This window comes from Fundulus heteroclitus, unplaced genomic scaffold, assembly GCF_011125445.2.
Source record: "Fundulus heteroclitus isolate FHET01 unplaced genomic scaffold, MU-UCD_Fhet_4.1 scaffold_57, whole genome shotgun sequence".
Lineage (NCBI taxonomy): Eukaryota > Metazoa > Chordata > Actinopteri > Cyprinodontiformes > Fundulidae > Fundulus > Fundulus heteroclitus.
Genome location: NW_023397000.1, coordinates 1591695 through 1663783, shown reverse-complemented (window position 1 = coordinate 1663783; position 72089 = coordinate 1591695). Strand labels below are relative to the sequence as shown.

Genomic DNA, 72089 nt, shown 5'->3' with positions numbered 1-72089 from the left:
AAACTGGGTTGCCCATGTGAAACCCACCCCTCAGCCCATGTGGGCTTACCCACAAGGGGCCACCATGGAACCCACTGACAAAACTAGCTGGGCCCCAGCTGGGCAGCTGGGGCCCACTCACCAGCCCACATCTAAACAGCATGGGCCCCTCATGGGTGGTGTTGGCAGGGCATCAGCGTGAGCTGCTCGTCGAGTCGGCGGCCTCACAGGTCCTCGGGACTGGTACCCGTAGTATGCCGAAGCCACGTTAACAGTCGAGGCGTAGTAGTAGTTAAATGTCCAAAAACATTATATGACCGTAACTCCAACAGGCGCTCGCGGTCAAGTACTGATCGGCTGGGTAGATGAGAGATTTTTAGCGAGTTTGGCAGCATTTTTTATGAAAAATGTCGAGAGTTGGTCGCCGCTGCCCGGGGGCGCCGCTGCCTAGGGGGCACCGCCAGAAGTAGTTAATGTGCCTTTTGATTACCGTTTTAATCTCATTCTCCAAAAATGACAGGTGAGATTAATATTTTCTGCTTCTTACATGCAATGTTATGTTGAGAATTAGCGAAACGTCTGATTAGATTCACCTTTATACCTATGATCAAGTGTGCAACTTTTAGGAGGCTTATTTTAGCTTCCATGGAAGATAAGGACTGACTATCCTCTAGTGGTAAAAGATTGAAATTGCATGGTTAAAAAAACAGCCAGAAAGCTCAGAAAAACGTCTAATAAATTTGTTTACACAAATCCATGATCTGGTCTGGTTTTTCCTTAGCTCTTTGGATTAATTTTTTTTTCCTCATTTAACTGCTAGGATTCAGAAAATGCAACAACACTGTCACTGCTAGCTGCAGTTTACAGAAACATGGCTGAAAATATAGAAATGCTGAAAAAATAAATGAGCTTTGTCGTTTAAAAGTAGATAAAGCACACCATCAAAGATATGCTACTTGGCTACATGCGCCTCTTCTTATAGGTACTGTTTATTCTTTTTTTATGCCTCATAAATAGTCAAACAACTCATTTTTCTCCAACCCAGTTTAAAAAAAAAAAAAAGCTTCCCTCTGGAAGTTTTTTTTCTTCTTCTTTGGTCTGACATTAAAATGTCCAAGCATTTTGATATTGAAGTTAATCAGAAAACAAATCTCTATGCGGGACATATTCTAAAGATTGTATCTTTTTTTACCCGGGGGTCCAATAGCTTTGTGTTTATTGACAATGCTAAATTGAAACCTTTGAGTTCAATTTAACTGAGTTCTCCACCCCCAAAAGAAGGTTTCATTATCGTAGATCTTTATCAGATAATGCTGTATCAAACTTTAAAGAGTCTATCCCACTTTTAATTTCCTCAGTATCACAGAAATACCCAGGATTGGGCAACAATGTTGTTTCTTCTTCCCATTCACAAATTGATGCTTTTGTTGATGGTGTCACTTCCTTGTTGCATTTTAAATTAGACAACGTAGCCCCCTATACAAAGAAGGTGATTATTCATAGGAAGCTGGCTCCCTGGTTAAATTTGTAATAAATTTGTAATTTGTAATAATGTTGTATAAAAAGACTTTTTATATCATAAAAAGACCATTCGCAAAGTAAAAAGTAAAAGACCATTCGGAAAATAAAAATAATCTTAGGCTTCTCTTTAGTACAGTTGGCAAACTTAACCAGAGTAATAGCTCTGTTGATCCTTCCATTCTCTTAGCCCCCAGCATTAATGACTTTATTGAATGATTCACAAATAAAATTAATTCTATTAAAAATAAAGTAATTGGCATCCTTTCAAACATGATTACCTCATCCTCAGTAAGTGAGGCAGCATTGGAGGAATCTGTAAAGCCTGATCGGTAGTTGAACTGTTTAGATGCAGTAGAGCTTTCTGAGTTATCTAAAATTTTAGCTTTATCTAAACCTTCTACCTGTATGTTAGACCCAATTCCAACCAAGTTATTGAAGGAAGTATTCCCTTTGATTAATGACCCCATTTTAGATGTTTAGTATATCCTTAGTAAATGGATATGTCCCACAGGCTTTTAAAGTAAGCTGTTTTTAAACCTTTACTTAAGAAACACTCTCTTCATAAAGATGACCTAATAAATTACAGACCTATATATAATCTACTTTTCCCATCTGAAATTCTTGAGAAAGTAGTTGCTATTCAAGTGGGTGAACATTTACGAAGTAATGACCTACTTGAGAAGTTTCAGTCAGGCTTTAGAGCTCATCATAGCACTGAAAACAGCTCTGCTGAAGGTCACTAATGATATTCTCATGGCCTCAGATAATGGACTTGTTTCCATATTATTCCTGTTAGCTGCATTCGATACAGTTGATCACAATATTCTCCTAGAAAAACTTGAGCATACTGTAGGGATTAAGAGGAAAGCATTAGGCTGGTTTAAATCTTATCTGTCTGACAGATTCCAGTTTGTTCATGTTAATGATAAATCTTCTTCAAACTCTAGGATCACTTGTGGAGTACCACGGGGTTCAGTCCGTGTCCCAATTCTCTTTACATGCTTCTGATGGGTAAAATTATCACACAGCATGGGATTAATTTCCATTGTTATGCTGATGACACACAGCAATAATTATCCATAAATCCCGATGACTCCAATCAATTACTTCGACTACAGGCATATCTTGATAACATCAAAACCTGGATGACTTTAAATTTCCTGCTTTTAAATTCTGACAAGACAGAAGTCCTTAAAAGCTAGTCTTCTTAATCCATTATTTAAAATTGATACCATTAAATTGGCCCCTGGTAATAAAGTATAAAACCTTGGTGTTATTTTTGACCGAGACATACATTTAAATCCTAGATTAAACAGGGGTAATATGGGAGAGAAATATTCTGTCCTAGACTGATGCTGAAAACTAGTACGTGCATTTGTTTCTTCATGGTTGGACTATTGTAATTATTTACATCAGGAAGTCCGCAAAATGCAGTTCAAAGCCTTCAGCTGATCAAAATTGCTGCAATGACACTAAATGAACAAGAGAGAACATATGTCTCCTATTTTAGCTTCCCTTCATTGACTTCCTGTTAAATTTAAATTTTAAAATTTTCCTTCTCACGTATAAAGCCCTTAATAGTCAAGCTCCATCATATATCAGAGATTTGATTACCCATATGTCCTGAACAGGGCATTTTGCTCTCAAACTACAGGTCTGCTGGTGGTTCCTACAGTCTCTAAAAGCAGAATGGGGGCACATCTTTTAGTCATCCTGCTTCTCTCCCGTGGAACCATTCCAGTTTTAGTCCGTGAGGCAGACACCTTCTCTTACTTTGAGGGTAAGATAGGCGTGGAGCTGAGCAGACACTATTTTTCAGAGTATTTTAGAGATAAAGGGAAGATTTGAGATGACAAAGATTATTAAAGTTAGTGGGATCTGAGCCAGGTTTTTTCAGAATCGGGGAGACAGATGCAGTTTTGAAAAGTGAGGGGACAATACCAGAGGAGAGAGAGGAATGAATAATGTAAGTAATGACGAGGAGGAGGGAAGTGAGACAGAGCTGTGGGAGAAGGGGGTCAAGAGAACAGGTTGAGGACTTGGATTTAATGATGAGATCAGAAATTTCGGGGGAGGTGGCCGGTAGGAAGCAGGAAAATTACTGAATATGGGGGAGGGACAGAGGGGAAGGGGGAAGATAGGGGGTTGTAGGTAGTTGCTGGTGAATGGAGTTGATTTTTTTATTAAAAAAGATAATTAATGAATTACAACACTTACTTGAGTATATGTGAGAAGGCAGGGAATCAGGGGGTCAAATATCTTATGCATTATTGAGAAGAGAGACTTGGAGTTGCCTTTGTTGGAGCAGATTAGATCAGAGTAGTAGTTTGATTTAGTTATGGCTATTGAGTTTGAATAGTGAAGAAGATGAGTTTCTTTGTCTATGGAGAGACCAGTTTGTTTATGGAGATGTTTCAAGTTGAACGGGAAAAGGACACATACCGAGTTTTGAGAGGGGCAAGGGAGATGAGAATGTTGGAAAGTCCAAAGTTGTAATGGGTGACACAAGGTGGTCCGGAGAGGAAAGAGCATGGATTGGCATATTGTCAATGTGGGACGATAGGATGTCTGTATTTATGTTCTTAATATTGCGAAAAAGAAATCTGGTGGACTGGCTTGATTATGGAGAGAGACAGGGAGACATTGAAGGTAAGAAGAAAGTGATCAGAAATGTGAACATCATCAGCAGAACAGTTGGAGGGGATTAAACCAGAGCAGCTAATCAAATCAAGCAAATGTCCTTTTATGTGAGTGGGGAAATCAACATACTGATGGAATCCAGAACTGTCTAGGCAGGAGGTAAAGTCTCTGGTTAGTGGGAGGTTTATATTGTCCATATGAATATTGAAATAATCTACGAGAATGACATTAGGAGAGAGAGAGTAGTCAGGTGGGTGAGTAGTATGGAAAATTCGTTTAAAAAGTCGCTGTGTGGTTTGGGGGGGGGGGGGGGGGGGGGCGATGGCAATACAGTCAACACATTATTGACTGTGGCAATAATATTGGCGTGGGACCAGGCAATTCAAATACAGAGCATTCCATAGAGCAGAAAACTGGAGTGGAGACTGGCAACATCTTCCACTTCTTCCGACGTAGTAGCATGAGACCTCCCTCGTGGCCGGAGCCATGAGGATGAGAGTGCTCAACAAACCCAGATAGAGTGGAGGCGTTGAGCTGGGAGAGAGCGGACAAAGTTGACAGTATAGTTGTTGTGGCCGGGGGCCTAAACATGACATCCCAGTGGATTTTAAACCCCAAAAGCCATTAGTGCAAAGACTGGTTCACCCAAAGATCCCATTTCCCGGCACAATCAGAGTAATTCTGTGTATGCTGTTAAGTGCCAGGAGGACTGTGACCAGTCATACATCAGTGAAACAAAGCAGCCACTGGGCAAAATGATGACCCAGCACAGAAGAACATCATCAGGTGAGGATTTTGCAATCTGCAGGCCAGCGGTAGCAGGGATAAAGATGTTCTCATTCTCCAGCCCTCCACAGGGGTGGAGGCCAATTGTCCACCTCTTACAATGGTGGTATTGTGAACAAGAGTCAGCTAACAGGGAACTATAAGTGGCCATCAGAGTACTAACGATCAGTTGGTGGCCTGATGGTCCTCTTTTGCATGCAAGCCACCGGCTTTGATTGTCACCGTTAAACTTATTGAGCAACTATGCTTATAAGACCTTAAACTCCCCAAACAGAAGACGTCTCTTGGAGAAGAGATAGCATGTTTCAACAAAGAAGAATGGTCCAAAAAAATCCTTTTTTTTTTGCCTGGATTATTGGGTTGCATCAGGACAACAAATGTGATAATTACTTTTTTTATAATTCGTGTTTACTTTGTCTACTTTTTTCCAGCAATTTTGATTTGGGTAATGCCCTAGTACCCCCTATTGATTAGCTGCCACTGCTACAAACACTATTTGGTAACAAGCTGGCTTGTCATAAATGACAATATTCTATCTTTTAAGAGTAACAGGAAAACCACAGCAAAACCACAGGTTTTGCTTCTCTACATAGAGAAGCAAAACCAGTATATATCAGCTGGTCACTGTCAAAAAATTACATTTACTATCGACATTATGAGCAATGTATCTTAAGTAAGCAGGCAGCCTTGTTTATTTATAGTTCAGAAAAATTATTCATGACCTTCTTGCACTGGCTCACTTGAAAGTATTCATTTAAAGGACATGCACGTTATTGTGTGCCAGCCAGTATCATGATTCAGTTAATTATCTGGAAATCCTTAGAAAAATATATTTTAATCCAGTTCACTTCAATTGATTTTTAGCTTCAATTTACACCATATGTTATATCAAGGGATGTATGAGAAAAATTATGTCCAATTTATCTGCCTTTTATGTAATTTGACCTTAATCTTAATGTGCTCTGTTACTAGTGACAAAAAAGAAACTATCTAAATTTAACTGTATTCATTTAATTATATTTTAATCATAGTTTTTAGTTACTAGCTGAAGCAAGGGTCATAGGTGCTCTATTTGTCCGTGAAGGTATGTTTAACTTCTGAATGTGCTTAAACTCAATGGTTTACTCTCACAATGTGACTGCTATTTGCTAATGTGAATAGCAAGCCAGATACAGCTGGTAAATCTAGCTTCCATGGCTGCTAGTAGTACACTGTCAACTTTCATGATCCTAAATAGCCACAGTCATAACAATGCCTGTGACCAGTCACTTTATAGCTATAAAGGCCCCTGGCATGCTCAGTTTATCATACATTTTGCAGTTTCACACCCATTCACTGAGATCCCTTCGTGGAGCATTAATGTTAGTTTGTGAGGAGAACCTTTGACACTTAGACTGATGCACCTTCCACAGCTTGCATTCATGCCCAACCTAATGAAAAAGGTGCAAAGAGACAACCCCAGTACCCAAATTCAGAGTATTTGGGTTGTGGCTGAAACCCTGTGGTCTAAATAAATGAACTAAATGCTCGTCAGATATTTTTTTGCCACTACCCTCAGCAATGACATCAGGGTAAGAGTTAGGGGGTCAACATCCTGCCTGCGGTTCTGTGGAGGCCAGCCAAGATGAATATCAGGAAATGAGGCAGAGATCCAGTAAATAATAGTTGCCATTGTGCCTCTCAGCAAGCAGAGGTTGGAGTTGGGCTGGAGAGAATGGTGAAGGGTGGGGGGATGGGGGACTCTGCATGATATTCCAGCCCCTGACATGGCACCCAGACCCAGAGCTGTCACCCCTGCGGAAACATCACCCTCGCCTCCACAATTTGTGCAGTTAACACTTCAGTTGGCACATGACAGGTGCTTATTTCCCAGTGCTGGCTTTTTCCCCTTGAAGTGATGCCTCTGAGCTCAAAGCAGACATGGCATCTGGTTTGGGTGTCTGTCCGTGTAGCCGCTTGCTTTACTAGTTTATGACTACACTAGGGATACTTTAACTGAACATGTTAGATTTGCACACTGATATAGCTGCAGTTGCCTGTGGGTGTAGGCAGTTTGTCTGTCATAAGGAATCATATATTCTAAAAAGTCCTAAAATTAGTACCTTTAATCTGCATTTCATCAATGACTTTCTAAAAGCCATTTAAGCAGGCTTAATACAAAAACTGATGCAAAAAGTGTGAAGTGTAGCCAATAACATACACCTTTGTTGTAGCAGCTGGTGATATACTCACAGTTGTTCTCCAAAAGCTGTTTCTCTTTTATCATTTCAGTTCAATTCAATTTTCATTTTTATTTATATAAAGCCAATTCACAACACATCTCAAGACACTCAACAAAACAAAATAGATTGTCGTTGAATTCAGGAAAAATCTGGCAAGTCAGACACTTTTAAAAACATTTCATATTTTCTTTGGTTTAGCTCATTTTAAACTTCCATCACTAATTTTTCAGATATTGGTCTTATCAAGAAATCTGTATTTCCCTTTGAAAATTTTAACCAAATGGGGCATTCCCCAAATGATGTCAAATAACTAAATTTACAACAGGCAGTGCATATGCATCATAGCCATCTTGTGGTCAGACAAGCAGCATAGCGTGGAAAACTCCTGTGGAACCAACTCCCAGTTTTTGTCTGTGAGGCAGACACCCTGTCCACTTTTAAGACTAATCTAAAAACTTTCCTTTTTGACAAAACTTATAACTAGAGTGGCTCATGTTACTCTGAGCTACCTTTATAGTTTTACTGCTATAGGCTTAGGCTACTGGAGGACATCAGGATCTAATTTTCTCACTCTATAGAGTTCTACTGTTCTTCAATTATGCATTACGTGTTGTCATTTCAGCTTTTAACTTTCTGTTCTCTCTCTTTTATCTTCATAGTAGGTACACCTGGTCTGGCGTTCTGTTAACTGTGACATCATCCAGAGAAGACGGCTCACCCGCTACTACCATCTAATGTAGAACAGATTACTGGATCAATGTGTGCTTCTGTGCTTTTTTGTTTCTCTTGTTGTGTCTCTGCTCTGTCTTCTGTAACCCCCAGTCGGTCGAGGCAGATGACCGTTCATACTGAGGCCGGGTCTGCCGGAGGTTTTCCTTCCCGTTAATGGGGAGTTTTTCTTCCCACTGTCGCTTCATGCTTGCTCAGTATGAGGGATTGTAGCAAAGCCATGTACAATGCTGACGACTCTCCCTGTGGCTCTACGGTTCCCCAGGAGTGAATGCTGCTTGTCGGGACTTTGATGCAATCAACTGGTTCCCTTATATAGGACATTTTTGACCAATCTGTATAATATGATTGAACTTGACTTTGTAAAGTGCCTTGAGATGACATGTTTCATGATTTGGCTCTATATAAATAAAATTTAATTGAATTGAATTGGTTCCCTTATATAGAATTTGTTTTACCAATCTGTATAATCTGAGTTAATCTGTATAATCTGATTGATTTTGACATTGTAAAGTGCCTTGAGATGACACGTTTCATGATTTGGCGCTATATAAATAAAAATTGAAATGTATTGAACAAGAGTAAGTTTGTCAGTTTTCAAGCATGATTTGTAAATCTGTTCAATTTAACGCTTTATCGCCATTTGTGTCATATTTGCCACATAGGTTTCTAGGGACTCTTTTCTTTGAACGTGAGCAATATTTACCTCAACAACCTGTTGGATATAATTTGATACATGTATTCTGCACCCTACTGGATTATCATTGCACTGGGCAGTGCAACATCTTTTTTTTCCCTTTTCAAAGTGTCTGTTCACATCGCACGTGATTTGCAGGAAAGTTTTTTCCAGTTTTAGAGAGGTTAAGGCAACAATAACCAAAAAATTCTTATTCAGTTTTTTAGATTAATGCTTTATGTTTTGAGACATTGCCCAATTACCCAGAAAAATATTATTTATATCACATTTAAACCGTGTTAAAATGTGTGTATCATATTTGATACTGCAGCTATATAAATTACATCATCACTGAACAGTCATGCAACATTTTTGTAACGTAATGTATTTCCTTCCTGCCTCAATTCAGTCACATACAATTATTTTAAATGCCATTTCATAATACATTTTGGATTCTTTCACCTTAACAATCATTCTAAAACCATACTCTTTGGGTTTTGAGCAGCAGTTTATGTAATTTCAGATATCAAAAAGAATTGAGGAAGAAGAGAGAAAAAGAAAGTACTGGAAAAATGTCATCAACATGATATTGGATGGCAATTAAAGTGACATAAAGCAGCTAGCAGAAGATGATGAGTATGATGATGAGGACTGGACTTCCAGTCCTCATCATAATTGAGCAGTGATGAGGAAGACTGTTAGGATCAAAGTGTAGCCCAGATAGGCATGGAAGTTGAGGTCCAAACAGCAACTCTGGACACCGTCAGAAATGATTCAGTGAAGATCAATGTGAAAAGGAAAGAATACAGAATAAGGATATCAAGCCCCAATCTTTCAATCTCATTGTAAGTGTTGAGGAAGGCAGAGAGAACAGGTGTGACTGTAATATTCTGAGTTCTGTTCTGGTTTATGTTAGTTTTAGTTTTCCTTCTCTCTCCTGTCTTTTATTATCTGTCTGTTTTTGAGTTCTGTCTTGTCTGGATTCTTGTTTAGATTCTTGTTTACTGTTTTAGTTATGTCTTCAGAAGCTTCTTAGTTTAGGTTTGAATTTTTGATCTGTTCTTGTTTTGAGCCTCAACACTGATCTCTGGTCTAATTACTTACTCTGCACAACTGCCTAACTCCTCCCCTGCTGCAATCACCTCTCACCGGTTTCACCTGATTCCACCTCCATATAAACTGCTGAGACCAGACATCAGTGCCAGGTTGTCTTGTTGAGTGTAGGTGAGTCTCCTCCTGCAAATTTCTGTATGTTGGTTTGCTTTTGGATTTTTGACCCCCTGTTTCTCCAGAAACCTGTGCCATTCAGTCCTGCCTGTTCCTGCCTTGTCTGCCCTGCTCGTCTGTCTATTTTTATACCGTCTTTTGGTTCGACGGTCTCTTTTGGATTTTTCCCTGTTTGTTTTTGACTTTGTTATTAAAGAGCCTTTCCTTTGAACAAACCTCTGCTGGTCTGGCTGAATTTTGGGTTTGCGGCCTCTGTTCATTACAGTGACATGACACCATACATGTATTTCAAGCAGTTTGTCACTGATGAAATGCTCCTGGGGATTGCAGATTAGACATTTACAGTGTTCAAAAGGAGGGCAAGTCCATAAACAAAACTGCAAGGGAGATAGAGCAGGTTCTAGGCATGGACATGCATATGGGGCTTGTACATATTTGTTGGTATTGAACCTGTTGTAAATGTGAAACGTTTGGATCGCAAATCCAAAACACATAATGGCTCCCAGACCAGCCATTATTGAAACGTTTAACAAGTTTATGGGAGGTAGTGATCTCCTTGATATTTTATCTGCACTTTACAAGTTCAGCTTCAGATCCCAAAGATGGTACATATACATATGGTGGCATACTGTTACAGTAGCAGTCATCAATACTTGGAACCTTTACAGAAGAGATCACCTGAAGCTACAACCCTTAAAGAAAACCCATGCCTCTGCAAAGATTTCAGACTTAGGTTGGCACTTCTCTCACAAGTGCAGGAAAGGTCAAAATCAAAAGTGGTAAACCACTATCTTTTCCAGAAGCGACTCTAACACCACCTTGTAAAAGATCAAGCTGCAGTGTGCCCCTTGATTTGAGAAAAGATGGTCCTGGACATTTTCCAACATGTGAAACCAGAGAGAGATGCAAGCACTGCACTGGCAATCACTTTTTACATGTCTACTGTAAAAAAAGTGTAAAGTACATCTTTGCCTAAACAATGACAGACACAATTTTGGTGTCTACCACAATGTAAAAAAAATGGTTGTAAAAAGTTGTAGGTTAAAAAGAACTAAAGGAAAAACTGCCTGAAGTGTTCTTTAGTTTCTAGATGTTATGGGCAAGATTTGTTTTTTTATATATATATATAAGTCATATTGCTGTGAGCCAAAAGGTCTAACAAAAGCCTTCCGTATCAAATGTGATAAACAAAAAGAATATCATAAAAAAAGGATATGGCAAAAAAAATAAATTGGATTATGTTTTCAGGCTTAATAAACAACATTCTAAAAAATTAAAATTGTCTGACTATTTTTTGATGGGTCAGGCTTTAAAGGGTTAAATATATTTGGAAACCAAAGACCTAAGATTACTTATTTACCAAGTGAACTTGGTTTGTGGTTTATTTGTGGTCTCTTGCTGCCACCTGCTGGACAAGTTTGAGCAAATACCAATGCTGTCAATTTCAAAATATTAAATACATGGTCAAAATAAATTTCAATCTAAAATGGCTGACTCCCTGTGATACTTGCACTATGACATTAATTGTAAATTCTGAGTGTCTTGTTGAGCTCTGCAACTGTACCAAATTTCATGTCTCTACGATGAAGTAAGTGAATAGCAAAGGGTCCTTTGAAAATTTCTAGGTGGTGCCGTTGAGGCATTTTTCTTTAGATTTTTGTTAGGACCTTAAAATACAAAATTTGTAAATAGTCACCATGCATCTGCAAAGTTTGGTGAGTTTTTGAAAATGATAAAGCCCCCAAAAAGGCCCCTCTTTAGGGGGGCAGAATAATAATTATAATAATAATAATAATAATAATAATAATAATTAAAGCCGCAAGCGGCATCGAGCGGCCCTCGCAGCCAAGTGGCGCTCCGGCCTATTGGCCACCGCTGGGATTTGCGCACCGCCGGCCACCCGCCACCGCAGATGCTGTCACGCATTTTGCCCGCCCGTCCACTGGGCGATTCACACGAACGTGTTCGGCAGCGCTCCCCCACAACTCACAAAAAATCTGGTGCAGATCGCTCGATGCAGTGAGGAGATACAGCCGTTGAATAATGATAATGCATTTGGCCACCGGACCGGACTAAATCGTTCGGCGGGCCGCATTCGGCCCGCGGGCCGTACGTTTGACACCCCTGCTTTAAACATTAGTATACCAATTTAATCAAAGGTATCTTACTAGCTGTTAATCCAGTTACTTGTTATTTCATGTGTTTAAGGATTTTGTTTCTAAAATTGAGACAGCTTTTATGAAAGTTTGACATCTAAATTGGTGGATACACACCCAAAAGTAACAATGTAAAAGTAACACTTTAGCAATTGGACTATTGCTAAAGTAACACTTTAGCAATATTCCACATGCGTATGTTGTGTACCAACTTTAGTAATTCCTAACAGAACACTTCACTCTCAGACTGCAGGTCTTCTGGTGGTTCCTAAAGTCTCTAAAAGCAGAATGGGAGGCAGATCTTTTAGCTATCAGGTTCTTCTCCTGTGGAACCAACTCCCAGTTTTTTTCCGTGAGGCAGACACCCTGTCTACTTTTAAGACTAATCTTAAAACTTTCCTTTTTCCATCCATCTATCGATCGTCTTCCTCTCATCCGGGGTCGGGTCGCGGGGGTAGCAGCTTCAGTAGGGAGGCCCAGACGTCCCTCTCCCAAGCCACTTCTGCCAGCTCCTCCGGGGGAATCCCAAGGCGTTCCTAGGCCAACCGAGAAAAATAGTCTTTCCAGCGTGTCCTGGGTCTTCCCGGGGCCTCCTCCCGGTGGGACGTGCCCGGAACACTTCACCAGGGAGGCGTCCCGGAGGCATCCTGACCAGATGCCCAAGCCACCTCAACTGGCTCCTCTCGACGTGAAGGAGCAGCGGGTCTACTCTGATTCCTACCCGGATGACTGAGCTCCTCACCCTATCTCTAAGGGAGAGCCCAGACACACTACGGAGAAAACTAATTTTGGCCGCTTGTATCTGGGATCTCGTTGTTTTGGTCACGACCCAAAGCTCATGACCATAGATGAGGGAAGGAACGTAGATGGACCGGTAAATCAAGAGCTTTGCCTTTTGGCTCAGCTCTCTCTTCACCAGAATGGATCAGTACAGAGCCCGCTTCACAGCAGACGCCGCACCAATCCGCTTGTCGATCTCCCGCTCCATCTTCCCCTCATTCCTGAACAAGATACTTGAACTCCTCCACTAGAAGCTGGCTCTAGGGACTTATCTTTTTGACAAAGCTTATAGTTAGAGTGGCTCATGTTACCCTGAGCTACTTCTAAAGTTATGCTGCAATAGGCTTATGCTACCGGAGGACATCAGGGTCTATTGTTCTTCAATTTTGCATTGCTTATTGTCATTTAAGCTTTTAACTTTTTTACATCTGGTCTGGCATTTGTTAGCTGTGACATCATCCAGGGAAGACAGATCACCTGCTATTACCATCTAATGTTGAACAGATTACTGGATCAATGTGTGCTTCTGTGCTTTTTTTGTCTGTCTTATTGTGTCTCTGCTCTGTCTTCTGTAACCCCCAGTCGGTCGAGGCAGATGACCGTTCATACTGAGCCCGGTTCTGCTGGAGGTTTTTCCTTCCTGTTAATGGGGAGGTTTTTTTCCCCCTGTTGTTTCATGCTTGCTCAGTATGAGGGATTGTTGCAAAGCCATGGACAATGCAGACTACTCTCCTTGTGGCTCTACGCTTCTTCAGGAGGAAATGCTGCTTGTCAAGACTTTTATGCAATCAACTGGTTCCCTCATATAGGATTAAAGATTAAAAACTTCTTTCCTTTAAAGGCCAGCTAAAGATATTTTAAAGCTGCTTACAATTATGTTTGACTGTGTATGAATGGTTTGGTAAAATTCTGCCAATCTAGTGTTTAAGATGATAACTGTTTTTCCATTAAAACACAATTCACGTTAAAAAAAATTGTCAAAATAATATGGTAGGACATAGCAAAAAAATGTTTGATAACTTTTGATCCTCTATGTCTGAGGAATTTTTTTGAGTAACTTTGAATGCCATAACTGTAACGGTTTAGGAGTAGTTTCATCAAATGTAACACAAAAAAATATGAAAAAATGACATCTTTGATGAGAAATGATTGAATTCTTATAACAATCATTCTAATGCCTCTGCAAAGATTTCAGACTTAGGTTGGCACTTACCTCACAAGTGCAGGAAAGGTAAAAATCAAAAGTGGTAAACCACTATCCTTTCTAGAAGCGAATCTAACACCACTATGTAAAAGACCAAGCTGCAGTGTGCCCCTTGATGTGAGAAAATATGGTCCTGGACATTTTCCAACATGTGAAACCAGAAAGAGATGCAAGTAGGTTGCAAGTTAGGCTCCTCTCCTGTGGAACCAACTCCCAGTTTTGGTCCGTGAGGCAGACACCCTGTCTACTTTTAAGACTAGGCTTAAAACTTTTCTTTTTAACAAAAATTATAACTAGTGGCTCATGTTACTCTCAGCTACCTTTATAGTTTTACTGCTATAGGCTTAGGCTACTGGAGTATATCAGGATCTAATTTTCTCACTCTATTGAGTTCTACTGTTCTTCAATTATGCATTATGTGTTGTCATTTCTGCTTTAACTTTCTGTTCTCTCTCTTTTCTCTTCATAGTAGGTACACCTGGTCTGGCGTTCTGTTAACTGTGACATCATCCAGAGAAGACGGCTCACCCGCTACTACCATCTAATGTAGAACAGATTACTAGATCAATGTGTGCTTCTGTGCTTTTTTGTCTCTCTTGTTGTGTCTCTGTTCTGTCTTCTGTAACCCCAGTCGGTCGAGGCAGATGACCGTTTATACTGAGCCCGGTTCTGCCGGAGGTTTTTCCTTCCCGTTAATGGGTGGTTTTTCTTCCCACTGTCGCTTCATGCTTGCTCAGTATGAGGGATTGCAGCAAACCCATGTACAATGCAGATGACTCTTCCTGTGGCTCTACGCTTCCCCAGGAGTGAATGCTGCTTGTCGGGACTTTGATGCAATCAACTGGTTTCCTTATATAGGACATTTTTGACCAATCTGTATAATCTGACCCAATCTGTATAATATGATTGAACTTGACTTTGTAAAGTGCCTTGAGATGACATGTTTCATGATTTGGCGCTATATAAATAAAATTGAATTGAATTGAATTGAATTGAAAGTACTGCACTGGCAATCACTTTTTACATGTCTACTGTAAAAAAGTGTAAAGTACATCTTTGCCTGAACAATGACAGACACAATTTTGGTGTCTACCACGATGCAAAATAAATGGCTGTAAAAAGTTGTAGGTTAAAAAGAACTAAAGGAAAAACTGCCTGAAGTGTTCTTTAGTTTCTAGATGTTATGGGCAAGATTTGTTTTTTATATATGTCATATTGTTGTGAGCCAAAAGTTCTAACAAAAGCCTACCGTATCAAATGTGATACAAAAATAATATCATAAAAATAAGGATATGGCAAAAAAAATAAATTGGATTTTGTTTTCAGGCTTAAAAGACATCAACATTCTAAAAAATTAGAATTGTCTGACTATTTTTTGATTGGTTAGGCTTTAAAGGGTTAAATATATTTCAAAACCAAAGACCTAGGATTACTTATTTACCAAGTGAACTTGGTTTGTGGTTTATTTGTGGTCTCTTGCTGCCACCTGGTGGACAAGTTTGAGCAAATTCCAATGCTGTCAATTTCCAAAGATTAAATATATTTCCTGTTTATATATATTTCCTGCATTGTCATCATTTGACCATTGGATATTATAGGAGACCTGATGGTGATCAATTACTGAAAGTTTGGTGGCTCTGTGAGTTTTTGTGTATGAAATATAACACTTTTGTGTTTCATGGTGAGTAGGTGAACTTTGACCCCATGCTCAAAAACTCACCGTTTTGATAACTTTTAATTGGCCATGCCTTATGATCAGACTGACTGAGTTTCAAGCTGATCGCTCGAAATCTCTGGGAGGAGTTCGATCTTATACCAACGCTGTAAATGTCAAAATTGAGGTCAAAATCAGACTTTCAGTCTAAAATGGCCATCTTCCTGTGATACTTTCACTATGACATTTATTGTAAATTCTGAGCGTCTTGGTGAGCTCTGCAACTGTACCAAGTTTCATGTCTCTACAATGAAGTAAGTGAATAGCAAAGGGTCCTTTGAAAATTTCTAGGTGGCGCCGTTGAGGCATTTTTCTTTAGATTTTTGTGACGACTTTAAAATACAAAATTTTTAAATAGTCACCATGCATCTGCAAAGTTTGGTGAGTTTTTGAAAATCATAAAGGCCCCAAAAAGGCCCCTCTTTAGCGAATTAACTAGAAAAAATTCTGAAGAAATTTAGCAAGGCGCCTGCCTCTTGGTGCGTACCGTACCGTCAAAAATAGCAACAGGAAGTAACACTGCGAATTTCAGGTTCCTACGGTCTTCACAGCCCTCGCAGTGGCCCTTGAAAGGTGCCATGTTAAGTCCATGGTTCTCCTAGGAGCCTCTTGCTAGCAGCGTTGTCATGGAGACTCACTGACAGCTGCAGCCCTCTCTCTGTCTATAAAGGCAGAAGAACCCTGGCTAAGCAGAAGTTTGTACAAGCTTCCTAGAGCTACTTTCGGTTAGCAACATGCTAACCGTGAGCCGCTAGCATGATTGTGTTCAGTATCATTGGGTGAGTGTACTCTGTTAGTTTGGTCCAGATCCTGTACTGGGATGAGCCTCAAATAGGGAGAAAATGCATCATTAATAACGTTGCCATGGTAACTCAAAATGGCGGGTGGTACAGAATAATACTTCATGGGATCAGCACACATGTTTTAATATACACACTGTGGGGATTATAATACAAATCTCTTAGTCTCCCACACCGGTTTTCGATCCCACGACCTCTTTCATGCAAAGCCTGCACTTTCCATCTGAGCTATACTGTAGCCATATATGGGCATGCATTTCCTGGGTCATAAAGGGTTTGGTCCCCCATTGAAAAGTATTGGATGTTTGACACCTCATAGCTTGGAGATGCTTTATGTGACGTAGCCCAAATTTGTTGTGGAGCTTTCTCTCTAAAGTAAGAACAGACTCTGTGAAGCAGAAGATGGTGAGACCTTGCTAGAGCTACTTCCGGTTAGCAACATGCTAACAGTTAGCTGCTAACATGGTTGTGTTCAGTATCACCGGGTGATTGAACTCTGTCAGTTTGGTCCAAATCCTGTACTGGGAAGTGCCTCAAATAGGGGTGCCAATACTTAATGTCACCAAACGTGGCCAATCCTAATGGGTCATATTGGCCTCCTTTAGAAACTCAGCCTCACTACATCTGGGCCTAGAACTCAACATTTGACCAAAAATATTTTTTGTAGCACCATTTCCCACAGGTGGGTGGTGCTGTATTGGCCAATTGAGTCGTGTCTTGGCATCATGCCAGGTCCTGTTGGAAGCAAAGGCCCAATAGGAAAGCATGTAAAATCCAAAATGGGACAGTAAACTGATACATGGCTGAAAGTCACATGAAAATTTTAAAATGTTAAGAGGAAGTGACTGTGCGAATTTCAGATTTCTACATTAATCACAGCCGCTGCAGCTGGCGTCGAAAGTTGCCATTCTATCTCAATGGAACGTCTCCCACTGGCCCTCAGAGTTCCGTCGTCATGGAAACTCACTGACACAGCTGCAGCGGGCCAGTCTAAAGAAGTGCAGACACTTTGTGTCCAAGTCTGCCTATTGGATTATAATGGAGAACTTTGCCTCGAACAACGCCTCATATCTCCTGATCCATAAATGGTAGAGACGTAATTTTTTCTGCGTTTAGTTCGTAACGGATAGGGGAAGAAGAAAAGCTATCGTTTTTTGCTAGAAAAAGTTTAATAAAGGCGTAAAAAATTATGATCTAAATGGCATTTTTATGGATTTTTAGAAATCCTCTAAAAAGGGTCCCGAACAAATCGCTGTAACTCAAAAAGTATAAGAGATATCAAAATAATTCTTTCACCATGAGTATCAGCAGGCTTTTGAGGACCAGGAACCTCACTTTTATGTTTGTACAAAAATCAGTGTAGACACAGCGACGATGTAAAAAAGTGGTTGATGTGGGAAAATGCAGCTCCAAAGCGTTTTTAGGATTTTGCACATTCGCTACTCCCAAACAAATTGTTCCTGCGGAAAAACCGTAACAGTTATCCACAAAATTCCTTTTTTGTGAGTGCCAGAAGGGTTGGGACTTTCATCTGTGAAAGTCTCATGCCTGTACATAAAACGGTTTAGGAGTAGCGACGATGCGAAAACGTGATGTTTTGGATTTTTAGACGTCATTTTTCAAAACCGCTCCATAGGAAATGAATGGGGGAGGTTTCGGGTTTGTGTCGGTCTGAGGTGATTTGCGAAAAATCTATAAATGCCACACCAATGAGGGTTACATTTCCCGAATCCTGACAAAAATACCTACGTTTTGATGTATAATTTGTCTACGTAGAGTGAAAATTGAGCGAGTAGGCTCAAGTTGTTCGGAGTTTTGAAATCTTTAAAAAAGCTAGAGTGGCCCACTCTAGCGGTTGGAGAATTCCGTCATTGACTTTCATTGTAAACGATGATTTCGCTGATTTTTGGACATGAGCTTTGAGGAGTAACTGTGAGGAGACGATAAAAGATATCCACATCCCGTTTTCACTTCTGAGTAGTTCACTGATATATCTACAAACTGGAAGTTAAACGGTGTTCATAGGTGAAAGCATGGCGACACAGTACAGCGTTGAAAATGGTCATTTGGAGGCCTTTTTGAGGCTTTCTTTCTACCCGACTCCATTGATTATTATGGGTTTTTTGGGGGTTGGTTTTTCTCTAATTTTGTTGCCATGGTAACTCGAAATCCCAATAAAAGTACCAGCACACATCTCGTAATCGAGCCACACGTTTTGATACCTATATTGTGGGGGTGCTCGCTACGGTTCGGGCCGCATTAATCGTGAAGGAAGAATAATAAAGAACTAGAAAATTTCTGAAGAAATTTAGCAAGGCGCCTGCCACTTGGTGCGTACCGTACCGTCAGAAATAGCAACAGGAAGTAACACTGCGAATTTCAGGTTCCTACGGTCTTCACAGCCCCCGCAGCGGCCGTCGAAAGGTGCCATGTTAAGTCAATGGACCTCCTAGGAGCCTCTTGCTAGCAGCGTTGTCATGGAGACTCACTGACAGCTGCAGCCCTCTCTCTGTCTGTAAAGGCAGAAGAACCCTGGCTAAGGAGAAATTGATAGGACCTTCCTAAAGCTACTTCTGGTTAGCAACATGCTAACGGTTAGCCGCTAGCATGGTTGTGTTCAGTATCACCAGGTGGTGTTACCCTGATAGTTTGGTTGAAATCCTGTACTGAAAAGTGCCTAAAAAGGGAGAAAATCCTAAAATTCACCAAATCTGTCAAGCAGGAGTTTGTACAAGCTTCTTATAGCTACTTCCGGTTAGCAACATGCTAACCGTTAGCCGCTAGCATGGTTGTGTTCAGTATCACCGGGTGATTGTACTCTGTCAGTTTGGTCAAAATCCTGTACTGGGATGTGCCTCAAATAGGGAGAAAATATGTAGTTTATAATGTTGCCATGGTAACTCAAAATGGCGGGTGGTACAAAAAACTACTTTATGTGATCAGCACACATGTTTTGATATACACAATGTGGGCATTATAATACAAAACTCCAAGTCTTCCACACCGGGAATCGATCCCACGACCTCTTGCATGCAAAGCCTGCACTTTCCATCTGAGCTACACTGTAGCGCCATATATGGGCATGCATTTCCTGGATCATAAAGGGTTTGGTCCCCCATTGAAAAGCATTGGATGTTTGACACCTCATAACATGGAGATGCTTTATGTGACGTAGCCCAAATTTCTTGTGGAGCTTTCTCTCGAAAGGAAGTACAGACTCTGTGAAGCGGAAGTTGGTGAGACCTTCCTAGAGCTACTTCCGGTTAGCAACATGCTAACCATTAGCCGCTAACATAGTTGTGTTCAGTATCACTGGGTGATTGTACTCTGTCAGTTTGGTCCAAATCCTGTACTGGGAAGTGCCTCAAATAGGGGTGCCAATACTTAATGTCACCAAACGTGACCAAAGTTCATGGGTCAGATTGGCCTCCTTTAGCAACTCAGCCTCACCACATCTGGGCCCAGAACTCAACATTTGACCAAAATGGTCAGTGGTGCCATTTCCCACATGTGGGTGGTTTTGTATTGGCCAATTGGGTCGTGTCTGGTTATCATGCCAGGTCCTGTTTGAAGCAAAGGCCCAATAGGAAAGCATGTAAAATCCAAAATGGGACAGAAAATTGACACATGGCTGAAAGTCACTTTAAAATTTTAAAATGTTAAGAGGAAGTGACTGTGCGAATTTCAGATTTCTACATTAATCACAGCCGCTGCAGCTGGCGTCGAAAGTTGCCATTCTATCTCAATGGAACGTCTCCCACTGGCCCTCAGAGTTCCGTCGTCATGGAAACTCACTGACACAGCTGCAGCGGGCCAGTCTAAAGAAGTGCAGACACTTTGTGTCCAAGTCTGCCTATTGGATTATAATGGAGAACTTTGCCTCGAACAACGCCTCATATCTCCTGATCCATAAAAGATAGAGACGTAATTTTTTCTGTGTTTATTTCCTAACGGATAGGGGAAGAAGATAAGCTATCAGTTTTTGCTGGAAAAAGTTTAATAAAGGCGTAATAAATTATGATCTAAAGGGGATTTTCATGGAATTTCAGAAATCCTCTAAAAAGGGTCCCGAACAAATCTAATAATAATAATAATAATAATAAAATCTGCAGTTACAATAGGCCTTCGCAGTGCTTAGCTGCTCGGGCCTAATAATAATAATAATAATAATAATAATAATAATAATAAAAATAATAATAAATAAATAAATAAATAAATAAAATCTGCAGTCACAATAGGCCTTCGCAGCGCTTAGCTGCTCGGGCCTAATAATAATAATAAAATCTGCAGTTACAATAGGCCTTCGCAGCACTTAGCTGCTCGGGCCTAATAACAATAAAATCTGCAGTTACAATAGGCCTTCGCAGCGCTTAGCTGCTCGGGCCTAATAATAATAAAAGCTGCAGTTACAATAGGCCTTCGCAGCGCTTAGCTGCTTGGGCCTAATAATTAACACAGTCATGGTGGCTTCTAATTTCTTAACCCACATGCAGAACACCAGGAGAACAGGAAATCAGTTTTCTTGTTTTATTATTTCAATCTGAAAAACTCACACAGAAAGAAAAGGCAATTAGAAGAATTTTATTGATACAATATTTTAAGAGTTTTGCGCTCAGACCTCGGCAGGAAAAATTCACGCTGAATTATACTTCAATATGCATAAGCAGGCGTATGAGAATAGGGATATTTCCCCCCAGGTCTGAAACTGGTGGTGGAGTGGAGATAAACAAAGTTTGTTCAGTCCATATGATGAACTGTTTGAGCTAGATGTCCAACTTGATAAACACAGGTTTGCATGAACTGTCCATGATGAGCAAGCATGAAGCGACTGTGGAGAGGAAAAACTCCCCTTTGGGAAGAAACCTCTGGCAGAACCAGGCTCAGCATGGCGGTCTTCTGCCGGACCGTTTTAAGGAGTGACTGGGAATTCCATAAGAGTCCAGGAGGAATTACACTGTGATAGGGACGAGGTTGAAGGAGGACCGTAGGAAAGCCAGGCGGAGCTTGCTACGATGGTGGAGAAGGGGATGGAGGTGGGTTGAAACCGGTCGACAGAGTCCAAACCGGACACGCACAGCCACTGCTTGCTCGCTGAGGAGAAGGTCGAGACGAGGATGTGGAGTTCTTTTTAAGATGAACCCAGGATGCTGATTGGCTTTGAGGAGGAGCAGTTCAAAGCTGATTGGCTTGCGTCGGAGGCGGATGAGTCCCTGATTGATGGAGGTAGGCAATAGAGTTTCTTCAGTCTGAATTTTCGCTTAAGCTGCATAACAATCAATATTATTCATTATAACTATTATTCATTGATGATGTCAGATCGACAGATTCAACTTGTTTAAAAAATAGATGACTATTTTGATATATTTTGTTAGTAATTCTTTCTAAAAGCCCAACAAATGTAATGAAAAGCTTCCAAAAAATTTTACAATCTGCCCATAAGCTATTTTTTTCCAGCTCAATGTGTTCAAAAGCCTAATTGGTAGGAAACCTGCCTAATTTGGCAACACTGACTACACTATTGCTATTTGTTTGTTGGTTACAGTAGTCACAGAGCCACTGTTCAGCCTGAAGCATATATACTGGGTGTAATTTGCCAGGGGGGATGGGGGGGATTTACCCCCCCCCCCCTCTGTTTATGACGTCCCCCAACTCTGGTCATTCATGTTTTATCCCTGGGGGATACATTCCCCCCCCCCCCTCTGGTCTGAATGAGTAATATTATGGATTTTTAAAAATGTCAGTTTTAGCGCGTTATTAACGCGTTAACTTTGTTAGACCACAACGCCGATTTTTTTTTTTGTCGCCGTTAATTGCACGTCAAAACACACACACACCGTTCCCTAATGTTTTTTCCCCACCGTGCTCTCCGGACTGTGTTTCTTTTATCCTCAGCGTTTTCCGTAGTTTTAAGGGCGTTAGAGACTGTACAAAACAGAACCACGCTCACTGTTGCACAGACTGTTTATTTTATGCGACTTTGGATTTGTTTTATTCTAAAGGCACTTGTAAATTTCATGAGTCATGGGGTGTGGTTTTTTGGGCACGTTTCAGAGAGTGAAATCGTTTATTTGGGCTCTAAAATAAGTGATGAAACCGCGGTTATTAAGAGACCTGCCTGCACTAGACACTTTGAGTGTATCCAGCTGAAATATCCCTCCGTCATAGGAGCCTACGGTAGTAAATGCAGACAGAGCAACTCTGCACGTATTTTCTGCAGTTTACGGTGCAATAACCGGTGATAACTGCTGAAAGTAGATTACTTGGTGCAGATCACCATTTTGAGCAGACATTGGTTCTGAAGATGAGTTTTTAACATGCTGATAACATTGCAGAAACCCAACCCATAAACTGCACTTTAATGCTTATTAATTTGTTTTCTCTGTATTCTCTGTACATATACATACATATATATATATATATATATATATATATATATATATATATATATATATATATATATATATATATATATATATATATGTACCCCGCCTCTCGCCCAGTGAACGCTGGAGACAGGCACCAGCAACCCCCGCAACCCCATGAGGGATAAAGCGGCTTGGAAAATGGATGGATATATATATATATATATATATATATATATATATATATATATATATATATATATATATATATATATATATATATATATATATATATATATATATATATATACACACACACGTACATACATACATATATATACACATACATACATATATATTATATATATATATATATATGTATATATATATATTTTTTTTTTTTTTTAAGTGTGCCCCCCTAAAAAAATGGAATGCCCCCCTCCCCCCTGTAATTTGTTTGACGGTAGAAATTGGCAAAACCAAGAAACCTTTGGAGTTATTTTTGTGTCTCTGGGATGGGCCAGTTCAAAACAGCAGTAATCTTTTCCTCTGTTGGTCTTACCTGTCTGCCCTCGAGAATGAAACCCAGGAAGGAGACTGCTTGCTGATGAAACTCACATTTTTCAGCTTTGACGTAGAGCTTATTTTCCAGGAAGCGTTACAGGACCAGACGGACATGTTTTTTTATGTTCAGACAGGGACTTGGAATAGATTAAAATGTCATTGAGGTAAACAAACACAAAAACATTGAGAAAATCCCTCAAGACATCATTAACTAAAGCTTGGAAAAAAGCCGGTGCGTTAGACAGGCCAAACGGCATGACTAAATATTCAAAATGTCCAGAGGGTATTTGTTTTTAATGGTTATTTGGTTCAAACCCCTGTAGTCAATGCATGGCCTCAAGGATCCATCTTTCTTGCCTACAAAAAAAATCCAGCACCTAGAGGAGAGGAAGATGGGCAAATGATTACCGCGGCCAAAGAGTCCTTGATGTATTTCTCCACAGCTTCTCGTTCGGGGCGAGAAATATCATACAGCCTGCTACTGGGTAGGGGAGCTCCGGGGAGAAGGTCTATTGCACAATCGTAGGGGCGATGAGGTGGAAGAGAAAGAGCTTTCATCTTTCAAATTCATCTTTTATTTGCTCATTGAGGGCGTGAAAATAGGTGCCTTTTAATGCAGTAGCATTCCAACCTGAAGCGGCTGCTTTTATTCTGAAGTCAAAAGCAAAATCTGCTACCGTCCTTTGCACTTGCTTAATAGTCCACAATTCGTGAGAAGTGGACGTCTTGTCTGAGTCTTGATTAAAGACTTGTTCAAATTCCTTCAGGAATTCATCAAAAGAACAGCCGAAATCAGTGGGCGTGGGAAATCTGGCTTCAGCCCAATCCAAGGCTCAACCAGACAATAGAGAAACAACAAAGGACATTTTAGCACTATCATAGATAAAACTCTGGGGAGAATGGTTGAATATTAAAGAACACTGTAACAGAAAACCTCTGCATTTGCTTATTTCACCAGAAAATTTCTCAGGATTAGGTGGCCTAAAATCAGAAAACCTGGACTGGATTTGTGTCTCAGGACTGGATGCGGAAGCATGAATTGTTGTTGGGGCGGGAGCAGAGGTCTGTCGAAAAGAATCTTGTAAAAAATTAGTTAATTCTTCAAGGCGGCAGTTAGTTTCTGCTTGACGGTTGCTAAGTTCTTGTAAAGCGGAATCATGGTTCTGAATGAGGGAATGTTGTTTAGCTAATGTCCTCCTGAGTGCTTCTGCAGGCCTAGTCTGTTGGCCTGAGTGTTCTGTCATGGTGGCTTCTAATTTCTTAACCCACATGCAGAACACCAGTAGAACAGGAAATCACTTAAATTAGTTTATTTTACAAAGGTGGTTTATGGAGTAGTTGAGTCCTTGCAGGCGGGTTCACGGAGTCATCTGTACACTGAAGAGTAACAGAAGAACTTGGTGAGTTTTTAGGGTGGTTGGATAAAACTTTCAAAGGAGCAAATTTAATCTTACTTTCTTCAGCCAAGCGGTGAGCTCTGTGGATCTGTGGTCCCCGTTTGTTTGTGGATGTTGTGGAGTTATCCAGGTTCCAGCTGTGGAGACTGCGTTGGAGGGCGGACAGGTAACTTCAGATGTGTAGAGCTGCAGAGAAGTAATCCGACTGCCAGCCAGATAATCCAGATAACGTTTGAAATCCAGAACTGTGGAGGTGAAGGAGAACTCGGGCAACCAGTGGGTAACAATCCACGGCGTTACGAGGGAAGAGAATCCAGATGGCCAGAAGTGAGACTTCACTAGGAAGCACCACGGTGTCACGAAGGAACACCTGAGAGAGAGAGGGGCAACAACAACTGTTGCTGAGAGCTGGTTCAGGAGAAATGCAAAGGTTTTAACTCAGGGGGCTCAGAGAACCATTACTAGCAAACACTCAGGCAATGAGTTCTTCTTCTTCTCCTTGAATTTTATTGGCGGTTGGCAAAAAAACGTTATGTGAGCATTACCGCCACCAACTGGTACAGATTGTGGACCACATGACAAAAAAACAAAAAACTATATCCTATTATACAACCTAATTTGTTTCAAAAACTCAAATATAACCTGGTATCCTCTGCTTCCTGATTCCTTTTGCAATAAATCGACAATATCAAGTTTCATTTTCATGTTGCTAAGTTTACTTGTCAACCTGTTTCTCTGAATCCAGTATTTCAAAATAACATGTTCCACTGTCTCATCTTCCCCACAGTCACATTTCTCTGTCTGATGTTTCCCTATCAAAAATAAAGATTAATCCCTTTATTTCTGTTATACCAAAACTAGCATTAATATCTACCCTTACCTTATTTGTACTCTCCTTAGCCATTCTGTCTGCCATTTCATTTCCTTTAATCTCGTTATGTGCCGGAACCCAAACAAAATTTACTACTAACCCCATCATATTTATTCTGTAAAGTGTTTGTTGTATGTCAATTAATATATCTGCTCTACTGTCTGACTGATTATTTTGCAAACTGACTAATGATGAACTAGAATCTGAGCAAATGATAGATTTTAATGGTATTACCTCTTCCACCCATTGAACTGCTAAAAGCAAAGCTAGCATTTCTCCGGTATACACTGAAACTCCATCACTAATCCCTTAATATGAAACTGTGGTATGATAAATACTATCCCTACCCTATTAGCTGTGTTTTTTGATGCATTTGTATATATTTGTATATAATTATAGTATTTATTTAAGTGTTCTTGTTCTATATATTTATTCATAATTTGATATTTATCTTTTTCCTTCTTTTCTAATAATGAAAGATCAACTTTAGCATCAGGAAGTATCCAAGATGGTATTGCTGTTAATGGGACTGTCTGACATATATCTAACTGATTTAAATTAATTTCATTAACTTTATTTTTTTTACCCATCTGTTGGGATTAATGTTTATACTTCATTAACTGATTTATCTTGTTATGATGTATTAATGTAAGCTTACTTCTCCTCCATAAATACTTCGTCGGAACTTTTCTAGATCTTCCTCCACTGGAATACCTGTAATCACCCCTCTTATTACTTTATCCTCTCCCAAAATCTTTACCTGAGTAATCATTTTTTTACAAATACTTTGTGTGCTCATTACTTTATTTTTCTGTTCTTCATTCCTCACTGTAACCAACAGATTCCCAATCTCTAAGGATCTTAGCAAATGTCAGCTCTCCAAACTTCTTTTTTAATTCTCTCGACAGAGCCAACGGACTAAGATGAATACCTTCATCCTCCTTTCTAAACTTTATTATTAGTTTAGCTTCCTCCCTAACTATTCTCTTACACCCTACATTATTTTCATCCGAACTGTTTCCTTCCAGCCTCCGTTTGCTACTTTGTGTCTCTGACACATTGCCTTCTCTTCTCTCTCTTCCCGACCCTCTACTACCACGCACTGGAGTCCAGTCACCTAAATACATTTCATCATCTCCTTCATCCTCAACCTGAGACGCTAAAGCAGTCCAGTCACAAACCAGTTTTTACCAACCGCACACGTTCAGCAACTTTGTGTTGATTCTGCTTCGTCAATTCAAATTCCGCTCCAAGTCAGCCAGTCGCAAGGTGATGACGTCTCCCTTCCCAGAGCCGAACCAGGCGATGAGTTCTTCTTCTCAGTTCCGACAAGATGGCGGAAGTGTAAGACATGTTGCATCGTGCTCTCAGTACCAGAACGTTAATTTGGCAATTATTTGCTAGATTCCCCAACTAACAGTTTGAGAAGAACGTAATTTTTATCAAGTTTTACTACTCCTCTTGAAAGAAAATGCTAAAAGCTGCCCAAAAAAGAGCCAATGAGCATAAGTTGCTCACAACTACCTTGCCTGCGACTGACGACCATAACTACACTGGCACGGAGCCACAAACAGATGCTGAGGAGGATGAATTCCCCCCGCTCCCGGTAACACCAAGTAAGTCACCGGCTGCCGAGAAACCTTCTCCTAGTATTCCTCGAACGGCGAGCAACCTAAATACTGAAGATCCCATTACTATGCTTGCTAACCTGATCAACACAAGAAGTGATGCACTGGAAATGTAGCTGGGACATGTGCTTGAACAAATGGAACTCTTTAAAAAGAAGGTTGACTACATGGAAAAACGTGTAGAGCTCACTGAAAAAAACACCACAGCCTGTTCGATTCGTGTTACCGAGCTGGAGCGCTACAGTCGCCGTTGGAACCTCAGACTTCATGGAGATTTGGAGAAGGAGGACGTAGTGGCGGAGGTGACCCGGGTCTGCCAAGAAATTCTGCCGAGGGAAAAAGAGAGGCTTCAGCTCTTTATTGATGTTGCTCAAAGAGCTGGGAGAAGGTTCGCCGGCAGCTCCCGTCCTCGTCCTATTATCATTCGTTTTGTCGCCAGAAGGTACCGAGACTACATATGGAAAGCAGCTAAAGGCAACGACTTTCTTAAAAAAAATTGTCTTTGTTTTACCGAAGATCTGTGCAAAGAAGACCGCGACTTCCGACGGAAACTATGGCCGTGTTATTGTTTTCACCGTGCCCCGCTACGGTGAAACACCCCGAGGGTGTTTCACCGAGGGTGTTTCATCTAAGTGTGCCATGCAGTTCTGGGATAAACAGCTCGTTCCACTTGACCTCGTTGATATCCTAACAGCCGTCCATCCAGAAAGCTCGGGAAGAGGGGAAATCAGCATATTTTGTAGGTGGTCGCGGTTTCATCAACGGCGTGAAGATCCCTGCAACTTTTGACCCGGTGGAGGAGTAATCTGGAGTTTAGATATTCTGCTTGGTTCACTTTATTGTTCTAAGAATGTAAATTTTAGTGCCAACTAATATTTAGTTCTGTAATAAGGTGCTGGTCCACGATGTTTATGTTACTATTCACCTTCTCTGACCGAGCACTTTTTTCTTGTGCTCTAAATGTTAAATCTTTCATTTATTTCTCTCAATGCCAGGGGGATGCGTAATATGTTAAAAAGGAAAGCTTTGTTTCTATTTGCCAAAAATGTTAATTGTAATTTTTGTTTCTTTCAGGAGTGTCATTCAACTTAGACTTAGACTTAGACTTAGACTTTCTTTATTGTCATTTTGTATACACAGAGTGCATACAGAACGAAATTTCGTTTTCACACAGCTCAGAAATATTGCAGTAACTCTACAGGATACCTTGCAGTGAATTACAGTACAGGATAAAGTGCAGTGATCAATCGCAGTCACTTACAGGATAAATTTCAATTTGCTTCCGGATAAAGTGCAGCAGTGAACAGTAGGCAGTTGAAATGTAAACAATGTAAACCAAATGTAGACAAATATGCAGTAGGGTGCAGCAGTGATTTAAAAGTAGACAGTTGCATTGTACACAGTTTTGCAGTACGTTTCCGGTTAAGGTGCAGCATCAATTTTGCAGGATACGATACAATGTGCAAATGTGCAAATGTGCAAATCAGCGAATCTAGTGTGGTACACTTTTGTACTTCAGCAGTTCAACAGTCTGATGGCAGCAGGGAAAAAGCTTTTGCTGAACCTAGTGGACCTGCAGCGGATGCTGCGGAACCTCTTTCCAGAGGGCAGCAGGGAGAATAGTCCATGGTGGGGGTGTGAGGGGTCCCTGATGATGTTACAGGCTCGAGACACACAGCGCTGCGATGAAATGTCCTTAATGGAGGGAAGAGGAGCCCCGATGATCCCTTCTGCTGTCCTCACCACTCTCCTCACGTTCTTCCAGTCGGAGGCACTGCAGCCTCCACACCACACAGAGAGACAGCTGGTCAGAATACTCTCTATGGTGCTTCTGTAGAAGGTCGTGAGGATGGGCGGGGGCAGGCGGGCTCTCCTCATCCTCCGCAGAAAGTACAGTCGCTTCTGTGCCCTCTTCATCAGTGACGTGGTGTTCACAGTCCAGGTGAGGTTGTTCGTGATGTGCACCCCCAGGAACTTGGTGCTGCTGACCACCTCCACCGCTGAGTTGTTGATGAGCAGTGGAGCATGGTGAGGCCGGTTTTTCCTGAAGTCAACGATGAGCTCCTTCGTCTTCTCCACGTTCAGGATCAGGCTGTTGTCTCTGCACCAACCCACCAGCTGCTCCACCTCCTCTCTGTAGTCCTGGTCGTTGTCGTCTCTGATCAGGCCCACCACCGTTGTGTCGTCTGCAAACTTCACGATGTGATTGGTGGTGAACCTGGGGACGCAGTCGTGTGTCATCAGGGTGAACAGCAGGGGGCTCAGGACGCAGCCCTGAGGGGAGCCCGTGCTGAGGGTGACGACATCAGAGGTGTTCTGTCCGACCCAGACTGACTGAGGTCTGTTGGTGAGGAAGTCTAGCAGCCAGTTTCGTAGGGGTGTGTTGAAGCCCAGATGCTCCAGTTTTCCCACCAGATGTTGTGGGATGATGGTGTTGAACGCTGAACTGAAGTCCAGGAACAGCATCCGCACGTGCGTGTTCTTCTCCTCCAGGTGTGCCAGGCTCAGGTGAAGAGCGGAGGAGATGGCATCCTCAGTGGAGCGGTTCCGTCGGTAGGCAAACTGGAACGGGTCGAGTGTTGATGGGAGACTGGAGACGATGTGTTCCTTTACCAGCCTTTCAAAGCACTTCATCATTATGGGAGTCAGTGCAACAGGCCGGTAGTCGTTGAAACAGGTGACTTGAGGTTTCTTTGGCACCGGAATGATTGAGGCAGACTTGAAGCATGCTGGCACTATGGCTTGGTCCAGCGAGGTGTTAAAAATGTCTGTGAGGACACCAGCCTATATCAACTATTGTTGATGTTAATTTTTGGAAAGCCCAATGGGGAAATTCGATTTGGTTTTCTCATGGTTCTGAGCATTCTGCAGGAGTTATGACATTAAAACATAGATTTAAGGATAATATTATTGCCTCTGAATGTGACCTAATGGGACACTATATCTGTCAGGTTCTTACTTTTGAATACCATCACTTCATTTGTGCTAATATTTATGGTTACAACAACAAAGGAGAGAATGATAAACTATTTCACTCAATAGAGAATTTTTTTTAGTATGCTTAAAGAAATTTAAGATTTAGATTCGGAAAAGCTCTTTATAACCATTATAAAAACTCTGTATCAAAACAACAACAGCTCTATTAAATTAAGGAGTGGCTCCTCTCCCAGATTTAACATCAGCAGAGGAATCAGACAGGGGTGTCCAGTCTCCCCCTACTTGTTTCTTTTGGTAGCTCAGCTTCTGGCAGATCATATTAAAACCAGTCCTCTGAAAGGGTTAATTGTTGCTGAAAAAGAACTTATCCTAACACAACTGGCTGATGACACTACCCTGATCTTAAAGGACAAGGATGAAGTTTCATTAGCGAACCAAGAATTAAATAATTTCTTAAAAGCTTCTGGTCTGCATTTGAATCTCAAAAAATGTGAAATTATAGAAGTTAAAGATTGCACTGAGACATCAATTGAAGGCATTCCAGTTAAAAACTAAGTTGTTTATTTAGGCATAACCATTACAAAAGAACAAAAAAAAAACGTAGCTCCTTAAATTTTGATCCTTTAATTCTAAAAGCTAAAAAGAAACTTAATCAGTGGTTGGTCAGGGATCTTTCACTACGAGGTCGTATTCTATGGGAGGAGATTTTAATACCCTTCTTGATGGAGCTCTTGATAAATGGCCTCCAAGTAGACCTAATGCCTCCAACTCAACTATCAAGAGCTATCCATCCTCATGACTATATGTTCACTTGGAATATTAAATCATCAACAAGGTTGTTTAGGATTGATTTCTGGTTAATATCAAATACAGTAAACAAGGAGGATCTAACTGTTAATATACTTCCTACTCCTCTTACTGAACACAAAGCTATTGAATTGATTTTTAAATCCTCAGGCAAAATACAGTCCTTTTGCTCACCATCATACTGGAAAATGAATAGTTCCTTACTGCAATTTGAAGAAGTCTCTGCAAATATATCAACGTTGTTCAATCAGTATTGGTCTAAAGCCCATGTAGATGCTCAATATAGTCTTAATTGGGAACTTTTTAAATTTGAATCTGGCAAATTCTTGAGAAAATTTTGTAGTAATAGGGTCAAAACTATTAGAGCAGAAGAAAATGATATAATTTCCAGAATTGTTGAGATGTCTTATTCAAATCCATCTACTTTAAGTGATTTAGAACAACAAGAATTAGCCGAATTACAAATTAAGTTAGACGATATGTACATAAATAAAAGTAAAGGTGCATTTGTTAGGTCAAGAAGAAAATGGCTGGAAGGAGAACAAAATACCCATTACTTTTTCAATCTTGAAAAATATAATGCTGTCAATAATTCTATTAGCAGACAAAAAATAACAACTCAACAACTGATGATCCTGATCATATTGCTAAATACTGTTGTTCATTTTATGAAAATCTGTACCAATCTAAACTCTGTCAAATAATTTAATAGTAAAACCCATTTCTAACATCGACCAGAAACGCTGTGAGGAGCCAATAACCGTTCTTGATGCTATTGCACATCTCAAAACCAACAAATCCCCTGGGACCGATGGTCTAAGTGCCGAATTCCATAAACATTTTTCTAATGACCTCGCCCCTTTTTTATTAGAGGTATTTAATGAAAGTATTAAAAAAGTCTCTCTGCTTGCTACTCTCACTCAGGGCTTAACCACCCTTATACCAAAACCCAACAAAGACTCTTTACTTATTGATAATTGGCGACCTATTTGCCTTCTGAATACCGACTATATAATATTAGCCTTGGTGATCGCTAAAAGATTAAAATCAATTCTTCAATTAATCATTGACAAAACTCATTCAGGATTTATGAAAAATCGGCATATCACAAATAACATAAGACTTGTTCTTGATATCTTAGATTATCCTAAATTTTGTTTCTAATAATGGATTTATTTTATTTTTAGACTTTTATAAGGCTTTTGACACTGTAGAACATGGTTTTATATTTCAAAGTTTAGAAAAGTTTGGATTTGGAAAGCTCTTTATAACCATTATAAAAACTCTGTATCAAAACAACAACAGCTCTATTAAATTAAGGAGTGGCTCCTCTCCCAGATTTAACATCAGCAGAGGAATCAGACAGGGGTGTCCTGTCTCCCCCTACCTGTTTCTTTTGGTAGCTCAGCTTCTGGCAGATCATATTAAAACCAGTCCTCTGAAAGGGTTAATTGTTGCTGAAAAAGAACTTATCCTAACACAACTGGCTGATGACACTACCCTGATCTTAAAGGACAAGGATCAAGTTTCATTAGCGATCCAAGAATTAAATAATTTCTTAAAAGCTTCTGGTCTGCATTTGAATCTCAAAAAATGTGAAATTATGGCAGTTAAAGATTGCACTGAGACATCAATTGATGGCATTCCAGTTAGAAACGAGGTTGTTTATTTAGGCATAACCATTACAAAAGAACAAAAAAATCGTAGCTCCTTAAATTTTGATCCTTTAATTCTAAAAGCTAAAAAGAAACTTAATCAGTGGTTGGTCAGGGATCTTTCACTATGAGGTCCTATTCTACTTAGTAAGGCTGAAGGCATCTCTAGGCTCATTTATGCTGCTCAGGCTTTAGATCTTGATAAAAGCACTGAAAAAGAAATTGACAAATTGCTCTTTAACTTTGTTTGGAAGAATAGGATCCATTACATTCGAAATTCTACTTTAATTAACTCATATGAAAATGGAGGGCTTAACTGTTTATCTTTCTCCACCTTAAATAACACTTTCAAAATAAATTGGATTCACCAGTTCTTCGCATCTCAAACTTATATATGGAATACTATTCCGTATTACATTTTTTTCAAAACTTGGGGGTTTAACCTTCTTCCTGTTTTTTTAATTTTGATGTATATAAACTTCCTATCAAACTCTCTAATTTTCACCGGCAGGCTTTTTTTGTCATGGTCACTTATCTACAAGCACAACTTCTCGCCTCACCGGTACTTTATTTGGAACAATAAGGAGATCCTGTACAAGAAAAGATCTTTGTTTTTGGATTCGTGGTTCAGTCATGACATTACTCTGGTTGATCAACTGTTCAATGACAATGGCACTTTATTGAATTATGAGCAGTTTCTCTCTAAATTTAACCTTACTACTTCTTCCGGAGAATATGCAAAAGTTTTTGGAGCTATTTCATCTGGGATCTGCATGTTATGCAGACAGAGGCCAAGACTCAATTAATCTTCATCTCCCTCTCTGACTCCTATGGACTCTCCTGTTGGCAAAATATGTCTCACCTCATCTCTTCATAAGAACAATAAGTTAATCAGATCCCTCTTTCAGAGAGAAGTGGCGTCTGTTCCAAGTGTCGTATCATATTGGAACCGTTTTGTGACGGATGTGCCCTGGAATCATACTTGGCTGTTACCTAATCACTTTCTCCTCACTAACAAGGTGAAGGAAGTCTCATTCAAACTCATTCACAGGATTTATCCCGCCAAAGACTACCTAAAAAAGTTAAAATCAGATATTCCTGTGAACTGCACCTTTTGTGACCTTCTCCCAGAATCTATTACACATTTGTTCTGGGTGTGCCAATACTGGAAGTCTTTTTGGCAACAATTTTGTAACTATGTGGATTCAAATATTTTAAAAAACTTTCAGCTTTATTGGAAAAACGTTTTATTTGGCTTTCAACTACAAAGTAAAATGCTTCCCAAACCTTTTCTTATCAATCTTTTTATTATCTTGGCCAAATTTCATTTGCATAAATTTAAATTTCTAAAAAAAAGCCAAACTTTAATGTTTATTTAATAGAAATCAGGCAATATTTTCATTCTATTCAACTCTCTTCTCATGAGAAGGCGCAAAAAACCATAACAATCTGTTCCCAACTAAAAATTCTGGACAATTTAATATTGTAGAAGATATGTTTATTGGTAGAATACATACACACGTGTGTATGTGACACTCCCCAACGCATATGTTTGTTAATTTGTTTGTCTTTCCTCCTGACTGTATTTGTCTATTGTGACATACCCCCTGGCATATTTGTTTACTTGTATATTTTATATATATTTATTGACTTTAAGTGAAATTAAAAAAAAGATGAGTTCTTCTTCTTATTCTTGATTTTTTTATTGGCGGTTGGCAAAAAACGTTACCGCCACCAACTGGTATGGAGTGTGGACCGCATGACAAAAAAAAAAAAAAAAAACTAAATCCTATTATACAACCTACTCTGTTTCAAAAACTCAAATATGACCTGGTATCCTCTGCTTCCTGATTCCTTTTGCAATAAATCAACAATATCAAGTTTAATTTTCATGTTACTAAGTTTACTTGTCAACCTGTTTCTCTGAATCCAATATTTATTACAATTCAAAATGACATGTTCCACAGTCTCATCTTCCCCACAGTCACATTTCCCTGTCTGATGTTTACCTATCAAAAATAATGATCTATTCAATCCAGTGTGTCCCATTCTAAGCCGTGAAATAATTATCTCTTCTCTCCTCTTCCTTTCTGTTATTCTCATTTGTCCAATTCTCTTTTGTATTTTATAAAACCACCTTCCTTTCTTTTCTTCATCCCATAACTTTTGCCACCTCTCTTTTGCTTTTTGTTTAATTATACCCTTTATTTCTGTTATACCAAAACTAGCATTAATATCTACCCTTACCTTATTTGTACTCTCCTTAGCCATTCTGTCTGCCATTTAATTTCCTTTAATTAAATGATTCTCAGTCACACCTGTTATCATTTACCAGCCAATTAGCCAGACCCTTGTTCCACCTGTGAAGTGTTCTATTTAAACCTGCCTCTGCCTTCAGTTCAGCACTGGGCCGTCATCATTCCACACCTCTCCATGCCAGTCCCCGGTTTTGCCTTGGAAGATTTGTTTTTCTTGTTTAAGGTTAGTCCTGCCAGTTTCTATTGACTCATACTTTGCTGTTTGTGCCCGGAGAAGTTCTGCTCTGTGTCATGGTGTCTCCAGAGAACTGCTAACTGGACTAGCCACCCTGGAGAAGCTCAGCTCTGTGCTCTGGTGTCTCCTAAGTTCTGCTAACCTGACTAGCCACCCTGGAGAAGCTCAGCTCTGTGCCCTGGTGTCTGCAAACAAACTGCTAACCTGCTGTGGCTACTGGGGCTGCTAGCCGAGCAGAACTGAGTATTTCCGGCTGCCTGGAGAGTCGTGACTCTCTTTCACGCCGGACCGTCAGCTCCTGCCATCACCTACATCCCTGACCTTCTGCAGCCCTGAACCTCCGGTCTTCATCATCCGCCATCCAGCACACTTCCTTTAAATAAAAACTCTTAAACTTTAGTCCCGTGTGCGCGTCCTGAGTTCATCGATAAACAAACCTTGACATTAACCACTTGTACTGAAGGAGTTTCATGCTTGTATTGATTGATTGCTTTTGGGCCTTTACGCATGCAGTATTCCAGTCCGCTACTTGTATCTCTTCTCGAATGTCAGCTCTCCATGCATCCAATTTATCTGCAGTGGATTCCTCATCGTGCCTTAGTAAAGCTCTATAAAATAAAGAAATATGACCTCTCTAAATTTCCTAGCACAATATTCTCTAGGTATGATAGCGGTGGTTTGGATTCAATTGTTTTGTTTTGACATGTTTAATTTGTAAATACTTATAAAAGTGTTTCTTTGGAATGCTATATATTTGGCATAACTGCTCAAATGTAAGAACCCTGTCCTCATAAAGATCTGCCATTTTCTGTACACCTTTATTTGCCCAGATTTTGAAACCTCCATCAGCTGTCCCTGTCTTAAAATCTGTTCCCCCAGATGGGTGAGAGGAAATGGAAGGGGTATCTCCAATATATTGATGGGCCCTATACCAAACATCAATTGTATTTCTCAGAAAGGGATTTTGTCATTTTTATTAGTTGCTTCGGTTTTACGTAATAAATACATTTAATCTAAGGTTTGTTATTAATTGTTAAATTTTTATCCATGCTGGGGGTGTTTCGGTTGAAAAGTAAAACATAGCTGAACGTAGCTTAATTGGAGAAAACTTAATGTATTCACAATTAATCTGCTAGGGCGAGATGTGGTGCAAACCACATCTTAAGGATGGGGTTTGGAAATAAGGATTCATAGATCACTGGGTGATATAATTTAACAAACACTGCGTCCTAAATTTGGAAAAGGTGTAGAAAATGCAATAGTAATGATAATGGATAAATGAAAATGTAACAGTCACTCCGAGTAATGTCTGCTTAAATTTTTTCAAGGTTAAACTAAACACATGAGAACCGAGAACAGGATACTTACTAATGGGTTGAATTACATGAGGTTAAAATTGTGCTTAGGTGTATTATCAATGAAACAAATGTTAAATGAATGAAACAGGTTTAAAGTCTAATAAAATGGTTATCTAGAGCTGTATGAAGCAGTTAAATGATCAGGGGGAGATGTTTTTAAAGAGGAACAATGAGTTACTGTTCACGTCATACTATATTTTAAAGGTTTTGTTTCAAACAAAATTCAAACAGGGGGACATACAATACAACCAGGGTGAATTAGAAAAACTGTCTGTTAAAACCAACAGAAATTATTAAAAATAGACAACTAATGGGGATAGAATTGCTCTTCGCTTTAGGTGGAGGGCGTATTCAATTAGAAGTCCTTTGGTTTGATGCACGTCAAGCTGAAATTGATTCACAGAACCACTTACTGTCTCCGCCCTGGGCTACACCCACTTCCTGAATAGCAGCCAAATATGACTTTGTGTGCACTAGGGGCATGCACACACTTCCTTTTTCTCAGCTGAGCTTTTCAAAATAAGATAGAAGATACATAGGGCTGCTTCTGATTAACATCACAACAATATTCTGGTAATCTACATAGTGGAGCTTTCTTTTACAAACTTAATGTGGCAACCTGGGGGGTGGATGGATTTTCTTTTTTTTTTATGAAACCCAAATGTAAGATGTTAAAGTTAATATGGGATACGACAACGCCACCTGGAATAATTCCAGGAAAATAAAATAGTAAGGACACAGGTAAGTTCTACTGGAAATGAGACAGGATTCAAATAGTTTTACAAAAGTTTATTAAACACTATACGTCTTTTGTTTAAAAAGAATCACAATAATCTGCAATTGAATGGTTAAAACAGTGAATGTATTTTTATTTAAATTGATTATAAAATATTTTAAATTTCAAAAGGAAACTGAGGCTTACCAGTGGGGGGGGGAAGAGTGGTGAGAAAAGGGGCAACGTCCAGTGAAGAAAAGGGATCACCCTGGACACTACAAAAACACGGCAAACAAAAAAAGAAGGTGCTCCAACAAAACACACAAAACAAGACACCGCCACCAGGGATCACCACCGCCACCACAGAAGCCTCAGTCCCTAAAAGAAAGGCAAAAATGAAACGATATGAGTAAAACAGTGGTACAATAGCACTACAATATTGCACTTTTTCCGGATGGTAGTGTCATCAATGCTCCCGGCAGCAGGGGGAAAGTCCAGATAGGTCCTTTTAAGAATTTCTTTAGGCGAAACAGTTCTTTATAGGCAAAACAGCAGCGAGTGTCAAATCCAGTATTATGGTGGTCAAAGACTCATCAGGAAGCTAAAAAAATAGAGCAGATCATCAATACAACTGCTGATGAAAACTAGTATTTATGATAGCCGCTTACCTGTTTCATTACCAGGCTGCCAAATAAACGGAGTCACAATTCCGCCTATGCAGCGCAGCTGTAACAAAATGCTGTGTGAAGGCTTTATTTATATGGGGTGGATGTTATCTAGCCACGCTAGCCCTTACCTTCCCAGCACCAAGCAAACACAAACAGATCAGTCCAGGTTTTGGAGGAGCAACGAAAGAAGCTAAACAGAGCAGACCAAACTACATTAATAACTAAGATTAAAGCTAACAAACAAAGAAACAGCCACGCTCACCCAGCACAGTTCAGCAGACACAGGAACCAAAATGATACGACGTCATGACGCAAGCAACTTCGTGGCAGGTGGGTACCTGCTTATATGCAGCAGCCGAAATAGACCTTAAAGTGGCAGCGTACCATTTATGCTGCTACATTAAGGGTTTTCTATTGGGGTTTTTCAGAAAAATACGAAGTATTTTAGAGCTAGTTCAGCAAGAAGTTTCTAAAAGGTTTTAATACAATTCTTTGTTGAGATTTAGTGTGTTAAATGAGGTGAGATGAACCTTGACACAGTAACTATGAAACTAATAAAATTATAAAATTATGCTACAGAGACCTTTCAACTGTCAGACATTGAAAGGGGAGACACACATGGGAGAAAAAAAACGCTGCTGACAAAGTTGAACTTTAAGATTTATCCTTTAATAAAGGGGTAATGCAAGATCTAATGATTACAGTGCAGGAGGTCAAGCTGAGAGAGTTTTGGATAAATGACACGAGATTGGGAGTCTTGATAAGAACACTACTTACACTTTGTTTCTGTTCCTCAACAGAAAACAAAGCCTGGTGTCTGCCAACCATTTTCACAGGGCATTTTACTGGAAATAAATTGCTCATTGCCCAAGCCAGAACTGAACACTCACTGCTATCCGGCTCAATGTTTTTTTTTTCAAGCAGAGGAGCAAGAAAAGGACTTAAGTAGGTTGGCAGGAACAAACCAAAGAACTATGATTTTTTTTCTATTTTTACAACGAAGGAAGTTTGCCTGCAAACCCTGAGCTGACCATTTATGCGCGAATAGATTCACGTCTGACACGTGCTCTGACTGGCCTGACAGCTTTTTTTTACTTCCGATATTGACGTACGGACTCTTTTTATATTGTATTATTGTTTTTTTTCCCTTTCAAAGCTTTTCTATTCCACTGACTTCCATGATCATGTTTGATTTTATGTGTCATGACGTTTATACTGTGATGTTGCATTATGTTGATCAATATGGTTTTATGATTAAGAATGGAAACTGACTGCTACGGAACCACACACCAAGACCTACAGTTCTTGCAATCTTTTTGCTTTGATATAAAGAGAAACAGGATCTGATTGGTATCACAGATCCTTAAATTAGTTGGTAATGATAAATTTCAGATTCAATATGGGGTCTACTTGCTCAGATTGGCCCAGAGCGGGATTCCCCTGACTGGGCTGCATCAGTCTTTACTGACTGATGCGAGGTGGCGTTTTCTGGTGGGGAACATCCCAGCCTGCCCTGTGATGCCCTCTACTGGTACTCTGGAATTTGTAAGGTATGAAAATGATGGATGTTTGTCCATGGAATGAAGAATGGAGGACCAAGTAGGAGGTTTTTCAGGGTGGAGGTAGAGTAGATGGATTTGACCTTGGTTGCTTACACTAGGTAAGCTAACAGTCTTAGCTTACCTAGTGTAATGTAAAATTAAAATAATGTGCGCTTAGGAACCTAAAACAGGCCTTGCTCAATTAGTTGAACCCTAAATTGTAGATAAAATGAGTGTGAATGCTGAATTATTAACTATTCATGCTGATTGGTGCTAAAATGTTTCCATTGATGTTTGTCTGGACCATTACTTTTCATTGTGCTGTGCCTTAGGGGCAGACCAACGGGGGGACATTTGGACTGTTTTTTTATGATGTGCCTTTGGGGCACACCAGCAGAAATGATGTGACCCCAGAGACTGGGCTGCACTATCGGTTGCCATGGAGATTGCAGATGGACAGACTCTGGAGGCCGGAAGCTGACGTGCTTAGATTGGACGGAATGACTAACTGCTCTTAGAGAGGGACAGCCTGAGAGCTGGCGTTCCACTGGTCCAGGTCTGGTTGATTATCTTTGGTGATGTGCCATTTACCACCAAATTGTGATGTGCCTAGGTTCCTAAGCGCACATTATTTTAATTATCTACAATATAGATACCAATCAGATCCTGTTTCTCTTTATATCAAAGCAAAAAGATTGCAAGAACTTTAGGTCTTGGTGTGTGGTTCCATAGCAGACAGTTTCCATTCTTAATCATAAAACCATATTGATCAATATTATGCAACATCACAGTATAAACGTCATGACACATAAAATCAAACATGATCATGGAAGTCAGCGGAATAGAAAAGCTTTGAAAGGGAAAAAAAACGTAATACGATATAAAAAGAGTCCGTATGTCAATAGCGGAAGTAAAAAAAGCCATCAGGCCATTCAGAGCAGGTGGTAGATGTGAATCTATTCGCGCATAAATGGTCAGCTCAGGGTTTGCAGGCAACTGTTCCTTCGTTGCAAAAAGAGAAAAAAAAATAATAGTTCTCTGGTTTGTTCCTGCCAACCTTCTTAAGTCCTGTCATGATGCAGCCTTCAGGCCCCAGGCTGCATCATGACATTACCCCCCCCCCCCTCAAGGTCGGCTTCCAGACGACCAATAATCCCCTTGCCTGGGCGGGTGGAGGGAGGTATCTGGATGGCGGGCAAAAACAAAACAAAAGCTGGAACCCATCGAGCGCAGGAACCTCTCGGGCACAGAAACCCGGGAGCGCAGGAACCAAGTGGATGCGGGGAAGGCGTCAGAACCCATAAGCGCAGGACCCTCTGTAAGCACAGAACCCTTGAGAGTGCCGGAACCAGATGAACCAGAGTCGAGCGTTGCAGCACAGCGACCCAGGTGAGACGAACCAAAGGCAGGGCATCGTGTACTACGATCCCGGCAAGACGAACCAGAGGTGAGGCGTCGCGAAACAGCGACCCAAGTGAGACGAACCAGAGGCGAAGGCACCCACGGAGATCTTGGGCCGAAGCGGAGCAAATCCAGAGTCCTGCCAGTTCCTGCACCAAGCTCTGTGTGTGACCGGGTTCATCCTTTGACCGGTTCGTTCTGTCATGATTTTGTCTTTGATGAACCCGGACACAGCACACACACACACACAGAGCTGGTTTCCAGAGTTTATTAAAGTAGCAGGAAGAGGATGATGAGAACCAGAGTCCATTTACCAGACAAGGTTGAAGGGGTACAGGAACTGGCAGACGGGAACAGATCGGAGCAGACAGGAACAGGAACAGGATCAGGAGACGAGCAGGATCAGGACAGGCATGATGTTCAGGAGACTGCAGACGAACCGGTGATCAGGGAGAGACTAAGGTGAGTATATATAGTGGGATGAGCAGGTGGAATGAGTCCAACATGATTGCAGCCTGCCAGGTGTTCCCAATCAGGGCTGCACTGGGGAAGGAGCCGGAAAATGTTCAGAATGCAGCCTTCAGGCTGCATCATGACAGTTGTTGTTTTAAATTGTTGTCTTTACCCTAGTCCTTTTATTAGATGTTATTTTGTTTTACCTTCTGTTAAAGTTCACTTTAAATAATGATGACAATGATGATGATTATGATCACAAGAAACTTTTGCATCATCACCCAGAAGCTGGAAAGAAAAGAGACAAAAACATTTTTTACACCTCACTTAGTAACTCAAGGAATTATTTTAAACTAAATAGTTTAGGCTGAAATATTAAACTGTTTATTGGTTGCTGTTTTTTCTTCAATCCCACCGCTATGTTTAGTAATTTCTGCCAAAAACTGCAGCATTTTCATTTAATCCATCTGAATGCTATATTTGCAAGCCCTACTCTGATGAGATGGAAAGAAACCTGTCTGTGATTGGCTGGTGAGGTGGACAGTTTTTGAAGTCATGAGAGCACAGACAGAATCCAGCGAGCGCACAGCTGGTATTGAGCGTGGAAGTAGCAGGTCACGGGCAGACACGGAACCGAGGGCGAGGATAGTGGGTTGAGAAGAGTTTATCAGTTTTTAGCACGTGGCAAACAGGTTTTGAGCGCGCGCGCGTTTCCGTAAAGCGCGTATCGAGGCTTGCTTCATTTAGGGGAGGAGCCGAAAACGATGACGTCCGAAGCCTCGCTGCCCGGCTGTACCACGTGACTGCTTCAGGAAGTGGCTCAGATTTTGCCAGATGACCGGTTCATTCAGAACCAGTCATGGCTGCACGCTGGATCATAAAAACAGTTCTGCTAACCAGATGCAGTTTAAAACGCCACTTGGTCTGTTTATAGGTTTAGTTTTTATTAATTCTGCATTTTTTAACTACATGCACCGTATTTCTGTGCCTCAGCGCTTGCTCCTCTCCCCCCTCCTTTCCCTCGGAGCAGGTGCTTTTATCACCGTTCACCATTCAAAACGTGAATCACTACGTTTAATGTCCTCACATCAGTAGCAACGTGTGCCAGTTAAAGCCAATAGGAGAGTTAGTAGCTGTGTTTCATGCTCTTTCATTTTTAACAACATAGAATCAGTGGCGCTTCGGTGGGCGTGCTGCTATGCGCTTTAATTTAGGTGCGCACTTTTAAGGGTCATTTTAAAGAACTTGTAACATCAGGGGCTTCATCTCAGATCTTTCAGTACCCCTGTTCCCTTTATAGGAGCCCTTTACAGTATTTAGTTGTGCATTTTCCCCGCAGCGCACCAACGGGGGTAAAATCCGCCCACCGCACCGCCGCACTGACGAGAGCAATAGAAATTTGTCTGGTCAGCGCGGCGACTGACTGAGAAACCTGTCGCTGTGAAAGGTGATGAGAATGTTATAAACTGTAACAGTCTAGAAGTGCATTGAGCTGAAAAGAGGAAGACATCAGCAGCTGGATCATGCATAAAGACGCAGCGGGAACCTCTGTGTGCTTCAATGTTGCTGCTGAGGGGAAAATGTTGACCATAATCCCCCCCCCCCCCCCCGCACCCAAAATGAGCATAATCTCACTCTTAACTTTTGATCAAAGTTGAGAGGTCTGATTATTACACACCATGCCATATCACATGACACTACTATTTTGGGAATAATTACACACAGAGAATACATTCAAACAATATTTTATTATAGACATATGTGTATACATAATATATGTAGACAAATGATTTCGTCCTACACCTTTTGTGAAGTCATTCCCAAGAGTCATAATAGACAAAAAAATCAATGCATCACACGTGTTAAGATACAGCTGGCTGTGATTATACACCTGGCCAGTAGGTGGTGTTATGTGCACATGAAGCTCAAAGAAAATAACCCTTTCTCGAACCAGTTGGCTCAAGTGGTTCAATGCTTCATGAGGCTTCATCTCACCATCACTACCGGCAACTCAGAAAACAAAAAGGGATTAAACAGGCTCTGCAACTCACAGACAGGAAAAGGTCGGATTAATAGGCAGACAGTCCAGGTGCAAACAGAATCTGAGGTCCAGCAGGCAGCTAAGGTCCAGAATCCAGTCGGGCAACAAACAGAAGCAGACAAGGGTCGGGCATGAGGATTGAAACATTCTGGCAAAGAAGTGACAGGGGGAGCAAGCTTAAATAGACAGGTGGACAGGTGAAACTTAGTGACTAATTAACTAGGACAGGTGGAGGTAATCATGGGAAGTGAAATGACTGACAGAGAGAACAGGCTGACAGGATAAGTTGAGGGGAAACAAAAACTAAACCAATCCAGAACCTAATACCACAAAGACCAAACCTAAGATAGAAACCCAAACTAAGACAGATATAAAACTATTAATTCAATTCAATTCAATTCAATTTTATTTATATAGCGCCAAATCATGAAACATGTCATCTCAAGGCACTTTACAAAGTCAAGTTCAATCATATTATACAGATTGGGTCAGATTATACAGATTGGTCAAAAATGTCCTATATAAGGAAACCAGTTGATTGCATCAAAGTCCCGACAAGCAGCATTCACTCCTGGGGAAGCGTAGAGCCACAGGAAGAGTCATCTGCATTGTACATGGCTTTGCTGCAATCCCTCATACTGAGCAAGCATGAAGCGACAGTGGGAAGAAAAACCACCCATTAGCGGGAAGGAAAAACCTCCGGCAGAACCGGGCTCAGTAAGAACGGTCATCTGCCTCGACCGACTGGGGTTACAGAAGACAGAAAAAAGACACAACAAGAGAAACAAAAAAGCACAGAAGCACACATTGATCTAGTAATCTGTTCTACATTAGATGGTAGTAGCGGGTGAGCCGTCTTCTCTGGATGATGTCACAGTTAACAGAACGCCAGACCAAGTGTACCTACTATGAAGAGAAAAGAGAGAGAACAGAAAGTTAAAGCAGAAATGACAACACATAATGCATAATTGAAGAACAGTAGAACTCAATAGAGTGAGAAAATTAGATCCTGATATACTCCAGTAGCCTAAGCCTATAGCAGTAAAACTAGAAAGGTAGCTGAGAGTAACATGAGCCACTAGTTATAATTTTTGTCAAAAAGAAAAGTTTTAAGCCTAGTCTTAAAAGTAGACAGGGTGTCTGCCTCACGGACCAAAATTGGGAGTTGGTTCCACAGGAGAGGAGCCTGATAGCTAAAGGATCTGCCTCCCATTCTACTTTTAGAGACTCTAGGAACCACCAGCAGACCTGCAGTCTGAGAGCGAAGTGCTCTGTTAGGAACATACGGGGTAATCAGAGCTCTGATATATGATGGAGTTTGATTATTAAGGGCTTTATACGTTAGAAGAAGAATTTTAAATTCTATTCTTGATTTAACAGGAAGCCAATGAAGGGAAGCTAAAATTGGAGAAATATGATCCCTCTTGTTGATTTTCATCAGAACTCTTGCTGCAGCATTTTGGATCAGCTGAGGGCTTTGAACTGCATTTTGTGGACTTCCTGATAGTAAAGAATTACAATAGTCCAGCCTTGAAGTAACAAATGCATGGACCAGTTTTTCAGCATCACTCCTGGACAGAATGTTTCTAATTTTGGCAATATTCCGGAGGTGAAAAAAGGAAACTCTGGAAACCTGTTTAATATGGGATTTAAATGACATGTCTTGGTCAAAAATAACACCAAGATTTTTTACTTTATTACCAGAGGCCAGGTTAATGCCACCCAGATTAAGTGATTGGTTAAGAAGTTTATTTTTTGAGGACTCTGGCCCAAAGATTACAACTTCGGTCTTGTCAGAATTTAGATGCAGGAAATTTAAAGTCATCCAGCTTTTGATGTCATCAAGACATGACTGCAGTCGAAGTAATTGATTGGATTCATCAGGATTTATGGATAAATATAGCTGAGTATCATCAGCATAACAGTGGAAATTAATCCCATGCTGTCTGATAATTTTGCCTATCGGAAGCATATATATAGTAAAGAGAATTGGTCCAAGGACTGAACCCTGTGGTACTCCACAGGTGACCCTAGAGTTTGAGGAAGATTTATTATTAACATGAACAAATTGGAATCTGTCTGACAGATAAGATTTAAACCAGCCTAATGCTTTCCCCTTAATCCCTACAGTATGTTCAAGTCTTTGTAGGAGAATATTGTGATCAACTGTATCAAACGCAGCACTGAGATCTAACAGGACAAGTATAGACACAAGTCCATTATCTGAGGCCATGAGAATATCATTAGTGACCTTCACCAGAGCTGTTTCAGTGCTATGATGAGCTCTGAAGCCTGACTGAAACTCCTCAAGTAGGTCATTACTTTGTAAATGTTCACAAAGTTGATTAGCAACTACTTTCTCAAGAATTTTAGATAAGAAAAGAAGATTAGATATAGGTCTGTAATTTACTAACTCATCTTGATCAAGAGAAGGTTTCTTAAGTAAAGGTTTAATAACAGCTACTTTCAAAACCTGTGGTACATATCCATTTACTAAGGATAGATTAATCATGTCTAAAATAGTGCCACTGATCAAAGGGAATATGTCCTTAAACAACTTGGTTGGGATTGGGTCTAACATACAGGTAGAAGGTTTAGATGAAGCTAAAATTTTAGATAGCTCAGAAAGCTCTACTGCTTCTAAACAGTTCAAACACTGCGCAGATTCTAAAGATTCCTCCAATGCTGCCTCACTTACTGAGGACGAGGTAATCATGTTTGGGAGGATGCCAATTATTTTATTTTTAATGGCATCAATTTTATTTATGAAGAATCCCATAAAATCATTACTACTAAGAGCTAAGGGAATGGATGGATCAACAGAGCTGTGGCTCTGGGTAAGTTTGGCAACTGTACTGAAGAGAAATCTAGGATTATTTTTATTCTCTTCAATTAATGATGATAAATATGCTGCTCTAACTCTGCGGAGGGTCTTGTTATACAACAATAGTCTGTCCCTCCAGATTAAGTAGGATTCCTCTTGGTGTGTAGAGCGCCATTTTCTCTCCAATTTCCTAACATTGTGCTTCAAGGAACGCAGCTCTGAATTAAACCAAGGAGCCAGCTTCCTGTGAATAATCACCTTCTTTTTCAAGGGAGCTACATTGTCTAATGCAGAACGCAATGAGGAAGTCACATTGTTAGCAAAGGTATCGATTTGTGAATGGGAAGAAACAGCAATGCTGCCATCTACAGGGCATTTCTGCAATACTGAGGATATTAAAAAGGGGACAGACTCTTTAAGTTTTGATACAGCATTATCCGATAAAAATCTACTATAATGGAACCCTCTTTTGGGGGTGGAGAACTCAGTTAGATTAAACTCAAATGTTATTAAAAAATGATCAGACAGGACAGGGTTGTGAGAGAATACTGTTAATTCTTCACAATCAATGCCATATGTCAGAACAAGGTCTAAAGTATGGAGCCGAGAGTGCGTCGGTTCATGCACATTTTGAGCAAAACCAATTGAATCTAGGATAGTTTTAAAGGCTACACTAAGGTTATCAGTGTCAACATGGATGTTAAAATCACCCACTATAATAACCTTATCAGTATTTAACACCAAATCAGATAAGAAATCTGACAACTCATCCAAAAACTGAGTGTAAGGGCCTGGTGGACGATACAAAACAACAAACAGAAGAGGTTTTATTGCTTTGCAGTTTGGATGAGGGAAACTGAGGGTTAAATGTTCAAAAGAACTGTAATTATTAGTTGGCCTGGAACTAATTAATAAATCAGACTGAAAGATAGTTGCCACTCCTCCTCCTCTTCCCACAGATCTGGGAATGTGGAAATTTGAATAACTGGAGGGGGTTGACTCATTTATTCTAACGTAGTCCTCTTGTAGCCAGGTTTCTGTGAGACAAAACAAATCAATCTGATTATCAGAAATCAATTCATTAACTAACAAAGTCTTCGGAGGGAGAGACCTTATATTTAATAGACCACATTTAATTCTTTTATTTTTTGGTTCAAAGTGATCCGTATGGATTTGTATTAGATTTTTATGATTTGTTCCTTTTAGATCAGTTTTTGATCTGTTAAGTTTTGGCCGTGGGAAAGACACCGTCTCAATAGGATAATGGGTGGGTAACAGTACAGAAGCTGCAGAGAGGTGTGTTAAACTACGGCTCTGCTTCCTGGTCTGGACCCTGGGTTGTCAGCATTTAGGAGAACTAATAAATCCGTCCAGATTTCTAGAAAGAAGAGCTGCACCCTCCAAAGTAGGATGGATGCCGTCTCTCCGGATCAGACCAGGTTTTCCCCAGAAAGTTCTCCAGTTATCAATGTAGCCCACGTCGTTTTCTGGACACCACCTAGACAACCAGCGGTTGAATGACGACATGCGGCTAAACATGTCATCACTGGTCAGATCAGGCAGGGGACCAGAGAAAATTACAGAGTCCGACATAGTTTTAGCAAACTCACACACCGAAGCAACACCAACTTTAGTGACCTCTGATCGGCGTGACCTGGTGTCATTACCGCCAGCGTGAATAACAATTTTGCGGTATTTACGCTTATCCTTAGCCAGTAGTTTTAGGTAGGATTCTATGTCACCCGTTCTGGCCTCTGGTAGGCATTTAACTATGGTCCCTGGTTTCTTTAGTGCCACATTTCTTATTATGGAGCTGCCAATAATTAAGGTCGGCTCCTCAGCGAGACTGTCGCTGAGAGGGGAAAATTTATTAGAAACGCAGACGGGTTGGTGGTGATCTGGGGTCTGTAATCTAGAGCTATGCTTCCTACGAACCGTCACCCAGCCAGCCTGCTTACCCGGCTGCTCGGGTGCTACTGCTTTAGGTTCGCTACGTGAAGTTACTCTATGCGGCTCCGCGCTAGCAAAAGAGCGGCTATCAGCCGGTTTTTCAACAGCACGGAGCCGGGTCTCCAATTCTGACAGAGACGGAGAAGCCATTATGAGGCTAACGCTAGGCTAAAGCTAAGCTAGCGCCCTATTATCACGCCAAAGAACAAACCGTGTGAAACACGAGGAGTTCCCAAACGTGATGAGCAGCCACAGACAATGTTTTAAAAGTGCTTATGTTTGGAAACAGATGTTACAGCAAAGAGGTTTAAAGATAAAAAGCGAGAGAGCCTGGAGCAAAGCTCCGTCGTTCACACAGCAACAACAGGAAGTGACACAATACGCCTTACCGCAAACAGGAAGTCCGCGAGCCAGAGGAGCTTGTCCCAAATGTCAATATTCTAAGTGTTGAGTCTAACACAGCATGTTTCTGACATGACATCACTGTAATATTCTTGCATGGCAGTGGTGAAGCTGGACTCTTTCCCTTTTCTTGTAGATTTCTCGACTTTTGGTTATTATTATTATTATTATTATTATTTAATTTTCTTATTTAGTTAATTTTATTATTCTATTCATTTTTGTGTTTGTCTGTTTTTTATTTACCAGTTTATTTTTATATTTTGCTCTTCTATTTCTATCATTATATTGATTTGGGGAAGGGTTGGGTTGTTTAATTTGATGTTTTTTTATTTGTATTTGCATAATATCTAAATTGATGATGAACAATCAACCAGAATGACGTTGGTCAGGTTATAGAAAGGGTACTGGCGCCCTCTTCCTGTTGCTCCATGACCAAAGGTTGTTTGTATAACAACAGTCTCAAAATGTTGATTATCTTTAATGTTTTATATCATTATTTTGGATGCTGTAGACATTTTAAATTTGTGCCAAATATGTATGTTAACTGAGTTTGTTTGTCTGTTTCTTAAAATGAAACTAACAAATAAAAATAATTGGTGTTGTTAACAGTTTTATATATAAATGCATTTTTTACAAACAATAATCTACAATCTGACTGTAACATTGGCCCATTGTTACACTAACATTAAGATAAATATTCATGGGTATTCAGTGGCATGTCCTTATTAATTTAACTCTGAATGTAAAAGTGAAACAGTACGGTTTCTGTGTCTGTTCTCAGACCAATAACCAGAACATTATTTAATATTTGGATGTTTAGAAACTTCAATAAAGTAGAGTCAATGGAAGAATCAGTCCATCAAAAGATTATTTATTTGACAGACTGAACTGCATTCATTAAACAAATGTAGATCATTTCGGTGTGGTCTTGCTCATTTTTCGTCTGTGCTCAAGTAGCTCTTTAGCTACTTGAGCACAGATTCTAGTCTACAAGTTCAAAATGTCAATAATTGTTTTGGATATACACTCTATCGTCCTCACTCATATTTTTGTGTTTTTCACCTGCTGCTCAACAGTTTGACCCAAAGTTGACTGACAAGGATTACTCAGGGACAAGTTGATGCCGTCTTCATCTATGACTGTTATCCTTTAAAAAAAATATTTATGCCATGTTGTCATTTCTAAGTTTGTGTTCACGCATTTTTTGGAAATATGGTAATAATTTTGAATGACATAATACCAATCGTTTGCCAATAATATTGTGTGTTTCACACCAGTACTAAATAAAGAAATGTGTAATGGTATGTTATGATGTAGACCTATCAGCAGAAACTCAATGAAAAACTAAACTTTTCAAATAGGCTTCACGGGGGATTTATAAAATCTCAATGTTTTAATGTCAAATATCCATGAATCAGTATTGATTCCTTAACTTTGATTCAATATAAAATCAACACAAATGCATATGTAGATTACCATTTAGATGATGCTTGAATGAATATTGATATAGTTTCAGTTATGATTGAAAATATGATGTTGATTCAACATGTAAGTCACTGACAGAGGTGTTACCATTACTACAGTTGTATAGTATGATGTTAATACTGAATAAAATATAGGATTGGCTGTCTCACCCCATAAATGTCCACTGTAAACTAACCATTTAGTACAATGCAAATATATTGTTTTGAACTGTTGAACTATAAACTGGACTCTGCACCACATTTCCACATTTGCTCGCTTGCACATTTGCATCACTGCATCTTTATCTAGTATTACAAATGCTGCCGAACTTTTAGTTTCTAAAGGCATTTTTGCACAAAGGCCTTTTTGCACCATCATTTCTGCACATACTATGGTTTAAATATTCTCCTGCACGCTGTTTCTTTCACCTGCATTGTTTACATTTACATTGTTTATTTTTTAATCACTGCTGCACTTTATACTGTAATTTACAAGCTGTATGCAACAAAATGATATTCTGTATGCACCCTGTACGTACAAAATGACAAATAAAGTTGTCTAAGTCTAAGTCATATTGAAGGTCCATATAGGTGCCATACTGAGCATCAACATGTTTCATGGAGCAGGAAATCTGATGTCTGGTTGCCTCTAAGTATTGGTGCAAATAGTCAAACTTCAGAGGCATATTATGAATAACCTTTTACTTGTTATTATTGGAATGCAAATTAACAACAGCTACAGGAATTGATGTACAGATGTAAGATAGCAAAACTGGACTTTATTGTGAGTGCATTACCCTCCTATAACAATTACCCTTGTGTGGTTGTCTGTATACAGTATTCAGTGTTTTCAGTTAATCAAAAAAGAAAAATACCAAAATAATCCTAAAAATACAATGTTCTTCTACGCTTTGTTCTTCTTCATAAGTTTTTGTTGGGGCGTTTGACAAATAACTTGGTGCACTACTGCCTGCAACCATAATCAAAATCACTTTGTTCGGGTAGCGCTATTTATCAGATTGTTTCGATTGTTTTTTTTTTACTGACAAGCCAGAACAAAGACAAGCTGAAAACTTTAGACTATTTGTAAAATGTAAGGAGTAGAAAGTACAGATAATTGCTTGAAAACGTAAGGAGAAGAAGCAAAACGTAGGGTAAAAAATAATCACTCCACTAAAGTATAAATAACAAAAAATTATACTTAAATAAGGTAACAAAGCATTTTTACTTAGTTACTTGACACCTCTGGTCACCGACCACTTTATGTATAATTAAAATGTCAGGCTTCAACGTGGATTCAATATTTCTGCCTATGTATAATTAAAATGTCAGGCTTCAACGTGGATTCAATATTTCTGCCTAACCATAATTCAACGTTGAAATAACATTGATTCATCAGATGTAGATGACGGTTCAATCAACATTGATATAGTATCAGTTATGGTTGAAAACTTAACGTTGATTGAACATGTAAGTCATCGTCCTCTTTACCTATAATTTAAATGTCAGGCTTCAACATTGATTCAATAGTTCTGCCCAACCACATTTCTACATTGATTCACTCATATTTTGCTATCTGGGATAGTAGCTGCTGGTCAACATTTGCAGAACACACAAGGAAACAACATGGAAGAGTTTGTGTAAAACCACAGTAAATCCCTCAAATGTTGAAATATATACAAAGTACATGAAACCCCTTCATTTTACTATGATTACAAGACCTTTAAGAGCATGCTTGAAATGGTAAAAGGAATGTACAATGAGAGGCCAAAACCAAACGCTAGAAATACAAATATAACAGGATTTATTCATTGCTGGACTAATGATTTCTGATATAGTATTTTGTTTTTGGTGGTTCTTTAAATTGTTTACACCATAAACTCCCCAAAGTCCCTCTTTGATGGGAAATTACAAATAAAATGTCTAGAAGTATTATAAACCACCCCTTCCCATACACAATCAAGGACATGGTAAAGGGTAGTTATTGCATCCAGGTATTCTAAATTACACTTTGAATTACGTGACAAAATAACACAAGCACTTAAAGTGTCTGGTCATACTTATAAAGTCTACTTTCTCAACTCGCTTCATTTCCAGCCTGCATCTTCTTGTCACATCATACCTTAGAAGAGGCTGTTTTTTTTTCGTTTAGATTCAGTCTTGTCTTCCTCCAACTGTTTCTTGTTATGTTCTTCCTCAGAGTAAGCATCATCCCCCTCGCTGCTGCCATCAACGGTGTTTCTTCCCTCTTCTTTTTCTGATGAATTCTGTTTTTGGATGGCCTGCACATCAGACATAGTCATATAAGACATATTTGTGCTTCTAACAAAAACACCGGAAGCACAAACAGGTCCTTCGAACAGGCCCTTTTTTGTGCCATGAAACTACTGCTTTAAACCCCCTTAACACCCCCACCCCACTGCACCCACCCCCACATTTTATAATCCGTGTGTCATTTCTTTAAACTGAAGATAATACAAACTGACCTGATAACCTGTGAACTTCACTCCAGGGTTGTTCTCAATCTCCCACAAGCCTTCATTGAAACCTTTTCTCTTGTTAGACTTGCCAAATTTGTCTTTATAGTCTTTGTAGGGAAGAAGATCCTTTGGACCTAAGAATGCACTATAGAGTAAAAAGAATGAATACCATCTGGCAAGCATGTTTTCACTCTATATGATTATACAGTTGTTTATTGAGTAAGTGTTATACAAGTGATCAGTTGTGTATTAAGCCAGCTTCACACTATGTTCTGTGTCCGCTCCATCATCCATTGCAAAATGTGCCATGCAGCAATCCACACTGGATGCATGTAGGATCCGTTGATCCATTCAGACACCCTCCCCTCTTATTTTGAAATGTTCCAGATCAGTTTGTTGCAATGTCGGTTTTCCTGTGTGTCTCATCTGGTTTTTAGAAATATATGCCTTTTATTTTGCCATCCGTCAAAAATAGACTTGATTTGTATTTCTGATGGTCGACGAGGAAGGCTGTCCCTTTTGCCAGGGGCACCATGGAGCCAGTGGGAATTACCACTTTGACTTGAATAGCTTCTATTTGTGATAGAGAGAAATGCAAGAATGTTAGGGTCTGTGTGAATGAGGGGTTTGGGTTGCAGAACAATGATCTTAACAGTGAATTTTAGGGCACAGAGGAGCTAAGCCCTGAGTGGCAGCTGTTCACATACACATACATGTGTGTTTTGGCATGCATGGCCAGCCCGCCTATGTAAACAAGAGACTGAAGAACAACATAGATGAATGTAGTGTGACATCATACCATAGTCGATCTGAAATATCATCTTTAGTTCTTCACATCGCTATCTTTTAGTTCTATCTAAATTGATTAAATTTTGCTTATTGCTCCTTAAAGTATTCATCTTGGTGCTTCTGGTCATTTTTTTCACAAAAATACTGACACTTCCCATGTCTGTTTTTAGTCAGATTTAAAGGTATAGTGGACGATGTTTTTTCTGCTTCGAGTTCTTGGGGGAACACTTTATCTATTGGTAGTCCCCACATCATTGTGACGCGCTCATGTAACACCAATGTGCATGCAGGTTTCATACTAGTTTTCTCTTGCTGGTTTTGGATGCGTAACTTGACTCTCACCAGATGGATGTCGTTCCACCAAGCTCCACACGGCTCCACACATCCATCTGGAATCACTGCCATTGGGAGGGATTTCAATACCACATAAAATGGACGAGCCAATCAGGATCGTCGGGCGGGATTTTCGTAGATGTGATGTATCAGAGAAGCGACTGTTTGGATTTAGACAACAATGGCGGCTCGCAGCAAGGAAGCAAGTGGTAACAATGATGCTGCTATTTCATCAGTGTTGTCCAATCTACCGAATATTAATTACTTGAAAGAAAAGCAGACAATGGATATGAAGGCTTTTGTTAGTGAAAACAATGTTTTTGCCCATCTCTCGGGTTTGGCAAGAGCTTGATCTTGCCCAACGTCAGCGTCACGGGTTAGTTTCGATGTGAGTGGTTGAAGTAGTACATCAGTAAAGATGATGGACAAGTGGTTTAGTGGTTTATCCAATCATATGCAAGGATTTTTGATAAGGCCCCTACTTCTGAAATACATCTCCAATGGAGCCATCTCAGATGGAACAAAATCCATCTGGCGAGACTTCTAGTGCTTCTAGTGTTTATGTATCTAGTTAGCTTCAGTTTCAACTACTCACTGTAGCTCAACTGCTCTCACCGTATACTTTTAAAATGGCTTAAGGTCAAAGGAAGCATGCTGTCTTACAAGTTTATGAGAAGAAAAGGAAGGCCCCAGAAAACAGAAATAAGGCCAGACTGTATTTGGGAGATTCTTTCACAGGATCCCCCTAAGGAGCAGAAGAACAGGTAAGATGGTCTTGCGTTTGTGCAGTTATTCAAAAGGAGACTTGGATGTGTCTTCCCTACATTTATGTAAAAATTGTCCACTCTACCTTTAAATCTTAAACATAGTCAAACCAAAAATGTATTAAATACACAGATCAATTTACAGTGAGTGAATAACAGCATAAACAAGACAAAAGAATATAATAAATCATGCAAACATGTAGTAGAGTAGAACGTCGTCACAGACATGAAAAAAGTTTCAGTCAGACTATAGATGTAACAACTAAATGTATATTATCCATAAAGTGCATTAAGTACACAAAGATGTAACAGCTTTGCTGTTTCAAAACAAGCGACTAAATTAGCATACGTTTCATGGGTTCCAAAGAAGAAGATCGGATATTTGTTGCCAGGAGGTTTGACAGCTCCTTCTGGAAGCTCATCAATCTGAATGAGGGGAAGAGAAAAACATTTTTGCTAAATGTAGATTAGCCTACACAAGTCAACATGCTGGAATGTGTGCATGCAAACGAATGTGTGCAATTTCATATTTATCTTGATTTTTATTCAAAACAGCTGTCTTTTCCAGATCAATCTAGAGCAGGTCGACACAGTTTTGGAAAAGAATCAAAAAAGTGTGGAATTTGTATTTACTGCTTACCAGGTCTGGGTAAGTTTGTAAAAAAAGAAACAGAGCATAGCTAAACAACAGAGTACCCAGACTTCATGCTCTCATGGTTATTCTAAAAGATACAACTCAGAATATCTTGAGAGAAAAAAAAAATCATCAAACGAGCACAAAACTGTTTATATAAATGTATAAAACATGGGCACAGTATGTAGTCCAGATACATCACTGGCAGACATAGCAACGGTTGTGTTTTTATCTACTTATTTATGTGTATAGCCAGTTTATGCCTTGCTATTTTACATTGTGTTTTTGGGTCTTTCATTAAGGTGTTCAGCACTAAAATTATTATTTTTTAAATGATTATTTTCAACAACTAAACTGGTTCAACAAAGTGTTTCTCTCCCGTTGCCAATTCTAATACAACCACAGTTGAAGCATCCGAACCTAAAGTGAAGAAGACTCCCATAGAAAAACTGGATGAGAGGACAGAGTTACTTGCTGTTCATCTGCAGACACCATGTATAATTGCTGAAATTAAATGTAATGATTAATCAGTCTATATTGGCTGTAAGGCTACATCTGATCCAGGTTTTAATGAAAAAAATTAAACAGATTTTGTAAGGTGCCTTATTTATTTTTAGAACCTCCAATTTAACCCAAACACCTTTCCAGCTCGTTTCTTGAAAAATCGAGAAATTCTCATCTCTACTAAATACTCGCGGGCAAAAAATGTCCGTTTTGCTCTCCAGCCGTAAATAACATGCCGGCAGACTGTGTGGCAGCAATAGCAGCACCTGCCCAGCAAAATAAAGCTCTTCCAGCTGAGAGCCGTGCCGTGCCGTCAGCAGCGGCAGCTCTGTGGCCGCCTTATAGTGCTCTTGTTCCGGCAGCAGCGGCAGCTCTGTGGCCGCCTCATAGTGCTCTTGTTCCGGCAGCAGCGGCAGCTCTGTGGCCGCCTCATAGTGCTCTTGTTCCGGCAGCAGCGCACACTCACCCTCGCTGGCCAGTGCGGGTATCCCTTCATCTTGGCGAAAACCAGATCCCCTGCCTTGTATTCCCGCGGTCTTGGTCGAACCATGTCGCTGTAAAAACACGGAGGTTTGGGCTTACTGGGAGATTCTGTTCACATCTAGCTGGGCCCTCAACGCTGGGCTAAAATTCAACCATCAATGTTTTTATATGAAGACTGCAGTTTACATGGAAATAAATAAATAAATAAATGCGGGAAACGGGACATATCACATAGCTTTTCTCATACGCACAAAGTGTAGTGTAAATGTAATTGAGAATGGCCTACATTGGAGTAGCCTACGGATCCAGTAAGAAATGCAAAATCTGTCATAATACATTTAAATTCCAGTTATTTTACTAATATAAAAATTTTGTTCTGACCCCTCCCCCCTATGCCTATATGTTTAAAATGTTTATATGGAATGTCTGCAATAACAAATCGTTCTTTCAGTTCTTTAAGATAATGAATTCCATCCCCTCTGACATTCTTAGATTGATCTGTTACATGTTCACATGTTTCTTGATGAAATTCACCCCTGCTGTGTCTCATGTGTGTGTATTTGACTCTTGTGTCCACAATGTGGCAGCCAAGGTTTTATTTTTCTGCACCAGGGGCGGGGTGGCCACCGGTGGGGGGGGGGTTGGGAGGCCGTAGGTTTCCCTACCCCATCAAATGCAGCAGCTTTGATCAGGGCCGCAGGTCCACCACTCATTTTCCTCATGTACTTCAGTTACAACGAACACCAAAACTTAATTCAAATGGAAGCATTTATTTAAAACACGTGACCTGACTGTGTATGACATGTGTTTCTGTCATATGATTTAGTCAGTCTCAGCGACTTATAATATAAATCAAAGTAATTTTTCCAATGGCAAAAATACTGTTTTAAAATACCTACATCTGTGAATGAAAAAAACTTCCCATCAGTATAAGACAATTTCCCAAATGTTCAAGAGCCTTATTTTCACTTTCTAAACTAAGTAAAATGATTGTGTCAGATAGTGGCCACAAAACAATGTTCTTACAGATTAACCAGCTTTGAAAATCTTTCCAAAATTTAAATATTGGTTCACAAAAAAGAAGAAATGTTTCAAACGCTCAATGTTTCTCATACAAAATACACAATATTCTGTATCTAACTCATACTTAGATGTCAGAAATTCTTTAGTTGGATATATTTCATTGCTAATTTTGAATTGCATCTCTTTAGCTTTTGGTGGCAGAGGGTAAGTTATGTAATTAGTTCTTATTTTAATTATCTGATCTGCTGCAAAGTCCTTTAACATGTAATGTCTTCTAATTGGATTTAGGAAAAGTTATTTTAAGAAGAAATTCCTCAACATCTTATTGTTACATCTAATATCCTGGATCTGAATACCTTCAATCTGCAATGATCTCAGTATTGGGGAAATGCCTAAGTACAACAAAATATTTTTAACTAGAAAAAGCTGTTCCTGCATAACAGCAAGTGAGAATGCTAATCTGCAGAATGATTGAGCAGAAGATGCAGAAAAAAATTGAAATCGGATTTGAAGAATTTGAAAAAAATAAGAATTTGAAGAAGTTTGAAGAATTTGAAGAAATTTGAAATATTTGAAGAAATTTGAAGAATTTAAAAAATTTGAAGAAATTTGGAGAATTTGAAAAAAATGAAGGAATTTGAAAAATTTGAAAAAATTTGAAGGAATTTGAAAAATTTGAAGAATTTGAAGATTAAGAACAACTAGAAAATTTCTGAGGAAATTTAGCAAGGCGCCTACGTCGTGATGTGTACCGTACCGTCAAAAATAGCAACAGGAAGCAACACTGCAAATTTTGGCTTCCTACGGTCTTAACATCCCCACAGCAGCCGTTGAAAAGTGCCTTGTTAAGTCAATGGACCTCTTAGGAGCCTCTGGCTAGCAGTGTTGTCATGGAAACTCCCTCACAGCTCTAGCCCTCTCTCTGTCTGTAAAGGCAGAAGAACCCTGGCTAAGCAGAAGTTGGTAGGACCTTCCTAAAGCTACTTCCAGTTAGCAACATGCTAATGTTAGCCGCTAGCATGCTTGTGTTCAGTATCACCGGGTGATTGTACTCTGTCAGTTTGGTCCAAATCCTGTACTGGGATGTGCCTCAAATAGGGAGAAAATACGTTGTTTATTACATTGCCATGGTAACTCAAAATGGCAGCTGGTACAAAAAAATACTTCATGGGATCAGCACACATGTTTTGTTATACACACTTTGGGGATTATAATCTAAAACTCTAAGACTCCCACACTGGGATTCGATCCCATGATCTCTTGCATGCAAAGCCTGCAATTTCCATCTGAGATATACTGTAGCCATATATGGGCATGCATTTCTGGGAACATAAGGGCTTTGGTCCCCCATTGAAAAGCATTGGATGTTTGACACCTCATAGCTTGGAGATGCTTTATGCGACGTAGCCCAAATTTCTTGTGGAGCTTTCTCTCTAAAGGAAGTACAGACTCTGTAAAGCAGAAGTTTGTACGAGCTTCCTAGAGCTACTTCCGGTTAGCAACATGCTAATAGTTAGCCGCTAACAAGGTTGTGTTCAATATCACTGGGTGATGGTACTCTGTCAGTTTGGTCCAAATCCTGTACTGGGAAGTGCCTCAAAAAGGGGTGCCAATACTTAATGTCACCAAACGTGACCAAAGTTCATGGGTCAGATCGGCCTCCTTTAGCAACTCAGCCTCACCAAATCTGGGCCCAGAACTCAACATTTGACCAAAATGGTGTGTAGCGCCATTTCCCACAGGTGGGTGGTGCTGTATTGGCCAATTGGGTCGTCTCTGGGCCTCATGCCAGGTCCTGTTGGAGTCCAAGGCCCAATAGGAAAGCATGCGAAATTCAAAATGGGACAGAAAAGTGACACCTGGCTGATAGTCACTTGAAATTTTTAAAACGTTAAGAGGAAGTGACTGTGCAAATTTCAGATTCCTACATTAATCACAGCCACTGCAGTGAGCGTCGAAAGTTGCCATTCTATCCCAATAGACCCTTTTCCCGGTGACGTCATGCAACTTCCGTTCTGCGGTGAAGCAGGGTATCTTTACTTCCGCTTTCTCCGCGAGCAGTGTTTTTACATAGGGAATTCACACAGTCCCTCACCAATCTACCCAAATTTCGTTTGGGAGACGTGCACAGACTGGCACAAATGCTTTCGGCCACACCAGCCTCCAAACTCCACAAAAATTACAAGTTCTTTGTGGAACAATACCTTTTCGATTATGAAGGTAAGAGCTTTGTCTTCTTAGCTCTGTTGTTAGCATAGATGCTAGGATAATGATAGCAATGCTACCAACAGGACTTTTGTCATTTATTAGTTTTCCATTTCTTTATTATATTGCTACGCGAGCTTTATTGCTATATCAGCTATTCTGTTTCACAGCTTTTAGCCAATGAGTCACACCAGGGATATAGTTGATGTATAGTGTTGAGCCTTTTCATACTTTGTTTTAGAACAGTGTCAATGCTGTTGGCCACTTGGTCACAGTTAGAGCACGCTTTCACAGCTCTATGAATAAAAATGAGGAGCCTCATTCCCTTCAGCTTTTTCTTTTTGTGTAGTATTTTACTGCCGTTGCAGACTTTGCAGTATCCCACAAAGTTCCTCTATGGGTTCAGTGTGTTTCTCAGTCTCGTCAGTAGATTTGGAGCCTCAATTAATAAAATAATTCTGCCCATTCCTGTTAAAACTGCAATAGTTTAGGACATCAAAGACTGAGAAAGACGCTGTCAATAATGTTGCATGCACACTAATAATCAGTTCATTATAGTATTTATGGATTATGCTGCTGTCGGGGCAAACCCTTTGTGTCCTATACTGTTATTTTTCAGGAACTGACCAAAAAAACATGGATTTTAAAAAACTTCAGACATCACACTTCATATATTTTAGTTATTTATTACATAGATACTTCATAGCTGTCCATTTTACCTTTTACCAGTCCTGTTTATCCTGCTGCCTTGCTTCGGTTCCCCTCTGCCTTACAGAAGAGCCTGCTGCAGAGCTCTCTGCCGAGCTGTGAACCCTGCTGCCTGTTCCTGGTTCCAAGAAGTCTCTCTCTGGGCCGTCAGCTCCTGCCAACACCATCACCCTGTTCCCGTGCAGTTCTACCTCGCTGGTTACATCACCCTCCATCCCATCAAACCTTCAATAAAGACTTTCATTTGAAGTCCCTTGTGTGTGGTTCTGGGTTCATCCATAGACAAATTAGACTTAGACAACTTTATTTGTCATTTTGTATGCACAGAGTGCGTAAAGAACAAAATTTCGTTTGCATACAGCTTGAGAATTACAGTAAATTACAGGATAAAGTGCAGCAGTGATTTAACTGTAAACAATTGAAATGTAAACAATGCAGGAGAAAGAGACAGTGTGCGATCACAGTGTACAGGTATTTTTAAAAACCATTTGTATGTGCAGAAATTAATTAATTTCTCAGATTAATTTCCTTTCATTAACAAATTGATTTTGACAGCTCTAATAAAAATTTACGTGGTGAGCCACTGAAATTATCTTGGGAAAAGCTAAATAAACTTATAACTCAATTATCTTTAAGAAAGAAAGATGGATTTTAATTTGTTAAAGACCACTTGCAGAAACATAGGTCTCCTCGGAAGAGAAGTGCTGACTGCAGGCGTAAGTGCTGCCGCGAAGGATTTTAAAATTTGGCCCCTCGTCTCTTATTGACGTCACCCAACGGGCTCGAATCTCAGCATCAGCCTGGAAGTCATGAAAACAGATATGGAAAGTTTTTTTGTTGTTCGAACACTGTGGGACACTGCAGTAGCGGTTTCTCTGTGATTGTGCCATGCTTGGTGGATATGATGCTGCTGAGAGATGGATGCAAGGGGAGAAAAAATAGATTCATTATAATACTTTTAAAACCTTTATTTAACCAGATAAACTCCCATTGAGATTAAGATCTCTTTTTTTAAAGGTTGATCTGACTGAGGTCAGCAGCACATGTTATTACTAATACAGTATAATAAAACTATTTCAGGCTTCTACTTAAAATACACAGTATTCTGCACAAAAACTAAGAAAAAAAGTGCATTAATATAAAGTGCAAATAATGAGAAATGCAACACAGAAAATTCAGACCCAGAGGCACTGTCCAATAGACCCACGGTCATTTTTTTAGGAATGAACAAAAAGATTTAAATGGAATAAGATCTTTTGAATTCAGTGATTGCAATTATGTATAACACATCACCATAATATAGTAAGGGGAACAATGTAGCAGATAAATGTCTCTTTTTTCACTCAGTGAAAAACAAGATTTATTTCTATAATAGCAAAGCTACAGTATTCATTTTATAACATCTACATCAGATTAATGATAGGTAAAGTAAGCTAACAAGCTGCTGCATGTTAGCTTTGATCTTCATGTTACTGTCCCAATCAAAGCATCTATATAACAGCAATGATCGCTACAAATACTAAGGAAAATAAAGATAGTCAATGCGACACATTGTGGTCTCAGTCTTACCTTATGAAATTGCGCTGATTATCAGTGAAACACGTCTTCACCTCCCGAATTTTCTATGTAAAAGCATGTAGCCGGAAGTAAAGATACCCTGCTCCGCTTCAAAACGGAAGTTGAGTGACGTCATGTGAAAAGGGTCTATAGAGCCTCTCCCACAGACATATATACGTAGACGCGTCATAGGGCGCAGGTTCGCACGTCAACGTCACCGCCATATTGTATGTGGCAGAAAAAAGTTGAGCTCTGTTATTGTGAGCGTGGATCAGAGAAGATGCCTCATTCCTGTGCTGCAATAAATACACACACACACACACATATATATATATATATATATATATATACATATATATACATATATATATACATATATATATATATATATATATATATATATATATATATATATATATATATATATATATATATATATATATATCTTGATGTCTTGATGACATCAAAAGCTGGATGACTTTAAATTTCCTGCATTTAAATTCTGACAAGACAGAAGTTGTAATCTTTGGGCCAGAGTCTTCAAAAAATAAAGTTCTTAATCAATCACTTAATCTGGATGGCATTAACTTGGCCTCTGGTAATAAAGTTAAAAATCTTGGTGTTGTTTTCGACCAAGACATGTCATTTAAATCCCATATTAAACAGGTTTCCAGAGTTTCCTTTTTTCACCTCCGGAATATCGCCAAAATTAGAAACATTCTGTCCAGGAGTGATGCTGAAAAACTAGTCCATGCATTTGTTACTTCAAAGCTGGACTATTGTAATTCTTTACTATCAGGAAGTCCACAAAATGCAGTTCGAAGTCTTCAGCTGATTCAAAATGCTGCGGCAAGAGTTCTGATGAAAATCAACAAGAGGGATCATATTTCTCCAATTTTAGCTTCCCTTCATTGACTTCCTGTTAAATCAAGAATAGAATTTAAAATTCTCCTAACGTATAAAGCCCTTAATAATCAAGCTCCATCATATATCAGAGCTCTGATTACCCCGTATGTTCCTAACAGAGCACTTCGCTCTCAGACTGCAGGTCTGCTGGTGGTTCCTAGAGTCTCTAAAAGTAGAATGGGAGGCAGATCCTTTAGCTATCAGGCTCCTCTCCTGTGGAACCAACTCCCAGTTTTGGTCCGTGAGGCAGACACCCTATCTATTTTTAAGACTAATGTTAAAACTTTCCTTTTTGACAAAGCTTATAGTTAGAGTGGCTCATACCCTGAGCTATCTCTATAGTTGTGCTGTGATAGGCCTAGGCTGCTGGAGGACATCAGGGTCTAATTTTCTCACTCTACTGATTTCTACTGTTCTTCAGTCTACTGTTCTCCAGTTTTGCATTGTATTACATTGAAATGACTGTCGTCATTTCAGCTTTTAACTTTTTGCTCTCTCTCTTTCTCTTCATAGTAGGTACACCTGGTCTGGCGTTCTGTTAACTGTGACATCATCCAGAGAAGACGGCTCACCCGCTACTACCATCTAATGTAGAACAGATTACTAGATCAATGTGTGCTTCTGTGCTTTTTTGTCTCTCTTGTTGTGTCTCTGCTCTGTCTTCCGTAACCCCAGTCGGTCGAGGCAGATGACCGTTCATACTGAGCCCGGTTCTGCCTGAGGTTTTCCTTCCCGTTAATGGGGAGTTTTTCTTCCCACTGTCGCTTCATGCATATATGCATATATATATATATATATATATATATATATATATATTTGTGTGTGTATGTGTTATGAATATAAGGATCAATTTGTTAAATCTAAACATTGTGGTCTTCATTATTTCATAAAACCGTGTAACATGTGAACCTTTAGAAACAGACTTTTTGGGTGAGTATTAAAGAGGTAAAATTAATAATATGAGGAAAAAAAGTCCTAGGTCAATAAAGTAAAAATAAACAAACAAACACAAAAGTGATAATGTTATGATAAAAACATCATATTATGAGAATTAAGGGGGAACATTTCCAGAATAACCACAGTTTGCATAATTATTTCACTCCTGGAGTAATAGGGCCAGGTTAGATTATTTTAAATATTTTTATTCTTTACGAGAATAAATTCACGAGAATGAAGCTAAAGGGATACGAAAATAAACTTGTAATATTACAAAAAAAAATACTACGAATACAAAGTATATTCAGAGATTAAAGTCCCTCTGATACTGTTTAAGTGACTAAGTAACTGCAGATTTGCCACATTTAAGATGGCGGACGCTCTGACGCATCGCAGCATAGGCAGAACCCGCCCAATGACGCGTCTACTCTTATATTATGTCTATGGCCTCTCCCTCTGGCCAGGAGAGTTCCGTCGTCATGGAAACTCACTCACGCCTGCAGCTGGCGGGTCTACCGAAGTGCAGACACTTTGCTCAGACGATGTCCCAATGAAATAGAATGGAGAACATTGCCTCGAACAACACTCGATTTCTCCGGAACCGTAAATGGTAGAGACGTAATCTTTTCTGCGTTTATTTCGGAACGGATAGGGGAATAAGACAAACTATCGTTTTTTTTCTTGAAATATTTTAATGTAGGCGAAAAAAAATCATGAAATAAAGGGGAATATTGACGAAAATTCAAAAATCCTCTAAAATCGGTCCCGAACAAATCGCTCTAGCTGAAAAAGTATAAGAGATATCAAAATAATTCTTTCAGCGTGAGTATCAGCAGGCTTTTGAGGACTGTTGTGCTCATTTTTATGTTTGTACAAAAATCAGTGTAGGCATGGCAACGATGTAAAAAAGTGCATAATTTAGAAGGATGCAGTTCCAAAGCGTTTTTAGAATTTTGCAAATTCGCCACTCCCGAACAAATTGTCCCTGCGGCAAAACCGTAACAGTTATCGACAAAATTCCTTTTTTGTGAGTGCCAGAAGGGTCTGGACATTCATGTGTGAAAGTGTCATGCCTGTACATCAAACGGTTTAGGTGTAGCAACGATGCGAAAACATGTGTCGCTTGGGAATGTCAGGTGTGATTTTTCACCACCCCTCCATAGAAAATCAATGGAGAGCGTTTGGGGTTTTTGCCGCTCTGGGGTGATTTGCGAAAAATCTATAAATCCCACACCAATGATGGTTACATTTTCTGAATCCAGACAAAAATTCATTCGTTTTGATGTATAATTTATGTGCATAGAGTGAAAATTGAGTGAGTGAGAAGAAGTTGTTGGAAGAAGAAAAATGTATTGGAAGATCTACAGTGGCCACTCTAAGTGAACTCCCTAGCAACCATAGCAACGCATACATTTTCCTGAATTTTATGAAAATGCAAAATTATTTTAAGGAGGTACTATATGAAGATGGTAGAAGATATGAAAAAGCTGAAGTAGCTGAAGATAGCTGAAGGTTATTTGAACATTTTAAAAGTTGAATGGCGTTTCTAGCTGAAGGTAGGCTGAAGCAGTAAGCTGTCAAAAAGCTGAAAAATTTTAAGAATTTGAAGGATTCTCCATTCAATTTCAATGAGAGCAAAAAACTCACAAAGAGTTAAATATTTTAAATATTATAAAAGTTATAATTACCAAAAGACATAGCAGTAATGTCGTGAACGAGCTGAACGTTTTGATATGAAAATTGTTTAAATCGGTTGAAGTATGTGTGGCACCTGAGTGGTGATTTTAAAAAAAAATAGGAACTGCAGTGACTGTGGGCAGGGCTTTAACGAAACAAGCCGTAAGAGTTAACAATTTATTTTAAAAGAAAAATTAATCAATAAAAACATGTAAGGCGGTGAGGAGCGGCAGAGTCAGTACAAAAGTCTGGTAAGGACAAATAGTCTCTTAACTAGCCCAAGGTGGGGGGTGGTCCTCCCCGTCGCTCAGTCCTCTCTGATCGATCCTCCACGACCACGGGCGCGACCCCCTCCGTCACCAGCTGATCGATCCTCCACGACCACGGGCGAACCTCGATGGCGATCCGGCTGCTCGCACTCCAATATCCAGTCGTCTGTTCCTCGGCAGCAATCAGTTGGACGAACCTCTGCAGCAACCAGTCCTCGGGGCGCGGTCCTTTCCGTCACCAGCTGATCAACCCTGCACGACCACGGGCGAATTTCTGCAGCAATCAGTCCCCAGTCTTGCCGTCCTGCCGCTCTCACACCTGTGATCTGTCCGGCTCCGTTTTTTTCCACTTCAACTACACAGCTCTCTTTATTGCCTGTCTCAGAATCTGCATGCAGTTTTGTTAATAGAGAACACCTGTGATCGTGGTGGGCGTCGCCAGGTATGGGTGGTCCCTTCAAAATCAAAACAATCAAAAAGACATGCAACACCAAAAGGAAATAACTCCAACTTATAACAAGCAAATCCAAATCAGAAAAGTCAAAGACATGCAATCAACTTAAAGAAAAACAAGACCACATTACCCCCCCCCCCCCCCACACTTTAACAAGGCCAGTCCCGGCCGACATTTAGTCTCTATAGCGAGAAGGGCATTGACCTCTTGTAGCACGTGTAGAACGGCGCAGTACTTGTCCTGGTTCTTCATTAGTTACAGGGTAATAGAGCATTAAAGGCAGTTCGGGCGTTTCAACCAGGGGTTTTTCCCTTGACGTATCGGTGGGGGGAGCAATACAAGTCTTCAAAGCATTCCTGTGCAGGGTTCGTTCCTTCCCACCTTTTTCTGGCTTAACACGATAAACCAGACCAGTGTCCCCAACAACACCCACTACTACAAATGGCTCTGGATCCCACCAACTGCATAGTTTCCCCTGGCCTTGTCTGTTCCTATCACGGACCCACACACGTTCCCCAGGGAGAAGTGCACTGGCTTTGGCTTTCCTCCGCACTTTCTTTCTTTCCAAACATGAGGTATGATGGGGCGAACCCAGTAGCACTATGGACAACATTGTTGTAAGCATGCAACAACTCTGGTAAGTGTTCTGGCCACCTACTCTGTTTTTCGACCTCAAGTGTACGCAGCATGTTTAGTAATGTTTGGTTCATCCTTTCTACCCTCCCATTACCTGCTGGGTGATAAGGGGACGTACGGCTTTTAGAAACCCCATACAAGCTGCATAGCTCTTTCATGAGTTCTGATTCGAAATTTGGTCCCTGGTCAGAATGAAAACGGGCTGGGCAACCAAACAGTTGAATAACATGAGACCAGATGGCACGAACCGTAGTTTGAGCAGTTTGATCACGTGTAGGAACAGCCCATGAATAACGGGTAAACATATCAGTCATTACTAAAATACTTTGATAAGTATCACTCGGCCGACGCAAAGAGAGGAAGTCTAAAGCTACTACCTCTAAAGGGTAGGACACTGTTATCGGCTTAAGAGGTGCTCGGGGTTCGACACGGTCTTTTTGTAGACTACAGACAACACACCCATTCTGGAAACACTATACCCCCTTTTCCATGCTTGGCCAGAAGAAATGGCGCCTTATGTGAGTGAGGGTCTTCTCCACTCCTGCGTGGGCTGTGGCTTCATGGCATTTCCTCCAGACCTCCTGGCGCTTAGAATCTGGGCACACAATCTGGAAACGGGGCTCACATACATGAGAGTCAAATACACGTCTGCAGAGAACCCTTCTATGCATGCAGAGTCTCTTCCAGTGTTTGAGCAGCTTTTTAACCGGTTCACTTAGTACCGCCTGCTCAGTCTTATTTGGGGCTCTACCCCGATCCACATGCATTCGTACCTGCTGTATGTCTGGATCTGCCTCCTGAAGGGTCGCCCAGTCCTCTCCCAGCTCAAATGAAGCCATGTCTTCTGTATCCATTTCCATTACAGCTGCTGCAGCGCAGCCAACAATGGTTGTAGCCTTGGGGAATCTAGACAATGCATCTGCATTCACATTATCTTTTCCTGCTCGATACTTCACCTCAAAATCAAATGAGGCCAACTGAGCAACCCACCTTTGTTCTACAGCCCCAAGCTTGGCAGTTTGTAGATGAGCAACTGGATTATTGTCAGTGAACACCGTAAACTTGGCACCGGTTAGGTAGTCCCTAAATTTTTCAGTGACTGCCCATTTCAGTGCCAAGAGCTCCAATTTAAATGAGCTGTAGTTTGCATCATTTCGCTCCGCAGGGTGTAAGCTGCGACTGGCATAAGCGATGACCCGCTCTTCTCCTTCTTGGTTTTGTGCCAGTACTGCACCCAAACCATGATTGCTAGCATCTGTATATAGGCTGAAAGGTTGGGTATAATCTGCGTAGGCCAATATTGGTGCTTGAGTTAATGCCTCTTTCAGTTTGTCAAATGCAGTTTGACACTCTAATGTCCAGTCAATCAATTTGGTTCCATTCTTCTTGTCAGTAGGGATGCCTGTTAATAGCGAATTAAGTGGCCGTGCAATTTTGGAAAACCCCTGGATAAAACGTCTGTAATAGCCAGCCAGGCCCAGAAACGCCCTCACCTCCTTAACGGACTTTGGGGTAGCCCACTCGGTAACTGCAGCCACCTTCTCCGGATCAGGCATAACTCCCCTCTGGTTAACCACATGACCCAGAAATCTCACTTCTCTCTGAAACAGATTACACTTGTCGGGTCTCAGCTTCAGGCCGTGCCTCCAGACGCATGAAGACTTCTTCCAGATGTTGCAGGTGGGTATCAAAATCAGGTGAGTAGACAATTATGTCATCCAAATATACAAGCAAAGACTCAGTAATCTGCCCACTTAGACATTGTTGCATTAGTCTCTGAAAGGTTGCTGGCGCATTGCAGAGACCAAACGGCATGCATTGGAATTCAAAAAGGCCCAAAGGTGTAGTAAAGGCAGTCTTTTCCCTATCCTTTGGGTCAACTTCGACTTGCCAATATCCACTGGCCAAGTCTAAAGTGGAAAACCACTGTGCCTTGGAAAGAGAGGTTAAAGTTTCTTCAATTCTAGGGAGAGGGAAAGCATCCTTGTGAGTAACAGAGTTCAATTTTCTATAGTCGACGCAGAACCTCCAGCTCCCATCTTTTTTCTTGACCATAACAATGGGTGCAGCCCAAGGGCTAGAACTTTCAGTTATCACACCTTTGTCCAACATGTCAGCTAGTAGTGACCTAATTTCTTTATACATGAGTGGTGGCAACGGTCTGAACCTCTCCCTTGTAGGGCATGCATCTCCCATTGGGATGGTAGGCTTGACGGCATCCATCCGACCAAAATCCTCATCGTGTTTAGAAAACACTCTCTCCCATTTTGTAAGTAGGGTGGTCAGCTTACCGGCTTCTGCAGGTGGCAAACCTGGTTGTTCCACTAGTCTGGGTAGACCAAAATCTCGGCTCTCCTCTAGGGAATCCACAGCTTCCACCAGCCCGACTTGCACCACGCCACTGTCAACAACTAGTTCAACATCTCTACCCCCGTGGACATCCACGTCATCGACTTGGTAGAGGCGGCCGATCTTTTGGTAACGCCGTAGGGTAACTGGAAAATTATTCAAATTTTTCAGACGAACAGGGAGCCTACCATTCCTGACGACAGCAAGAGTGCGGCCCACTGAAACAGTGTTGGGCTCCTTCAGGGCTTCCACCAGGCCGCAGTAGTTTCTTCCTGCTGGTCCCGCTCGAACTCGACCCCAGACCACCACCTCGCTCCTTGCAGGGATCTTCACCCGTCGCTGAGCTGGCCAAACGTATCCCATGAACTCATCCTCTGTGGCAACAGTGGTCCTCTGGCAAAGGGAAAAAGCCTCCCGCCATGCCCGCTGGGACCTCGGGTTTTGGCAGCAAAAGGACAAGGGCTTCCCAGGGTTACGGAAAACCACATCCCAACACGGTCTAATTACATTCATGCCAATGATGAAGGGATTTGTTGAGGATTCACCAGTCACTACAAAAACCCCTTTTTGGTTAATATCAACACCCTCAATCTTAAAGTCCATTAGGGCGTAGCCTATGCAGGGGATCTCGAGGCCATTTGCCGCCTTAAGCTGGATGTAAGTGGGAACATTATTGACATTGCAGTTCGGAAAGTGTTGTGAGCCCGTATCCAAAAGCCCCTCCAAACTAATCCCTCCCACAGACACATCCACATATGGGCAATTCCCCACTAAATTAGTAGTGGTCCTTTGGTCCTTTTGACCTGACTCCACTGCATGGACCTCGACAGTAGGGTGTGCTAGTTTAAAGCTGGCTGATTTTCAGAGGACTCCCTGCAAAACCGGCCTATATGGCCCGGTTGTTTGCACACCCTACAAATGGGCCTACCGTCTTCATCCCATCAGTAACTGGTGTGACGGTCCTGCTGCCGTTTCCCCCGGGGGTATGGAGAGGTGGTCCTTGGGCTTACTGATGTTCGTGCGGGACCTGTTGATCTCTGGTCTTTGATTAACTCGAGGGCAAGATCCTTCATCTGGGCCTTCACCTCCTCCATGAGTTCCCTTTTCAGTTCCTGTTTCCATACGTCACTCTGTTGGTGAGATCGAACAGCATTAGGGTCCCTTACCGCCGCACATGTAACTTCAGGCCATCTTGGACTTTGTTCTTCTTCCAATAGAAGGGCCTCCTGTTGAACGGCACTGAATGTTGCATCAGGGTCCAGGCGCACGACCCGCTTCAGCATCTGAAGTAAGGCACCATCCTCCAGGCCAAGCAGGAATTGGTCCCTAAGGTGGGTATCCGTGGGTGCTTCTGTTGCGTCACGTTTCTGTAGTTCTTGGTACAGCTCTCTCAACCGGAGCCCATACGCCTGGACAGACTCGGCCGGTTTCTGCACACAACCAAAAAATCGTGACCGTAAAGCAGAAACAGGAACCTTCTTTGTATACAAGTCATCCAGGACTGAAAATACTTTTGTCACCCTATCACGCTCATCATCACAGAGCACATTAATTTGGCGTCTGGGCAACCAAGACAAAGCACCAATCAAAATCTTTACTTTATGTGACTCAGATAAATCATTTGCCTCTAAAAGACCTCACATTTGCTCCTTCCACTCATTATATTTAATATCACTTTGCCCTTCGAATTTAGGGATCCATGGGGCACCGGGATAGATTGGCATCATCATTTCTAAATATTATATATATGTATTTTTTTTTTTTTTTTTTAAAACAACCTATAAAAAAGTTTCACATTTATCTATTAAAACACTGCTCACAATCCTGCGATCCTGTCAACAACGCCAGAATCTGTGGCACTCGAGTGGTGATTTTTAAAAAAAAATAGGAACTGCAGTGACTGTGGGCAGAGCTTTAACGAAACGAGCCGTAAGAGTTAACAATTTATTTTAAAAGAAAAATTAATCAATAAAAACATGTAAGGCGGTGAGGAGCGGCAGAGTCAGTACAAAAGTCTGGTAAGGACAAATAGTCTCTTAACTAGCCCAAGGTGGGGGGTGGTCCTCCCCGTCGCTCAGTCTTCTCTGATCGATACTCCACGACCACGGGCGAACCTCTACGGCGATCCGGCTGCTCGCACTCCAATATCCGGTCGTCTGTTCCTCGGCAGCAATCAGTTGGACGAACCTCTGCAGCAACCAGTCCTCGGGGGCGCGGTCCTTTCCGTCACCAGCTGATCAACCCTGCACGACCACGGGCGAATTTCTGCAGCAATTAGTCCCCAGTCTTGCCGTCCTGCCGCTCTCACACCTGTGATCTGTCCGGCTCCGTTTTTTTCCACTTCAACTACACAGCTCTCTTTATTGCCTATCTCAGAATCTGCATGCAGTTTTGTTAATAGAGAACACCTGTGATCGCGGTGGGCGTCGCCAGGTATGGGTGGTCCCTTCAAAATCAAAACAATCAAAAAGACATGCAACACCAAAAGGAAATAACTCCAACTTATAACAAGCAAATCCAAATCAGAAAAGTCAAAGACATGCAATCAACTTAAAGAAAAACAAGACCACATTACCACATATGCAGGAGTAGTTAGATGCCGAAAAACGTACAGAATAATAATCAAGACCTGAAGAAACTCATTTGAGTGAGCTATTCAAAGCCTGTAATATTTGCAGAAAGTACTTAGATACACCAGATAAAAGAAACTTGGTTTTCATTCTTCTCTTCTGAAAAAAATGGGAAGCACTAAAAATGAAGGAAAAACCCTGATTTGTCACATTTTTCTAAAAGTTGTCTCTTTCAACACCTTGTTGTCATGATGCAGCCTGAAGGCTGCATTCTGAACATTTCCTGCTCCTTCCCCAATGCAGCCCTGATTGGGAACACCTGTCAGGCTGCAATCAACCTTGGACTCATTAAACCTGCTCACACCTCTGTAAAGACTCACCTCAATTTGTCCATAGTCACCGGTTCTTCTCCAGTCCTCTGAACATCATGCCTGTCCAGCTCTGTGTGTGTGCTGTGTTCTGGGTTCATCCAAGACAAATCATGACAAAACGAACCGATCAAAAGATGGACTCAGTCACACACAGAGCTTGGTACAGGAGCTGGCAGGACTCTGGATTTGTCTCCCTGGGGTCGCTGTTGCGACGCCCGCCTCTGGTTCATCTGGTTCCGGTGCTCTCAAAGGTTCTGGTGCTCTCAAGGGTTCTGCGCTTACAGAGTGTCCTGCGCTCATGGGTTCCGACACCTTCCCCGCGTCCACTTGGTTCCTGCGCTGACAAGTGATCCTGCGCTCCTGAGTTTCTGCGCCCGATGGGTTCCAGCTTTTTGTTTTGTTTTTGCCATCCAGATACCCCCCCTCCACCCGCCCAGGCAAGGAGGTTATTGGTCGTCTGGAAGCCGACCTTGAGGG

At 40.5% G+C, this 72089-nt stretch overlaps 1 protein-coding gene and 1 long non-coding RNA gene across 6 annotated transcripts; both read right to left on the bottom strand.

Annotated features, from left to right (window-relative positions):
- Positions 1-24506: 24506 nt before the first annotated feature.
- On the bottom strand, positions 24507-38883 carry LOC118561157. 5 transcript variants are annotated; one of them, XR_004929811.1, is made up of 5 exons: positions 37890-38883; positions 37429-37822; positions 27447-27582; positions 24815-25127; positions 24507-24737 (listed from the first exon to the last, which is right to left on the bottom strand). It is a non-coding gene; the product is annotated as an uncharacterized LOC118561157 (long non-coding RNA). The 5 variants fall into 5 exon arrangements; XR_004929812.1 differs by having other exon boundaries at positions 27483-27582; XR_004929813.1 differs by lacking the exon at positions 27447-27582.
- Positions 38884-50723: 11840 nt separating this feature from the next.
- Positions 50724-56328, bottom strand: hdgfl3 (HDGF like 3). Its single transcript, XM_012860138.3, has 4 exons — positions 55935-56328; positions 54680-54756; positions 52451-52589; positions 50724-52246 (listed from the first exon to the last, which is right to left on the bottom strand). The coding sequence occupies exons 1-4, from the start codon at positions 56016-56018 to the stop codon at positions 52088-52090; spliced, it is 459 nt and encodes a 152-aa protein (XP_012715592.2). The 5' UTR covers positions 56019-56328; the 3' UTR covers positions 50724-52087.
- Positions 56329-72089: the final 15761 nt, after the last annotated feature.

Bases quoted from the DNA above. Each gene is read 5' to 3' on its own strand.
- hdgfl3 (XM_012860138.3), bottom strand. From the start codon at position 56,018: ATGGTTCGACCAAGACCGCGGGAATACAAGGCAGGGGATCTGGTTTTC. The intron at 54,757-55,934 runs GTGAGTGTGCGC...CCCCTCATTCAG, and splicing joins ACCCGCACTGGCCAGCGAGG to ATTGATGAGCTTCCAGAAGG. The intron at 52,247-52,450 runs GTCAGTTTGTAT...TCTGATGTGCAG, and splicing joins TGAAGTTCACAGGTTATCAG to GCCATCCAAAAACAGAATTC.